The 72,089-nt window shown below is 46.1% G+C and overlaps 1 long non-coding RNA gene across 1 annotated transcript; it reads right to left on the bottom strand.

Moving 5' to 3' along the window:
- Positions 1-29,780: 29,780 nt before the first annotated feature.
- Positions 29,781-67,169, bottom strand: LOC137535705 (uncharacterized). The gene is made up of 2 exons (XR_011024456.1): positions 67,124-67,169; positions 29,781-29,927 (listed from the first exon to the last, which is right to left on the bottom strand). It is a non-coding gene; the product is annotated as an uncharacterized lncRNA (long non-coding RNA).
- Between the last annotated feature and the right edge of the window lie 4,920 nt (positions 67,170-72,089).

The raw sequence follows: 72,089 nt of genomic DNA, 5'->3' as shown, positions 1-72,089 counted from the left end.
TAAAATTGGCCACTGATGAGCACTCAATCATTCTTATCACCACACATCACGCACTGATACACTCCTTCTGGTACCGGTACCAAAACTCCAGATCTTCAGATTTTTACCATTAAACCAATTCTGAACTGAGGACAAATGGTAAAAACCCACGATGCTACCTCTTTCCGCTGCTCCCCGCCGCTCCTGTGGCCAGAATTGAGTAAGTTTTGTTTTTAGTGACCCTGGGGTCATGACGCTGCCTCTTGCCTCTCTGCTTCTCCTTGCAGAGCAGAGAGACGGGGAGAGCCACGGAGGGGTAAGATAGAGGCGGGGAGAGGCTCAGAGAGGAGGGATAAAGTCAGGGGAGAAGCACATAGAGGTAGGGAAAAGGCTCAAGGAGGAGGTGAAGGGGCATTTGCAGGCGTGCCTCTCCTGCAAGGGACACCCCTTCCCCTAGTAACCTACCGACAATTTGTTGTCTGCATTTTTGGGGGTCCACAGTGGAGGGGAGGGCGCAGAGTGGAACACAAAGAGCACAGAGGCATGTCATAAAGCAAAGAGCAAGCTTCTGTGTCCCATTTGTATAATTAAAAAAAAAATACATCAGGTACACTTTGTCTCAAGCAACCAGAAAGCACACTTATCCGCAGGCCCGGATTTACATCACAGGAGCCTACTGCACCACAAATGTGCTGGCTGGCCCAGCTGTCACTTCTCCCTTACTTCCTCTGCCCCTCATAGGTAGCTACAGGTGCCCCTTAATACTGAGTGTACCTCCGGATACCTAATACTAAGTAGCTAGAGGTACTCCCAGGTATTAGGTAGCTAGAATTACCCTCGACTGAAGGGAGATCTTGCCTGTGGAATGCTGAGATCAGAGTGAGTAAACTCTCATTTTTTTATGCTCCACTTGGGATTCTGCATGGGGAAGGAGTGGGAAAAGCACTCAGGGAGGGGAGTGAGCTGTCTTTCCATCATCAGGCGCCTGTAGGCATGAGCCTACAGTGCCTTATGGTAAATCCAGCCCTGCCTATCCGGCATCAGCCAATCCCCATCGGTGTTGATTAACAGAGACTCTACTGTATTTATAAGGCAGCAATCAGCACAATCATTACTTTAATTGTCAACTAGTGCTTCACACTTTTGAATGCAATAATATTAACATATAAAAAAAAAACAACAAACGAATGTTGACAACATTAGATCTCAGTAAATTGACTGAAACCCGGTATTGCTTGGCAAAAGTATTGTTCGTATGCTTAATTAGCTCTGTGCATTGAGCGGAATTATCTGTCAGCACAGATTTACTCTTACCACCCTCTCATTATTCTGCATCTAGTTCAGCTCCTAACGAACTAACTAACCTAACAAACATTTATATATTTTGCATAACAGTGACCGTTTGCCGCATGTGTTTGTGCTGCTCTAAAACGTAAACAAACTGTGTGAACTTCCTGTTACTTGTAAACAGTAATGATCAATTTAAAATAGGCAGACTGAGGGGCATTTGTGTTGCTAACCCTAGAGATACATTTCTGTTTTTTATCTAAATGACCATTTCTTCATCTAATGAATGTATGTGAGCAGTACAAGATTATCAGTTACTTTCACAGCAGAGTTTAACAACGCTCCACCAGGCAGAATTGCAAAAGCTTAAATAGCACATGAGCTCTATCATAAATCCATATTTTGATATATTTTTTTCCCTGCACAAAGCTCTTCATGCATTTCAGCCTCCACTTTTAAGTTTAGGATGAAACTGTCGAGCAACAAAGTTGTAAGATCATCTATGGATCGGACAAGGTGGGTTATGTTTAGTTTTGCCGTGGTTGAAGTTTGGCACACGATATTACCGATATTTAAATATGTGTAATATCTTTGTGCTCTCTTTTCCTAACACTAACCTCTCCTCTCTATGCCGAATACTAACTTCCCTTTCAATATCGAACAGCCACCTCCCTCTGCATTTCTAACACTAACCACCAACAACAATACCAGACTTTAACCTCCATCCCATGCCTAACACTATCCGCGCTCCTCACAACTAACACTGACCTCCCTCTTACGGGTTAACTCCCAACACTAACCTCTCTCTCCTTGTCTAACACTAACCTCCCTTTCTTCATACTCCAAACACTAACCTCCATCTCTGATACCTAAAACTTACCTCCATCTCTAACACTAACCTCCCTCCCACACCTAACACTAACCTTCCTCACCATGCCTAACACTAGCATCCCTCTCCCTGCTTAACTCCTAGTACTAACACTCCTCTCCTTGCCTAACACTAACCTCCCTTCATATGCCTAACATTAGCATCCCTCTCCCTGCTTAACTCCCAGTACTAACACTCCTCTCCTTGCCTAACACTAACCTCCCTTCATATGCCTAACATTAACCTCTCTATTCCTAACAGTAACCCCTCTCTCCATGCCAAAAACGAATTTCCCTCTCTGATACCTAACACTTACTTCCATGCCCATGTCTAATACTAACCTCCCTCCACACACCAAACACTGGCCTAGCAATGCCTAAATCCCAACACTAATCTCTCTCTTGATGCCTCTTGTGCCCCCTCCCCCCCCCCCACACACACACACCCCACACACACACCCCACACACACACACACATAACACTAACCTCCCTCTCCATGACAAAACCGCAACAATAACTTCCCTTTTGATGCCTCTTGTGCACTAATGGCCTGATAGTTTCATGCCAAATCATTCTATTATTAGCTGTAGAAGCTTCAGCCTGACAATCACAGCAACTGAGCACCTGGAACTAAAAATATATAAAATGACGTCTCCAACCACCCCTTTCCAAGATAGGCTCGTAATGGAGTGTGCTGTTGGGTAGGTGGGCGTTGAGGTTAGTGTCACTGCTTAGTTGCAGGGTGCTGCTCCTCTGGCTACCGTGTTCCCCAGACCACAGCTGTGCCACGCTTTGATGTTACCGCCAGCAGATTTTTACCTGTTCTCCCTTTCAGTGGTGACTGAGGTAAACCCAGTGGTCGTGAAATGGGATGTAGTCTGCTACCCACAGGAGGTGGTGGCCCTAGGAACCTATTAGGAAACCCTGGTGAAAAGCAGCTACTTAAAGAGGAACTTTAGTGAAAAGAGGGAAAAATAAATCAATACATTGCAAAGTGGGAAGTTAAAAAATAGTAGAGAGGCCAAGAAATGATTGATATTTGCCATCTAATTTGTTCATATTATTTGAGCCACAATCAGCCTGCACATAATCATATTTACTTCTGGCAGATACAGATAAACACAGGGGAAATACTTGTTGCTTGGCAGTTGGAAACCGCTGTTATTTCCCACAATGCAACAAGGTTCACAGACAGGAAACATTGTGGGAGAGATTTCACCACAATATCAGCCATACAGAGACCCCTGATGGTCTATTTGAGAAAAGGTAAATATTTCTTTTTTGGAAAGGGGGTATCTGCTAGTGATTGGGACGAAGTTCAATCTTTATCCTTGGTTACAGTTCCTCTTTAAAGGGACTCCAAGCACCTCTCATGGGCATGCCTTTAAGCCAGACGACTTTCAACAAAGTCGTGCTATGACCCCTCTGGAGGAGCCTCTTGCAATGGCCATGCGTGTCACTTCCTCTTCCTGCTTCATTCAGTGATGCACTTCTCTAACAGAGAAGACGAGGTGACAGGAAAGCTAAAACATAGCCAAGATGGCAGCCATGATTTTGAAATTGAAAGAAAACTATTTAGTGTAGAATGACGATTCAGGCATCAAATGAAAGAGGAGAGCACAAGCTACAGAAAGGTATGCATCTTTACGTACTTTGCAGTACTGGTTGGAGTTGCTTTAAAGGCATGCCCATGAGAGGTGCTTAGAGTCCCTTTAAGTACCATGTCCTGGGTAAATCTGTGCCAGCCAATAGTGACCGATCCAGCAGTACTATGAGCATAACCTAAGGACTCCAGAGTAATGACGGTAGTTACAGATGGAATATAATTAATCCAAGACTACAGGGAAATAAGGGAAATAGGAGAGACTGGCAGAGAATGAGGAGAGCTGGATTTGAAGAGAGGGAGAGAGATAGAGGGGTGGGAACTGAATATTTTTTACAGAAAAATTAAGCCTGTAGAAGGGTTTATTCATTATATTATCCAAAAAGTAATTTGGACAAAAAAAAATATCTTTGCCTGGGACTCTATTCTACATCACAAAAGTCGGAGCTGTGTATAAACACTGAGCTGTTTGGAGGTCTGAGAATAGTGTTTACCAGAGTGGATGGCAAAACCTTTACCTGTGTAATTATGGTTTAATTATGTGGAATAATACTCACTGAAGAATGTTGTTTTAATTAAGACCTTCTTCGGCCAAGAATGGCAGGGGAGTGTTGCAAAGTATAGCAAGCTTTTATCGATCTAGGGAAGCAGTTTTTAATCTTTTTTTCTTTTTTTTTTAATCCAACTTCCATGTTATCCTCCTGCTAATAGAGTTCTACAATATGTTATGAGGGGCTATTGCACATAGCAGGGCCGGATTTGTACTTTCCAGTGCCCTAGGCCCGGTGCCAGCAACTACCCCCCCCCCCCCCCCCCCACACACACACACACACACTCAAGATCATTCTGTCCAACACCCTGACTAGCGATCACTTTTTTGCAGGAGGAAATGCCTGTTTAGTGACTCGTGTATACCTATGAATGTTTTCTCTCTGAATAATGATGAATGATTGTTTTACCTGTCAGAGCAGTGAGTCCCTAATGCCTGGTACGCACCAGATAGATGGGTTGAATCGATTTTCCGATCACTTATACAAAGTCGATCAGAAAAAAGATCAGAAATCAGATTGGACCTGTCAGAGATAATCGATTTGACCGGTCTATCTCATGGAAAATTGCATGGTGTGTACCAGGCATGAAGTAGCAGAGCAGTTCTTCTCCCTCACTGCTCTTCTGTAATCACAGACCTGTTGAATTTATTTTCTGTTGTTTATTGTTCTGATTCTTTCACAGATGTTTTGTTTTGTTTATTTCTAGTATATGTTATTACTTTTGGTATAAAAAACAGAAAGTAACAATACAAAAGTGTACAACAGTACATATGCAATTATAATTATAGAGGAGTTGTCTGTCTCATACATCTGCAGTACTGCTGCCTTTAAAATGAGCCAGCAAGGGGTTACGATTTAGCTTAGAAGGGGCTGCCATAAATTTCTCTAGAGAAAAAAAACCTTATCTCTTTCTGTGTAAGATTTACAATCCAGGGGGGGGAGAGAAGGAATGGCTCAAGTCATTAACAGAGTCTGACTAGCAATACACTGTTTAGCCCAGCTTGAGTTGTAAAGTGGAAATCATAATTCTGTTAAAATGTTTACCTTACTGGATCAGAAATTGTGTCTACAACCAGAGTCACAGACTGCCCAGAAAGCACATGGTGATCCAGTTTTCTCTACACCCCTGGCACCAAACTGAAGCTTGTATGTTCAGGAGATAGCTCTGTCTCATCGCACACCAGGAAGTAAGGAAAATACATGGAGCTCTGGAATTCTGACTGTGTGTGCAGCAAAGCAGGGCGGCTTTGGAGCAGGAGAAATGATTTATTTTGACGTGCAGCCTCTTATCTCTCTCAGGTCCTGCTGCCCTTTTTTCCGTCTGGATTTTCAGTCTCCTAGGCCATGGCCTTTGTGGCCTTTCCAAAAATCCGGCCCTGCGATAGATGTAGTATAGTACCAAGTGCACGCTCGTATTCTTATCTGCACATCAAGTAAATCTGATTACACTTACACTCTACTGTAGCTCCATGGGCTACATACCTTTATGCTGAGTGTTTCTAGTGCCTTCAGCAGGGCCAGATTTCTGGTAAGGTCACAAAGGCCTTGGCCTTGGGCGGCTGCAGCCCCAGGGGGCACCGGAACATGAAATGGGGTTGCTACATATGAAAAAGAAGGCTGCAAATTGGGAACAAAACATGAAAAAGGTAAGCTGATGCTCAAGGGAGCTTTAAGGGGCTTCAGTACAGGGATGTAACACATGGAAGAGGGGGCTACAATTGGAATGGAAGGGCACTGCTCCATATGGAAGGGGAGCCCCAACATACTTGGCCTAGAGGCCGTAAAAGTATAAATCCAGCCTTGAGTGCCTGTGGATGCAAGTCCCAACCCATGTGATTTTTATGGTCACCGCATAGAAGATGGACATGCCATAAGAGCATTGCTATGGCCATGGGTACCACGGACAGGCAGGTACTAGTCAATCTTCCAGACATTGGGCTCTAATCACAATAGGTTTCCACATGCGGAAATGCAGTTGTGGTAAATTCCAGATTGAAATAAGACCATCTTGGCATTCACAAAATTTTACGCATTATTACCTACTGCATGCATAAAATTGTATGCATTATTTACCCGCATGAGTAAAAAGTGCGGTAAAAGTCAGCAAAAGTCTGTAATTTCTGCAAAAAAAAAATCCAAATTGACAAACAAAAAAGGGCCCATTTTTTCTGACTTAACTACCAATTTTTTATCACCTACTAATACTTGGTGATACATTTCACTTCCCATTGACTTAAATGTAGTCTGGAGCCTTGATTGCTGTGTTTGCTGGACTTTATAATTTTTTTTTTGACAAGTTTTTTTATGCCACTTTTTTTACGCATGGTTTCCGCGGGGTTACTACGTAATTACGTATGTTTCGCCCATTTTTTTACACATTGTTCCAGCATGCGGAAAACATGTGGAAAATTGTAGTGAATGTGGAACAAAATGCGGAAATTATCACTGGCGGTAATATAGTGGTCAAAAATCTCTTACCGCATGTGTGATTGTGAATGGAGCCAGTTGTAGTTATAGACAAGGATCAGAACTGGTGATGGATGTATCAGCGCTGGGTGGTGGCAACATCAGGAGGAATGAGAAGCTGGAGAAGTGTCAGGGCCTAAGAGAGGATCTAGAGAAGAGATGGAAGGTGAAGGCCAACGTGATTCCAGTAGTGGAAGACAAACTCCAGTCTGTGACGCCTAATCTGGAGAAATGACTCCAAGAGACTCCAGAAACGATGTCAGAAATCTATGTCCAGAAGACTGCAGTTCTGGGAACAGCTAAGACACTGCACAGAACCACAAAGATCACAAGCCTCTTATAGAGGACCTGCGCTCATGAAAAACATTGAAGGTCCTTAGGGGCATAACAGCCCCCATGGGGAAGGGGTGTGTGGTTGCTGATGAGGAAAATCCTGCAGAGTAGCAGTGGAGCAGTATACATTACCTGTAATACAGGTCCTCTTCACCTCCTATTAAGAGGGTCCTGTATCGCCGCCGGGAGCAAGTAATGTATAATGCTCTTCTGCAGCTCTACACTATGTACAGGACAGGGCCCACCTAGCTGCAGCCCCCACCCCACACTGATGGGGGTGGGGGGGGGGGGGTTGGGCATGAAGTTTTGCCCCAGAAGGCCCTACATTTTGTGAAGAAGGAGGGGAAGGTAATTTACCCCAGAACTCCCTGTGGAATTATACCAGGATTTAAAGCACACCTGAAGCGGAAAAAAACTTATGATATAACAAATTAAATGTGTAGCACGGATAACGAATAGAACATAAGTAGCAAAGAAGAGTCTGATATTTTTAGTTCTATAGCTCACTCCAACCTGAATTATCGCAAATTCTTTCTGTTTTAAGAGAGCAAACTTTTGTTTTTATAACATTGTATTACACTGTCATTTAAGCTATAACACAAAGCTGACATAATGACCCTTTGAAATTCCCTGTAGTAACTCTTCCTGTACTGGAAAACAACATGAGACTCTCTTCTTTGCTACTAATGATCTATTTTTTTTTAGCTGTACTACACATAAAAGTCATTATATCATATGTAGAAGAGCAAACTTGTGCTACATACGGGGGTGAGTATCTCCATCACTTTTATGAAAGGAAAACTTAAAAATCATTTAATCAAGTGGAAACAACATAACACACCCCGAGCAGCATGCTGTTCCAGCATTTCCCACCTAGGCATGCTGCCAATGCAGAGCTCGGAGTTTGGGGGGGGGGGGGGGGGTCCACAGATCAAACTTTGAGCTGGAATATGGAGTACTAGACAAGGAAGAGGAATGTGCTGTTTTCCGCATATAGAGGTTGATTCACTATAACCAATAGCGTGCCTTATTAGAGGTAACACGCCTTATCATAGTTAGCGTGCCTTATCAGAGTAGCATAGGGAGCGCTACGAACTTATGCCTGCTAATTGGCAATGATGAGAGCTCCGCTCATCCTGCCCTGAGCCCCTGCCTGCCCTGAGCCCCTGCGGGTCTAATCATTTTACAGGACATTATCCCCGCATTTTGATTGGCCCAATAGGCTGCCTGTCACTTGACTTGACAAGTAGCCTATTGGGCTCATCAAAGTGCAGGAATAATGTCCTTTAAAGTGATTAGACCCGCAGGGGCTCAGGGCAGGATGAGCGGAGCTCTCATCATTGCCAATTAGCAGGCAAACGTTTGGAGCGTTTACTATGCCACTCTGATAAGGTATGCCAACTTGGATAAGGCATGTTAATGCTGATAATGTGTGTTAACTCTGATAAGGCAGGCTTTGTCTTAGTGAATCAAGCCCATAGTGTTTTATGTTGAGAAAGAAGCAAATAGAAGTTATTCATACAATAAAGGGACCAGGCAGAAGAATGTACCAGAACCAAAGCTAAAATGTGGACTGGGCAGAAATGCAAAAAGTCTATGTCAGCTGTCAATTATGGAAATGTATTACAAGTGTGTGTGTTCGTGTGTGTGTGGGGGGGGGGGGGGGGGGGGGGTTAACATGTATTAATATAAGGCTTTCACATTTTTATAATCCACCACCATACTTTTTTAAACAAAGACCATTATTATTGGGGCGCTCCATCCATCTCCATCTTTTCCTCAACACTCAATATTTTTTTCTTGAAGAATGAGCCACCAGCCACAAAATGTTGGAAGTATCAACAGGATCACCTAAACTGCAGTATAATAAAGCAACCACAAGATGTCACTGTCCAAAAAATGATGTGATGATCTCTATGGTATTGTTACTTCCTGTGTTAATTCCGTGTTCCTCTGTGTTCTAAGTAAGCTGTATTACTGGATGGTGTTGTATTATCTATCGCTGCATGTTTTCTTCAGTAAAGAGCTCTAGCTTGTTATACTGGGTGCCTATCTGCATGTACCTACCACTCTGCTCCATCAGGTTATGGGCGGAGTCACCGGATGCCCAGATCCAGAGACACAATTCGCAAAAACTCTGGACAGCCCAGGTGAACAGTGAACATCCAACAGTGATCCAGTGAAGGTCAGCAAACAGCTACAGGAAACCTCTCAAAGATTCTGTGATCTACAGATAACAAAGAGCAGAAGCAGACATGGCTAGAGACTAGCAGTGACCAAGGTGAAAAACAAGAGCTACCAGTTATGGAACGTTAAAATGGAAATTAAATGCTGCTAACTAGAGATGATCTGTGGGATGTAATTATCACAGATAGACCAGATGTAACCATCACAGAAGACCTAAAAAATTGAGGAACAAAACTAAGCCAAACTAAGGAGTGCTTTATGATTGAGGATTAGATGTTTGAGCAGGATTGTCTGAGTAACTTAGCTATAGGAGGGATTGGTAGAAAGGGGCAGCATCAGACAAGAGAGGTAATATAGATAAACAGCTGAGACTGGAGAGAAGCCCATCTTTTGTATTTTGTATGTAACGTGTATGTAGCCAGTCTGTGTGAGGTTCTGATATAAAAGAAAGAAGAATTCTAAATCTACATTTAGAGCTCAGCAGCCTGCATTGCGCCTGGACAGATTGGTTTTTACTGCCTGAAACCAAAATCGTCAGGTGTTCTCAGCCAAATTCTTCAGGAGTCCTCCGCCAAACCCTCGGGTGTCCACACTCTCGGCACGTGCCTGCTGGACTCTAATTACTGCAGGAAGGCACTGTCTAAATTTAACATGCAGATAAAATTGGACTCAGTTTAAAACAAAACTTCAGACATTAAGAACAAAATTAAGAAAAAGATTTAAAAGTATCTTTAATATAAAAAAGAATATTAAAGTGAACCTCCAGACTTTAAATCTACTCCGCAGCACTGAAAAGGCTTGGTATTTCTTGAACAGGTTCACAGCATTAGAACTTTGTTTTTCATACCCAAGCCTAATTTTTTGCTGCTTAGAAGCTAAGCTCCACCCCATCAAAGAAAAATGCCCGGGCATTTTTCCCCTGATGCTGTGCAAAGCATGATGGGATTTCTGAAGTTGTTGTTCTGGTTGCTTAACTTGTGCAGTACAGCTAAGAAATACAACATTAGTAGCAAAGAAAAAAGTCTCAAATTGTTTTCCAGTACAGGAAGAGTTAAGAAACTTCAGTTCTTATCGATGCAAAAGAGCTTCTCTGAGCTATTCGAACCAACTTGGGTCGAAGACAGTCCTGTTTTCTGAAGCACTTAAACAGCCAATAAACAGTAAGAGACAGCTTAAGATAAGGTTTTCTGCAGGAAGGTTGAAAGGGTCATTAGCTTTGCTCTGTTTTATAGTTTAAAATACAGAGTGTGGTTTGTTAACTGCAAATATTACAGAATGATGCAATGTTATTAAAAAAAAGTTATCTAACTGAAAGTAAGAGACCTTTTTCTTTGCTATTAATATTCTATTCATTATCTCATAAGGATTTTTTTTTAATTCAGGTTGGCTTGAAATATAAAAACACGGTTTTATCCTGGAACAGGAGTGTTTAGTAGAGCCACAGTTGTTGTTCTTAAGATGAACCAGTTACTGTATTTTCCATTTATACAGCTATATGAAGAATGCAGTAAAAGGTCTGTATACTCAAGTCAGCTTGCTTAATGCAACTCTCATTAGTGCTTTCTTCTCAACTCCCCTCTGATGACTCATGCTGTCTAGGTGGAGAGAAGACAGCATGAGTCATCATTAAAGAGAACCCGAGGTGGGTTTGAAGAATATTATCTGCATACAGAGGCTGGATCTGCCTATACAGTCCAGCCTCTGTTGCTATCCCAAACCCCCCTAAGGTCCCCCTGCACTCTGCAATCCCTCATAAATCACAGCCACGCTGCTGACAAACAGCTTGTCAGAGCTGGCTGTGTTTATCTCTATAGTGTCAGTCTGCTGCTCTCCCCGCCTCCTGCAGAACTCCAGTCCCCGCCTGCATCCCTTCCCTCCCTGCTGATTGGAGGGAAGGGACGGGGGCAGGGACCGGAGCTATGCAGGAGGCAGGGGAGCAGCTGAGACTGACACTACAGATGTAAACACAGCCTCACAGCACAGCTGTGATTTATGAGGGATTGCAGAGTGCAGGGGGACCTTAGGGGGGTTTAGGATAGCAACAGAGGCTGGGCTGTATAGGCAGATCCAGCCTCTGTATGCAGATAACATTCTTTAAACACACCTCGGGTTCTCTTTAAGGATGGTTGAGGAGTGAATAGGTGGAAGCCAGTAGCACGTTTAATTTACTAGAAGAATAAGACATAAGAAAAGATATTGAGGATGTTCATTTAAAGAAACTTTGTGTGACTTTTTCCATTATATATAATATAATCCCTTTCATCAATATAATGTCCCTAACAGTCTACAAGCAGCAGATTTTCAATATATTTCAGCATGAATATCTGTGGGGGTCCATCTGAAAATGGCGCCTGCCAATAATGGCGCATGGTGTTGCCGCTAATCCATTTGACGCTTATCGCTATTTAACGTTAAAGCCTTATCGCTATTTAATGTTAAAGCCTTATTGTTATTTAGCGTTAACACACAGATCCCTCTCTGTACCTATCCCTAACCCTAAGACCCCCCCTGGTGGCTCCTAACCCTAACCACCCCCCTTGTGGTGCCTTACCCTAACCACCCCCCTGGTGGTGCCTAACCCTAAGCACCCCCCTGGTGGTGCCTAACCCTAAGCACCCCCCTGGTGGTGCCTAACCCTAAGCACCCCCCTGGTGGTGCCTAACCCTAAGACCTCCCTGGTGGTGCCTAACCCTAAATCTCCCCTGGCGGTGCCTAAACCTAAGCTTGAAAGTGTTACATTAAATCCATTCACTGTTTTGCAGTTAAAGAACTTCTGCACTTTGGCTTAACGTTACTGTGCACAATTACGTCTGCTGTTTGGCATATGAACGGCGCTATTGATAAATAACGTTACTGTGTGCCGTTTTTCTTCTTTTTTCCCTGTGCGCCATTATTATGCAGTACTAACGATAAATAGCGATAAGCATATCTTTTTAATGCGGCGCCATTTTTATGCATAGGCGCTGTGCGCCATTGTTCACTGATCCGATCTGTGGATCCACCTCTGCCTGCCGGGCCCCCTAAGTTTCTTCTATCTACAGTACAAAGCAAAAGTTTGGACACACATTCTCATTCAAAGCGTTTTCTTTTTTTTCATGACTATGAACATTGTAGATTCACACTGAGGGCACCCAAACTATGAATTAACACATGTGGAAGTATAGTGCATAACCAAAAAGTGTGAAACAACTGAAAATATGTCATATTCTAGGTTCTACAAAGTAGCCACCTTTTGTTTTTATAACTGCTTTGCACACTCTTGGTATTCTCTTGATGAGCTTCAAGAGGTAGTCACCTGAAATGGTTTTCACTTCACAGGTGTGCCCTGTCAGGTTTAATAAGTGGGATTTCTTGCCTTATAAATGGGGCTGGGACCATCAGTTGTGCTGTGTAGAAGTCAGGTGGATACACAGCTGATAGTCCTACTGAATAGACTGTTAGAATTTGTATTATGGCAAGAAAAAAGCAGCTAAGTAAAGAAAAACTAGTGGCCATCATTACTTTAAGAAATGAATGTCAGTCAGTCCGAAAAATTGGAAAAACTTTGACAGTGTCCCCAAGTGCAGTTTCAAAAACCTTTAAACGCTACAAAGAAACCGGCTCACATGCAGACCGCCCCAGGAAAGGAAGTCCAAGAGTCACCTCTGCTGTGGAGGATAAATTCATCCGAGTCACCAGCCTTAGAAATCGCAGTTTAACAGCAGCTCAGATTAGAGACCAGGTCAATGCCACACACAGTTCTAGCAGCCAGCAGACACATCTCTAGAACAACTGTTAAGAGGAGACTGTGTGAATCAGGCCTTCACGGTAGTATATCTGCTAGGAAACCACTGCTAAGGACAGGCAACAAGCAGAAGAGACTTGTTGGGGCTAAAGAACACAAGGGCCCATATGCAATTCATTTTTTCACCTGAGTTTTCTCCTGGGTGATATTTTTAAATTTGTCAATAAAATGCATTTTAAGCCCTCAGAAAGCAAGAACATGCTTAAAATAATTTTGATAGTACTTTTTCATTTACTTTTTGGTACTTTTTTAGTTGAAAAGTACTGGAAAGTTATTTTAACTTGGAGATAAAAAATTAGCTCCTAGGAGAAAACTCAGGAGAAAAAGTGAATTGCATATGGCCCAAGGAATGGACATTAGACCAGTGGAAATCTGTGCTTTGGTCTGATAAGTCCAAATTTGAGATTTTTAGTTCCAACCACTGTGTCTTTGTGCGACGCAGAAAAGGTGAACGGATGGTCTCTACATGCCTGGTTCCCACCATGAAGCATGGTGGACCGCAGAGTGAAGGCGAAAGGGCCAAGTGCTAAGCATCTCTGGGAACTCCTTCAGGACTGTTGGAAGACCATTTCAGGTGACTACCTCTTGAAGCTCATCAAGAGAATGCCAAGAATGTGCAAAGCAGTAATCAAAGCAAAAGGTGGCTACTTTGAAGAACCTAGAATATGACATATTTTCAGTTGTCTCACACTTTTTGGTTATGTACTATACTTCCACATGTGTTAATTCATAGTTTGGATGCCTTCAGTGTGAATCTACAATGTTCATAGTCATGAAAAGAAATAAAACTCTTTGAATGAGAAGGTGTGTCCAAACTTTTGGTCTGTACTTGTATGTGCCCTCCCCCCCCTCCAGCCAGGCCTTGCAGAGTGGATACAGCAGAGCTTACACTCTCCTATCCACTGGCAAATGTCTTTTATCCACTTCCGGGCGCTCCCCCCTTCCTCTTCTCTCATGAGGCCCCTGTGTCACTTGATAAACAATCGAGGGCAAACACTGGAGGAGGTTTTCTGGAAAGGCCACCAAGGCTCGGGCCTTGGGCGGCTGCAGCCCAATGGGGTACCTGGACATGAAATACTACATATAAAAGAGGAGGCTGAAGATGAACAACGGAAGCTGATGTCCAATGTGCATGAAAGAGAGGAGTTACAGTACAGGGATGTTACACATGGAAGAGGGGGCTGCACATGGAGTGGGAGGGGCACTACTGCATTTGGAAGTGGAGCCCCAATAAACTTGGCATAGGGGCAGAAAAAGTATAAATGTACTGTTCTCTCTCTCTCTCTCTCTCTCTCTCTCTCTCTCTCTCTCCACAAACCACACTACATGCTAAAGCTGGCCTAGCATGTACCATTATGTTCAATTCAATAGAAAAAGTAGCATGGTTAAGAATTTGTACCTTTTTTAAAAGCCAGCTTACATACCTTTGCCAGGATTTGAACCCAGGTATCAGTGTGTAGTAGGTATCTGTCTTACCCTCTAGACCACAGGTGTCGAACTCCAGGCCTGGAGGGCCAGATCCAAGCCAGTGTTTAGGATGGACTGAGAAAGAGAGCAATGTGCTCTACCTGATGGACCACACCTTACCTGATTCAGACCCATAAATTAAATTTGAGTTGTGTCAAAAATGTGTTAGGACCTTGGCCCTTGTAGGACCGGTTTGACATCCCTGCTCTAGACCACCAACCACACTACATGCTAAAGCTGGCCTAGCATGTTCCATTATGATCAATTCGGCCGGAACCACGGAATTTACAATTCCGCGGAATTCAGCGAGCATCCTTACCCAGGAGGGAAAAGACAGTGAAGCGAGCCTGGAAGTGAAGATGGAGAAGATATACACTAGGGGAGAGGTGAGTGTAAGCCTATTGCTCCCGACCTGCTGCCGATCCATCGATATCTTCCGTCCGGTGCAATCGACTGATTCCAATGATTTCAGCTGAAAATCAATTGATCATGCATCGTTTGCAGAATCTGGCAGATTCAAGCAGAGTGATCGAATCTGTCGTATATCATCGGGGAAGCATCCATAAGTGGATAGCCATCTTAAGGCCAATTTGTGGCAAACCAGCTGATTTACCACCACAATATTAGCCTCAATTCACTAAGCAGTTTAGACTAGTCTACTGATGGTTTTTAGTCTACAGATGGTTTGGTCAGTTGCAATTTTTTTAGACCTGTTTGTAGACCTGGTCTAAACCATTTGGTAATTAGGTGGGTAAAGCAGGGGAAATTATCAAAAGATGCAATTCATAAACAAGTAGCTATGACTGACATCCTTCTCCTTTGATGAGCTCTCCTCTACATACAATTAAACGCCTGCATAATTAATTCAAAAGGTTCCATCCTCACATCTAAAATATCTCACAAAATTACTTTACCGAAATCAGCTGGTCTAATCGCTGTCAGAAAAAGTGGGTGTGGTCACTCCTTATTTGCCTTTGTGAATTGTGTAAATACTGAATGTTAGACCAGGTCTAAAGACAGGTCTAAAACATTACCCCAAACCATTAGTAGACTAAAAACCATTTGTAGACTAGTCTAAACTGCTTAGTAAATTGAGGCCAATGTGGGAAGAAACCTGTGCCCGGACTAACACAGGGAAAATATACATAACTCCATGCAGATAGTGGCTGGATAGCAGGCCAGTGGCAGTGGCTGTATAGTGTAATGGTTAATGGCTCTGCCTCCAACACAGGGTTTGAATCTTCTCTGACACAGGAGACCAGGGTTTGAATCTTGGCTACTCCTGTTCAATAATATGCCAGCGCCTGTTCAGCAAAGAGTCCTTGGGCTATACTTTTGTTTTCCAAAGCATTTTAGTAAGCGTAGAGTAGTGGGGGTGCCTTGACACCCTGAAGAAAAAATTACAGGAAACCAAATAAGAGCCCAGTGGTGCAATATGTTTAAGTACAGTATTTGTAATGAAAGAGAAAATAGATGCTCTACTCACAAAGGCGGGTTTTCAGACGGGGCAACCAACCACAGGGAGCAGGTGGAGACAATGAACCCGACTCCACTCGGGGTGGTCCGGATGGACAAGGATGCGGTCGCTCTCCTAGATAAAAGTGACAGGTTTCCACTGTGGTGGGGACCACTTGTGATCTGTCTCAATCCCACCAACATGTTGTGGGATGTTAAGAAGCACAATATGGGAAAAAATGTGCCCTGGTGTATGTATAAAGCCATTTAAAAACAGAGTAAAATAGAAAAAAGTTGAGGTGGCTTACCTCAGTGATGAAAACTTTTTAAGAATTTTTATTTTGCACAAGCAACGCATTTCGTGGGTCTGAGCCTGCCTATTCTGGAAGGCTTTTTTTTTAATTGGCACTTTTATTGGCCTGAGGAAGCAGGCTCAGACCCATGAAATGCGTTGCTGTGAGAAAACGCGGAAAAGCCGCCGCGAGTACTCAAGGTAAGGCGGCTGATTCCACGTTCAACATGGCAGTTTGCGCGCATGGGCCTGCATCCACTAGCCTTACGGAGTGCGGAGAAACCGCCGCATGCCCAGTAAACAAAGCGGCGGATTCCGCGTCCGACGCGGCGATGTGCACGCATAGGCCTACATCTGTTCGCATGGCGGAACGCGGAGAAACAGCCACGTGCTTGGATAGCGGTGCGGCTGGTTCCGCGTCCTGCACAGCGGATTCATTGCAAAACAGGTCTGGTGTGGCTTTGACTGATAGTCCACACAGGTTCAGAAGGACGCGCGCGCGCGTTGAGAGGCAGAGCTTTTATGACAGCCAGAAGGGTGTCAGCTGACCAAGCCGGTCAACTGACAATTTTACCACTTCCTATTGGTTCAGCACTTAGGGGAGGCGCTGGAGAGCGCTAGGGTATATATACTAGGTGCTGGTCATTTCTCTGGTGTCTGCCGTTGCGATCACTATGTGGTAGCACTCAGACCTTTTGCTAAAATCTGTGTTGTTATATCTCTGTTATACTTTAGACTAGTTCCAGGATGTTGATGATCAAGGAACTCACACCCAAGACTAGGGAACTGTATTACCACTCTGTTATATATATATCTGACTAGTTCCAGGGTGTTGATGATCACGGAGCTCACACCTAAAGAATAGGCATTGTTATTATCTGTTATGACTTCCTGCTTTCCTGACCATTCTCTTGATCTCTGAATTGGTACTTCGCTATATCTGATACTCTGTTGCCGAACTCTGCTTGTCCTTGGATTCCGATTCTGTCTCCTGTCTTTGTACCTGATCTGTCTGTCTGTTGCCGACCTGGCCTGTCCGACCTCGAGAACTATTTCCCCTGTTGGGAGATAGTTCACAGACCTGTCAGTGACACTTCACCCCTGGTGTCACTCACACTCTGGTCCTTCCCACTCTCAGCCTGGCTCCGCCCCTTGGGGAGCCTCAGGCCACTGGAAGGAATCTGTTCTTTAGGCAGAACCTCCTACTGCCTTGCACCCTCTGTACGGGTGCTCTCCTCAAAGTATTACTGTTGCACCAAACACTCAGATATTACTCAGGTGTCCAGAGGTTAGAGATATATCTGATTATCGGTGATACTGCAGATCATCTATAATCGGGTATATATCTGTATTCTCGGTGATACTGCAGATCACCGGTAATCAGACCCTCTCTGTGTTACACCGATCGTTACAGAACGGCAGACCAAACGCAAATGGACGCTCTCACCAGCCGTCTGGGCACACTTACCACTTCGGTGGAAAACATCAACCAAGTGCTGGGTAGCCACCAGACGCTAATAAATGCCCTGTCTGGATCCGTACAAACACTTCAGATGGCTGTGGATGAGGTGCGATCCCCTCCTAGCACAGACATACGTATGCCTGTACCTGAAAAATGTTCTGGTCACAGATCTGATTTCCGAAATTTTAGGAGTAGAGTGTTATCATACTTTGAGTTGAGACCTAGATCTTCAGGAACCATGGCCCAAAGGGTCACATTTATTAAGACTTTGTTATCAGACGATTCCCAGACCTGGGCGTACAGTTTACCAGCTGGAGACTTAGCCCTGACCTCTGTAAAATAATTTTTTAAAGCCATGGAAATAATTTACAACGATCCAGACATTGCCTCGACTTCTGAGCGGAAGCTCAAGTTATTACGTCAAGGCAAGAGTCCGGTCGAGGAGTATGCTGCTGAATTCAGAAGGTGGTCAGTGTCAGCCAGGTGAGACACCTTTGCCCTGTTAGATTGTTTTTTATCAGGGTTGTCTGATGAGGTCTCTGATCTGATGTTAAGTCAGCCTGAACCTAAGACCATTGATGAGGCCATTTCATCGGCCATCAGGATCGACCGTAGGCTACGCTATCAGAGACAGACCCGGGGTAGAAGCCATGTAAGGATGGGGTCCTACGCAGCACCTCCTGTGACTCCACCTCCTCCCGTTTTACCTCCACCCGAGCCAATGCAGATTGGTCGGTCAAAATTGTCGCAAGTGGAGCGGAGACGCAGGATTTCCGAGCAGTTATGTCTTTATTGTGCAGAGGGGGGTCATAGAGTTCAGAATTGCCCTAAGAAATCGGGAAACGCTACTGCCTAGGAGTAGTTGGGGGTAATACCCTAGGCGTACAACTTTTACCCCTAGATGATAAAAGGTTGCTTCTTCCTTGTACGATTACATGGGAAGATAAATCTGAAGTCACTGAGGCCTTCGTTGATTCAGGCTCAGCGGCTAATTTTATGGATTATGAATTTGCTAAGAAATTGGGTATTCCACTCACCCCGGTGACACCACCTATCCAAGTTATGGCAGTGGATGATTCCCCCCTGCAACGTAACCGTCCTCTGTCTCAGACACCAGAGGTGAAGGTCACTATAGGGGTGCTGCATAGGGAGAAGTTGCATTTTTTTGTGTTACACATGACCACCTCCACTATCATCCTTGGCATGCCTTGGTTACACCTTCACTCCCCTCAGATCGATTGGGCCACTGGTCAGCTAACAACCTGGTCAGCCCATTGCTTTCATCATTGTTTAGTGAAGGTGACCTTGGGTCAGACTAGGATTCATGTGGAGGGAGAACCGGAACAATATTCAGAATTTTCAGATGTGTTTTGTCCCAAAGCTGCAGATAAACTACCTCCACATCGCCCTTTCGATTGCCCCATCGCCCTCCGATCTGGTTGTATGCCCCCTAGAGGTCATCTCTACAATTTGTCTGGGCCGGAAAAAGTGGCCATGCAAGAGTACATTCGTGAAAACTTAGCTAAGGGATTCATTCGCCCTTCCCGGTCGCCTGCCGGAGCAGGTTTCTTTTATGCAAAGAAAAAGGACGGAGGCCTTCGGCCATGCATTGATTACCGGGGCCTGAATAAAATCACAGTAAAAAAATCGCTATCCGTTGCCTTTGATAGACGATTTATTTACTCAGGTCACCAGTGCTAAGTTTTTCTCGAAATTGGATTTGCGGGGTGCATATAACCTGGTGCGGATCAGAGAGGGCGATGAGTGGAAGACGGCCTTTAACACACCCGATGGGCATTACGAGTATCTGGTGATGCCCTTCGGGTTGTGTAACGCTCCGGCCGTCTTTCAGGAACTCATTAATGAAGAATTCAGGGAGGTATTGGGTAAATTTGTCCTGGTATATCTAGATGATATACTAATCTTCTCAGATAACCTCTCTGAACACAGGGCTCATGTCAAATGGGTGCTGCACAAGTTAAGACAGAATATGCTTTATGCTAAATTGGAGAAATGCATTTTTGAGGTAACATCTGTCACCTTTCTGGGGTACATAATTTCCACCTCGGGCCTGTCTATGGATCCTGCCAAAGTCTCTGCTGTCCTGGAGTGGCCGCAGCCAGTGGGACTGAAATCTCTCCAGAGATTTTTGGGATTCACTAATTACTATAGAAGGTTCATAAAGGGGTACTCCACAGTCATAGCACCCCTCACCAGTCTCACAAAGAAAGGGGCAGATACAAACCACATTTCCCCCGAAGCTCTGGCTGCTTTCTCCACCTTGAAAGAATTGTTTTGCTCTGCACCCATTTTGAGACACGTTGACACCTCCTATCCCTTTATTGTAGAGGTAGACGCCTTGGAGGTCGGGGTAGGGGCTGTGCTGTCTCAGCGTTCTGGGTTGCAGGGAAGATTACACCCGTGTGCCTATTTCTCTCGTAGGTTTTCACCAGCAGAGAAAAACTACGATACAGGCAACAGGGAGCTCCTAGCCATTAAATTGGCCTTCGAGGAATGGCGTCACTGGCTAGAAGGAGCAGAACATACGATTACCGTTTACACTGATCACAAAAATTTGGAATACATTGAGGGGGCTAAGAGAATGGCGTCAATTCACCAGAGAGGATTTACTAAGAGAAAAAAGGTAGGTAGTTTATCTCATGAGGTATTTTAACACTGGAGTCAATTCACCAGTGTGAGAGGACAGAGAGATAAATGTTCGATAGCAGGGGATAATGGAGAGATATGCATGAGGAAAGTGTGAGAAAGCAGAGAGTTAGGTAATCGGTATTAATGATTTACGTGGGATACTTTTCCTCTCTGTAAGCATGAAAGTGAAGCATTGTGGGTAGGAGGCGGAGTTTTACCACTACGTGACCAGAGTATTACCGTCTTTTACTGCCGGATCATATCATAAATCATATCACGAGTGAGTCTGAACTTCTTCACCACCTCTGTCTCAGTAAAATTATCAAGAACTGTTCTCTCACGAAAAATACAAGGGGTGATTAAACAGACCCTCCTCCTGCGCCTTCGTCTCCTCATAATAGAAGCAAGCTCTAAGGCCTAGTGCACACCAGAGCTGTTCGGCTGCGTTTTGCGATCCGCTTGCGGCTGCGGATACGCTTGGGTAATGTATTTCAATGGGCTGGTGCACACCAGAGCAGAAACGCATACTCCCGGGCTGCTGCAGATTTTGGATTGCGGAGGCGTTTCTGCCTCAATGTTAAGTATAGGAAAAAACGCAAACCGCTCTGAAAAACGGCACTTCAGAGCCGTTTGCCAGGCGGTTTTTGTTACAGTAGCTGTTCAGTAACAGCTTTACTGTAACAATACATGAAATCTACTACACCAAAAACGCTTCACAAAACCGCAAAATGCTAGCTGAAACGCTACAGAAAAATAAGAAAAAGCGTTTCAAAATCTGCTAGCATTTTGCGGATCTGCTAGCGGTTTTTGGTGTGCACCAGGCCTAACAGAGTAAGCTCAAAAGGCTCCATCTTCCACAGCAGCAGCTGCTGTGTGAAAACCACGATATCTCCAGGTTCATTCAGGGGATAAAGAGATGAAAAAATAACGAATGGCCACAGCCCCTTTCTTCCCTGGTGAATTGTGATTTGGAGAAAAACTAACTACTATCACTATCACAAAAACTGCTGCGCTTCCCCCTGGTGGAATTTTTCATACCGCCAAGGGGGTTAATATCCCCAGACAGTCGGAGGGGTGCTGACCTCTGTGGTATTTCCAGCCATAGCATTACAGACATCCACACAGATTCAGCAAAGGAAGCACATATACTTTATAACATACTTCTGCAAAAATTGAAATTTTCCTTCCAATAGCTGCCATGCCTCCATCCTCTGGGAATTTCTTCTAGTTAAACCGCCGCTATATTTCCTCCTATATTTGTGGGATTTTTCTTTCCCCGCTCAGCCCATTCATCACTCCTCTAAGGTTCTTATAAAACACAATGTGAAATGGCGACTATATGGATTGTCAAGTCACAGATTATAGCTCATTTTTACTCTCTGGCCCTCTGATGGGATGTTATTTGGTACGTGGGCCGCTTGCAGAATTCGGAGGGCTGTTCCATGCCTCTTCGCTGTGGCAGAAGAGAGATTTCTGCACTGTATTTGCAGAGATGCAGCTGAAATGAATATGATTATGGATGTAATTGGGCGGCTTAATGAAGTGTGGGCGTCTGTAGCAGCTGCTGCTTGCTGGGTGGATCTGCGAGAGCAGAAAGATTTATATGAAGAGCAGCAGGAAAAAAACAAACAAGGTTATTAACAAAACAGACTTTCTTTCACTTGTTTCTGTCTTGCATTCTGTATAGTTTGCACATGTGGAGGTTGGACTTGCAGATTACTTCTGTTTTAAAGAAGAACTGTAACCCAGGATTGAACATCATCCAAATCAGTAGCCGATGCCCCTTTTCTAACAAGAAATATTCACTTGTTCTCGAATAGATCATCAGGGGGCTCTGTATGGCTGATATTATGGTGAAACCCCTCCCACAGTGTGATGTCAGGACCTAGGTTTTGACAGTTTCCTGTCTGTGTATCTTGTTGCATTGTGGGAAATAACAGCTGTTTCCAACTGCCAAGCAACCAGTATCACCCTCTGTGTATATGTGTATCTATAAAAAACAACAACCTTTTAGCCTATCGCACTGTTAGTGGGTGTGATTATAAATAATGGTAGTTGTTGCTGTCTAGTTTTTTTCCAGTCTGCCAGTAGTAAAGATGATGGCATGCAGGCTGATTAAACAATATGGATTAAACAATATGAACAAATTAAATGTGAATATCAATTATTTCTTGATCTCGCTTCTATTTTTTAACTTCTCACTTTGCAGTGTATTGATTTATTTTTTGCACTTTTCGCTAAAGTTCGTCTTTAATCCTGGCCTGAAATACATTCTCAGTGGGGGTGGGGTTTTCTTCTCTCTTTTAGGCCTTCTAATAGTATAGTGGCAGAGAAGAGCCCATGTTGAGGAGGGCCCTTCCATAGACTCATAAATTAAAGGGTGGAACACATGGGGGGTATAAGTCCAAGGGAGGGGGATAGAGCTACAAAGATGGCAGGTAGGGTATGGTAAATAGATGGGTCTTTAAGGCCTGTTTGAATGAGTTGAAGGTGGGGGTAAGCCTGATGGAGAGGGAGTTCAACAGAGTAGGGGCTGCTCTAGAAAAGTCCTGGAACCTTGAGGCAGGTTTCACACTGCCCACCTGCTGATCGCACTGCAATGCCAAAAAAAGCCTATGCAGATTACTGCAGCAGTGCCCGGGAATATCCAAGCAGGAAGTGAGACTCTCTAGCCCTCGCTTCCTGTGGCTGACGTTAAAATTGTGCAGAAGTGTATTGTCAAAGAACGCTTATGCACATGCACGATGTGAATACATGCAGTGATCAGTTTAAAATATGTGCAGTGCCGTATACTTACATATACTTACATGACTAACATGACTTCCGCACTATAGCGCCAAAGTTGTCTGTGTGGCAAATATGTTGCTTCTACCGCATCGCATGGCACAGGTATGAAATGCCCCACAGACATAGATCGGTGTAGCATTACCCTGCAGTAAAAACAGGGTAGCGTAATGTCCCCGTGTGAAAGGGGCCTGAGGGTGTGCAAGTGATGCGAAAGGTGGACATCTACAGAGGAGCAGAGAGAGCGAGTTGGGGAGTATCTCTGGATGGATTTGTATGCCAAGCAGAAGGGGCGTAACAATAGGGGCTGCAGCCCCTGTACTAGCGGGGGCATGGGGCCACTCTGGGGCCCGCCCAGGGCCGTTTTGGGGGGAAGGAGGGGATGCAGTGCATGAGGGGGGAGCAATGCAAACACACAGCTCCCCCGTCAGCTCTTCCTCCTCTACTCTGCCGATGGGCAGCAGCAGTGGGCATAGAAAAGGGAACGCAGACACTTCCTACCGGAGGTTCTGCTTCTATCAGTGCCTGACACTACTTCCGGTTTATCAGCAGAGCAGTTCAAATCCCAGAGAAAGGTAAATGTGAGAGATACCTGAGCCTTTTTGTCTCCCTACCCCAGTCTAGTGAACAGAAAGATCATACCCTACATGAATTAGTTTTGTGGGCCCCAGTAAGTAATTGATAGTTTACATGGAAATAATGTTGCTTCTCATAATAAGTTTGTAAAGGATACACAAATTATTACCAGACCACATACATCTTACTGGTCCAAACTCACTGAACCCATATAACAAACCCTTCCAATAACGGTTTTGAGAGGTGTGTATCCACTTTATAAACATTATACTGTTTATGTACAGCCTGGGCCTTTACAGGTTAGAATATTGTCCTGGAAATTCCATCACATTCGACACAGCATAGCCCGTGTAGGTGTTGAAATTACCATCCATCTCTTTCTCAACAGAACTAGCAGTTGGCTATAAGAATTCCTTAAAGTACAGCATTATAAGACTAGCACTGAGGTGCCCCCTCCTACAGATGTCACCCCAGGCAGCTGCCCTTGTAGCTATGCCTAAAAAACAGCCCTGCTCGGAATCAGGCCAGTGAACTGCAACTCCCGTTGATTTGATTGGTTCGTTCCAGGCTATTTACAGTTTACATTAAATCTGCATGCAAGACAAAATTATTAGCATATCATTGAGCATCTGTATTTGTTACATGACAGGGCTTATTAAATGTTTAAAGGACCCCCTATAGCAGCGCTGGGCAAGCGGCGGCCCGCAGGCCACATCCGGCCCACGCGTGCTGCTTCTCCGACCCGCCAGCAGACAGCCGGATTCACTTCCTTCCCCCCTCCATCCCTGCAAAGTTGCGAGCAAGTACCGGGGGATTTTAAATCTCACCTCGCTCACGGATGTCCCGCATCACGTCTCCGTGGCAAATTGACATTACATGACATGACGTCAGGATGCGCCAGCACATTACACGCTGGCAGCCAGAGTGTAATACGCCGGCACATACTGACGTCATGTCATGTTGCCATGGAGATGCCACGTGGGACATTGGTGAGCAAGGTAAGTTTCAAATCCCCCGGTGCTTGCTCGCAACTTTGCAGGGATGGAGGGGGGTTGGAAATTAAGTGATGCTGCCCACAATCCGCACAATGCGGCCAGGGCCGTGTAAAGTTTGCCCAGGCCTGCCTCGGTGTTGCTCCACATGCCCTATAGTTTTCACAGTTTTTTAGATCCCATTATTTAGCTGCAAGTCTTTGAGGCCCCATTCACACTAGAGCGTTTTGCCGATGATTTGGGCAAAACGCTGAAGCGCTAGCGCTTTTTAAAGCGCTAGTGCAATAATAATCTATGGGCCCGTTCTCACTTGGGTGAGATGAACACAAATCGCCCCAAAAAAATGTGTATCCTGCACCATTTTCAGGCGATTAAGCGCTAATCGAGAACACGGAAAAGCGCCCCAAGTGTGATGGCGATTTTTTGGCTATAATCACGAAAAACCGCCAGAGCAAAACCCTAGCAAAAGCGCTAGCGTTTTGCGTTTGGTAAGTGTGAATGGGGCCTTAGAGCTTGAAGCACAAAATCTCGGTAATGCTGTCGTGCACAGACCACACACGGCAATATTACCGTTACTTCTAGCAGCAAGTTACGTTATTAGTGCATCCCGCAGTACTCAAATAGCGCACACGTTGGTACGGTTTAACCATCATTTCTAACGATGACACTCCTTTGTAATGCATGTTACCATTGCAACAGTCACCGCGGGTCGCGCTAATAGCGTAACTAGCGGTACTATCAGTTGGAAGTCAGGGTAATATGTGCGCTGTCTGTGCACGACAGTATTACTGAGATTTTGTGCATCAGGTCCCTAGGGGGCAGGAGTCTCTCCATGGGTGTAGCGTGAATAGGCCGGGCCGCCCATCAAGGTTTGGCAGGCAACCCCCCACCTGCTGCCCCTCAAATCCCCCCCATGTGTACAGCTCCCAAACTCTCCCCCCCCCCCCCCCCAGATCTCGCAGCGCTTCCTACTTTATCTCATCTCTGCGGCAGCACAGGTCCTCTTCACTCCTCTGTGCACCTGCCTTGCAGCCTATCACCTTGCGGCTCCCAACATATGACAGGCATGGGTGTCCGCAGAAAAATTTCGGGAGGTGGGGGCAAAAAAAGGGCATGGCCAGGGACTAGGGTGTGGGTGTGGTCATGGGTGGAGCTAAATTTACTTGAACTTAGCAATAGTGGGACATTAGACTAGGACTATGGTAAGAATTAGACTGCGAGCGCCTCCGACACAGATTCTCCCCAGCTTAGGAAGTGACAGGAGCCCCCCAGTGTATGTAGTGACAGGTTCCCCTCTCACCTTAGTGACAGCAGCAGCCAGAGCCCAGAGTCAGAATCAGCCGGCGATCAGTGAGCCAGTGAGAGCAGGCGCACGGTACTCCGTGAACACCACGCTGCATATGCGGAAGTGATGTCCCCATATCAGTGTGGTGTCCACAATGTCCTAGTGCCCGCACCCACTGGTCGCCGGCTGCTCGGAGGTCTGACGCTGGGCTGGCTGCTGTCACTAGGCAGCAAGGGGGGTGGTCAGGCTCCCCAATGTGCCCTAAATACGGACGCCTATGGTGACAGGCGTCAGGAGGAGTCGCAAGGTGATAGGCTGCACACCAGCAGGGGTGTAACTACAAATCACAGGGTCCCCCAGCAAAACTTTGATGTTCAGTGTTCACACCTCTTCCCTTGCCTACCCCTTGGTGACCCTCACAGCCTGGGGACCCATCTAACAAGGGTCATACAACAAATGTGGCCCACATGATCTTCACACCCATAAGTGTAGCCACAAAAACACCTGATCTGAAGGATGGACCCCTTTGTCAGAGGGAGTGGAGTTGTAGTTGGAGCCCCCTTACAGCTCTGTACCCCCCTGCATCTCTCTATATATGCACCTATGAAATATACAAAAAAATAATCATAATTCTCGTTGTAAAATCATACTTTGTTTTTCATTCCCCCGATGTCTTTGCAGTGCCAATCAGCTCATTAGCAGGCAAATTCCTTGATAAGCCCTCTGGCCAGACACATATATCCACACCGGCTATCATTAAAATTTTGAGGAGCTGTCACAAAATTATAAGAAGTTTCTCTGCCAAATTAGAGAGCCCAGAACTTTACTCCTGGCACAGCGTTCCTGGAAGAGAGGAATGTGAAGGCAAAGCAAGATAACGTCTGTACTCGGCCGCGGCAGAGGATTACATTTTGAGTGTACATGAACTCAGAGAATTACATTTTTGAACACAGTGAAAAAAAAATTAAAAAAACACTGTGAGGACTTGTTCACACTAAGGGCGTTTTTGCCCTTTTTCAAGCGCAGGCGATTTTCAAGATCGCCCTAAAAACGCTTGTGCAATGACTCCCTATGAGGGAGCTCACAGCTGAGCGGTTTGTTTGCGATCCGCTCAGCAAAGCGGTACCTGTACCATTTTGGGGGCAATTTTGCCGCAATGGAAAGAAGAGGAAAAACGCAAACGCTCACAAAATCGCTTTGTGCAGCGATTGCTTTCACGTTTTCAAGAATAAATACATTGTATTTATTATTTTCCGGGTCAAAGAGTTCACTTCCTGACTTGCGCCAGGAAGTGAATTACAAAACCGCTTAGGAAAAGCGCTTTTACCAGAAAGGCAGCGCGCATTCGAGTGCCGGGAGGGGGGGTGCACAAAAACGCAAAACGCACAAAAACGCAAAATGCTTGCGTTTGCTTTTTTATTTTAGATGTGATTGAAGCCTGATACTGGAACTGGACTAAGACTGGTCTGATGTCATTTGAATGCATATTTACACCTCACTGAAGCTAACTGATATCATTGCTGGCTGCAGGACAAATGATCAGTTAAGGGGCCCATACACTGGTTGATTTCAGCCATTGATCGATTGATTCTATAGGATCAATCGATTAGAAATCGATTCTTTAAAATCTATCGATTGATTGATTTGTGGCCGATTTCGATGGATTTCAATGGATTTGATCTATCTGACAGGGTGGAAGATCTAGGTTGATCTGCTGCTGGTAGCAGATCCATGGCCCATAGAGTTGCATTGGATCTAACTGTCCAATGATGCATTTAGATAGATTAAAGGTGGCCATACACTCGTTAGATTAGCAGCAGATAGATCATCAGATAGATTTCTGATCTATCTGATGTGTTTAGGAACATTTTTTACTAGTAGGAATTGATTTCCAATAGATTTCAGTATGAACTCTATTGTAAATCGATCTGATGGCATTTATTTGCCATCAGATTTCCATTAGGGCCAATGCAAAATGATAAGCAATCTCAACAGATCAACCTAGATTTTTCAGCATGTCAGATCGATTGAAATCAATCGAAATCGATCGAAATTGGCCGCAAATCGATCGATTGGTCAATTGGTCTACGATCGATCGATTTCAATCGATCGGCCGTTAATCGGCCCAGTTAATTTTATGCTATGTTTAATGCTTTAGACCACAGACTAATTTTGAGTGTAGATGAGAAAAAGGAGACCGAGAGCCCAATATAGTGTAGTATGTTGTATAAATAGAGAAATTTGTAAAAAGTAAGTATTATACTTACAAACCTGGGTTGCTCTAAGGCAACCACTGTATCAGCAGGTGGGGAGATTAGGCCTGACCCCACTCAGGACTAAGATGTCGCTCTCTGTAGAAAGAAGAAAGGAGGGTATATCACCCTTCCACCAAGGGTGGACAACTTGATATGCAAGGATACAGAGGCGCCAGTAGGATAAAACAAGATAAAAGGTTTAAAACGGTCCCGGTGGCGGTGGTGGACCGTCCACATACAAACAGACCAAAAAAGCTGTTGATTGTAGAGAAAAATAATTTATTCACATACTCCTATAAAAAAGTGCAACGCGTTTCACGGGCAAACATCCCGCTTCATCAGGCAATGAATAAACGGAGTATCTCACAGCTCTGTGTCTAATGATAGCTTGGCACCTCTGTTTTTTTGAGTGTAATTCCACTTTAAAAAAAAAAATGACATAGCATATCAGTGCTACCTGCTGGGTAAATCGCGGTCAGAAACTTTTAAATACTGCCCCGCACGCTGACAGTGCAGCACCAGTGTACCATCAAATTGTGCTGCTCTGCTGCCCTATGCCAGCCAAAGGGTCAGCGAGGGGAGAGACCATGGCCCCTCCCATCCAGGCTGTACTCAGGAAGTGATGTGGCCACGCCCACTCTGCAGTTCCTGCGGCCACTCGTGTCCCATGTCGGGCATTTTGTATTCAGTCAGCTGCCGTAAAGTGCTAGAATAGAATAAGGTGAAGAGAGGAGAGAAAACCAGCAGGTTGCAGATGAGAGGCCAGCATTTTTTTCTAGGTGGGCACTGTGTGGGAAGTTTATATAAATTTGGGGGCCATTTTCTTGTTGGGGGAAATGCTGAATGCAAGTTTGCAAATGGGGTGGTGGGGGGAGATTTTGGGGAAAAGATTGTGTTGGTAGATCTCTTTCAGGGGCTCTTTGCATAGGTTCTGGGGCTGCATTTGGTCTGCCAAGTGCCAATTCGGGGGCGTCAAGTTTGCCTCAGGCAGCAAAAAATCCAGAGCCGTCCCTGATCTCTTCAACTTTAAGATTTTCAAAGTAGCTTGCGAGCTGAAAAAGTCTGGGCACCCATGCTATAGAGCACCAGGGATCTCAGACAGGAAGTCCCCTGCCCCCATCGGCAGTGAGGAGAGCCCTCGCTGTATTACCAATTCCTACACAGAAGTGGAAATCTTCATTAAAAATAAACCACATCTAAATATTACATGAGGAATGGCGATAAAAAATGCTCACTCCGATTTTACGATAATTAGATAACACATATTTATCTTTATCTGTGAGCTGTTTAATCATTTAACACCTCTGATTTCACCACCACCATCTCGCTCCGTTCGCCTTCCCACCGAATCCTCTGCTCTTAATTCCATTAATTATGCTTCCGCTTCTAATCCTCTCCCCCAGATTCATCATTTTTCAATAAATATTAATTTTCCTTAAATGCCCAATCTCATTATGGAGTGAGCCATCGCGGATCATTAAGGGATAGCAAACAGTCAACAAGAGTGGAGGAATTTTTTTTTTAATTAACATAAAACGCAGGTCAGTTTAGTTCTCTTCCATCGGCGCTCTAATCATCTGGAACTGGAACCCGCTGCAGACTCCTGGAAGTCAGAGGGCTGATTTAATAATCATGAACCCATTTTTTCTTTCCTAAATAGAGGAGGTATTTAATTTGCTGAACTTAATTAAAATGCTAAAATTAAAATAATACATCATGAGTGACTCCTGCTTGACTCGCATGTTATTTTCACTTGGTAACATCTTTGTCTTTTTTTAATTAGGTAAAAGGTAAATATAATATAGGAAAAGGACAAATTTAGCTCTAAGACATTTAATTACCACCAATTAATAAAAAAAAAGTATTGTAATTAAATTAAATTCCATCCTACGCTGTGAAGTGCTGTCAACAATGTTCTTTAATTTGACACCCCCGCCTGTTGCTACATAGATGCCAATCTTAAGTTATATCCATATTTCGTTAAGGAAGAACTTTAACCAAAGATTTAACTTAAATCCAATTCTGTATGGCTGATATTGTGGTGAAACCCAGAGGCGTAACTAGAAATCACAGGGGCCCCACTCACCTCGGGCTCTCCTCCTCCAGCATTAATAGGTAGCAGCAGCGGCGGACAGGAACACAGACATACCTCCATGTATCCCACTGCGGAGGTCCAATTTCTAAGTGCCTCACGCTACTTCCTGATAAACAGGATGTAGCATCAGACACTTAGAGAGCGTAACCTCCAGCATGTGGAACGCATGGAGGTATGTGTTCCTGCCCACTGCTGCTACCAATGATTCATGCTGGAGGATTCATGCGCTGAGGGGAGAGCCTGAGGTGAGGGAGGAAGTGTCCCCCCTCCCCGCCGATGTAGGTGGCCATGCTCCCCCCTCATGCTGCGACCCCTCCTGCCCCCCAAAATAGACCTGGGCGGGCCCCAGAGGGGCCCCAGGCCCCCCGAGCGTGTAGGGGCTGCAGCCCCTATTTTTATGCCACTGGTGAAACCCATCCCACAATGTGATGTCATGGCCATGGCCCTACAGTTTGCTGTCAGTGAACCTCTGCATTGTGGGAAATAACAGCTTTTTCCAACTGCCAGTGCCAAGCAAGCAGTATCTCCCTATGTGCATAGAACTCTCAGAACTGAACATTCCTGTGATGAAACGCGGAAAAGCCGCTGTCTCTCAAGGCGAGGCGGCTGTTTCCGCGTCCAGCATTGCGTCACAACGCGGAAAAAACGCCGCATGCCGCTTAGGCAGAGCGGCGGAATCCGCATTGGAGGCGGCTCCCGCACTCAGTTCACTGGATACATTGCAAGACAGTACTGGTGTGGCTGGGACTGATAGTCCACCAAGATTCAGACTTACACGCGCGCGAGCACAGAGGCAGAGTTTAAATAGCAGTTAGAAGGGTGTCGGCTGACCAGCTGGGTCAGCTGACAAATTCCACTGCTCTCATTGGACCAGCAATTAGGGAGGTCCTGGAAAGGTCCTAGAGTATATATACTGCTGGTTGTTCACTAGCTCCTTGTCTGGCGTGCGATCACATATGTGGGAGCACCCAGATCTGTAGTCAGATCCGTTAGTGTGCCGGGACCAGCTGGAGCTGTAATCCTACACTAAGATAGATTCTGTTGATAGCTAAAGTACTAGTTTGATTGTGATTATCTGTTATGACTTCCTGCCTGCCTTGACTATCCTCCTGAACTCTGATCTTGTACCTCGATATTTCTGATACTCTGTTGCCGAACCCCGGCTCGTTCCTTGACTCTGCTTCTGCCTCCTGATTTTGTACCCCGATATTTCTGATACCCCGTTGCTGAACCCTGCCTGTACTTTGACTCTGCCTTTGCCTCCTGATCCTGTACTTTATCTGTCCGTGTGTGTACGACCTGGCTTGTCCGACCTCGAGAACCGACCTTACCGTTAGAGGCGGTTCCTCGCTCTGTTAGCGATCCTTCCTCCTGAGGGTCACTTTCAGATATACCTTCCTACTGTCAGTCTGACTCCTCCCGTCTTGGAGAGCTCAGGTCTGCGGAAGGAATCTGTGCAGTACTCCTTGCTGCATTGAGGCCTTGTCCTCTAAGTGTTACAGTTACACCAAACACTACACTCTACTCAGGTGAACAGAGGTTAGTTTGTATATCGGATTATCGGTGAGACTGCAGATCATTTATAATCTGGTATATATCTATTTCCGGTGATACTGCAGATCACCGGTAATCAGATACTCTCTGCGCCCACCGATCGTTACAGAACGCCAGACCAAATACAAAATGGACGCAAACACTGATTGTCTGGGTGTACTTGCCACTTCGGTGGACAACATCAATCAAGTACTGGGCACCCACATGACTCTTATTGATGCCCTATCAGGGTCTGTACAAATCCTCCAGACATCAGTGGATCATGTGCGATCCTCTCCTAGCTCTGACATACGTATGCCTGTACCTGAAAGCTTTTCCGGCCACAGATCTGACTTCCGGAATTTTAGGAGTAGGGTGTTGTCCTATTTTGAGTTGAGACCCCAATCTTCGGGTACTGAGACCCAGAGGGTCACGTTTATAAAGACTTTGTTGTCCGGCGACTCCCAGTCTTGGGCATATAGCCTGCCCGCCGGAGACAAAGCTCTTACCTCTGTAGAGGAATTCTTTAACGCTATGGCAGTAATTTACGACGATTCGGACCTTGCTTCGACTTCTGAGCGGAAGCTCAAGCTTTTGCGTCAAGGCGAAGGTCCGGTCGAAGATTACGCGGCCGAGTTTAGGAGGTGGTCAGTTACGGCCAGGTGGGACACTTATGCCCTATTAGATCGTTTCTTGTCAGGGCTGTCCGATGAGGTCTCTGATTTGATGTTAAGCCAGCCCGAGCCTAGAACAGTCGATGAGGCCATCTCAGCGGCCATCCGAATCGACCGCAGGCTGCGCTACCAAAAACAGACCAGGGGTAGTTCCCGTGTCAGAGGGGTATCTTACACTACGGTCCCAGTGACTCCACCTCCTACTATTGCACCTTCTCCCGTCTTGCCTCCATCCGAGCCAATACAGATTGCTCGGTCAAAATTGACCCAGGTAGAGCGAAGACGGAGAATGACCGAACAGCTGTGTCTGTACTGTGCTGAAGGGGGGCATATGGTACAAAACTGCCCTAACAAGCCGGGAAGATGCTACCGTTTAGGAGTGGTAGGGGGTAGCACCCTAGGTGCCCGGCTCATACCCTTAAACGAAAAACGTTTGCTCCTTCCCTGTATGATTACATGGGGGGACAAATCTGAAGCCACAGAAGCCTTTGTTGATTCAGGCTCCGCGGCTAACTTTATGAGTTCAGAGTTTGCAGAAAAGTTGGGCATTCCGCTCACCTCAGTAAAACCACCTATCCAGGTTACTGCTGTGGACGACTCCCCGCTGCAAAGGGACCGTCCGCTGTCTCAGACACCAGAGGTGGAAGTCACTATTGGGGTTCTGCATAATGAAAGTCTAAGTTTCTTTGTATTACACATGACCACCTCCACAATTGTTTTAGGAATGCCCTGGCTGCAACTCCATTCGCCACAGATTAATTGGGCTACAGGACAATTAACTAGTTGGTCAGACTTCTGTTCCCAACAGTGTCTAGGGAAGGTGACTTTAGGTCAGACCAAGTTGCATGTGGAGGGGGTTCCCGAGCAATACTCCGAGTTATCGGATGTATTCTGTCCCAAAGCTGCTGACAAGTTACCTCCTCATCGCCCTTTCGATTGCCCCATCGATCTCCGTGTCGGTTGTATGCCCCCTAGGGGTCACTTGTATAATTTGTCTGGACCAGAGAAAATAGCGATGCAGGAGTACATTCGTGACAATTTAGCCAAAGGGTTCATTCGCCCCTCCCGGTCGCCTGCAGGGGCCGGTTTCTTTTTTGTTAAGAAAAAAGACGGAGGGCTGCGACCATGCATCGACTACCGTGGCCTGAATAAAATCACGGTGAAGAATCGTTATCCGTTACCATTGATAGACGATTTATTTACGCAAGTCACGAACGCTAAGATCTTTTCAAAATTAGATCTGAGGGGTGCATACAACCTGGTCCGCATTAGAAAGGGTGATGAATGGAAGACGGCCTTCAACACTCCCGACGGGCATTACGAGTACTTAGTGATGCCCTTCGGGTTGTGCAATGCGCCAGCCGTTTTTCAAGAATTAATCAACGAGGTATTCAGGGAGGTGTTGGGTAGATTTGTACTAGTATACCTTGACGATATACTAATCTATTCCAACAACCTCCCCGAGCACAGGGTCCACGTTAAATTTGTGTTGGACAAATTGAGGCAAAATATGCTGTATGCCAAGGTGGAGAAATGTATTTTCGAGGTGACCACTGTCACATTTTTAGGGTATGTGATCTCCACCTCAGGCCTGTCAATGGATCCTGCCAAGGTCACAGCTGTCCTGGAATGGCCACAGCCAGTGGGGTTGAAGCCCCTGCAAAGATTTTTAGGTTTTGCGAATTACTATAGGAGGTTCATAAAGGGATACTCCACGATAATTGCCCCTCTTACCAGTCTCACAAAAAAGGGGGCAGATACCAACCACTGGTCTCCTGAGGCTGTGGCAGCTTTTTCTCACTTGAAAAAATTGTTTTGCTCTGCACCCATATTGAGACACGTAGACACCTCTTACCCATTCATTGTGGAGGTTGATGCCTCAGAAGTTGGAGTAGGGGCTGTGCTGTCTCAACGCTCTGGGCTGCAGGGGAGGTTGCACCCGTGTGCCTATTTCTCTTGGAGGTTTTCACCGGCAGAGAAAAACTACGACATAGGCAACCGGGAACTTCTGGCCATTAAATTGGCATTTGAAGAATGGCGCCACTGGTTAGAAGGGGCAGAACACACGATCACGGTGTATACTGATCACAAGAATCTGGAGTACATCGAGGGGGCTAAGAGACTAAGTCCCCAACAGGCCCGTTGGTCGTTATTTTTTACGAGGTTCAGATTTATTATCACATACACTCCAGGCAGCAAAAACATCAAGGCAGATGCCCTGTCCAGATGTTTCGAATTAGAGACAGCACAGCCCCCCGCTCCTGAGTCCATCATCCCGCAGAGGCTGGTGTTAGCAGCCACAGAGACCTGGGAGGATTGGACAAAGGTTTTGGGTCCCTTTCAGCAGGATGTCCCTGAGGGGAAACCGGAGGGGGTCTTGTTTATCCCACTGTTTTTTCGTCTACAGGTCTTACAAATGTTTCACGCCCATAAGAGTGCTGGTCACCCTGGTGCTGCCAGAACGCAGGATCTGATTGCCAGGTGTGCTTGGTGGCCTTCTATGGCAACAGACTGCAAGGAATATGTCAGGGAATGTGCGGTATGTGCCAAAAGTAAACCCTCCCGGCAGGCACCTGTCGGTACCTTACAGCCTTTGCCCGCCCCGAGTGAACCATGGACCCACTTGTCCATGGATTTTGTGGGTGAGCTCCCCAGGTCTGAAGGCATGTCGGTCATTTGGGTGGTAGTCGACCGCTTCAGCAAAATGGCCCATTTCGTGCCTTTGAAAGGACTCCCCTCGGCCCAAGAATTGGCTGACCTATTCATCGTCCACATTTTCCGGCTGCACGGCATTCCGGAGAACATTGTGTCCGATCGGGGAGTCCAATTTATCTCTAAATTCTGGAGGGCATTCTGACACCAAATGGGCATGAAGCTGTCTTTCTCGTCAGGCTACCACCCACAGACGAATGGGCAGACTGAACGAATTAATCAGTCTTTAGAACAGTTTTTAAGATGTTACGTTGCGGAGGCACAGAATGACTGGGTGAAGTTTCTGGCTTTTGCAGAATTTGCGCAGAATAATTTAAAGAGTTCTTCTTCTGGTTTTTCCCCGTTCCAGATTGTGACTAGTGTTGGGCGAACATCTAGATGTTCGGGTTCGGGCCGAACAGGCCGAACATGGCCGCGATGTTCGGGTGTTCGACCCGAACTCCGAACATAATGGAAGTCAATGGGGACCCGAACTTTTGTGGTTTGTAAAGCCTCCTTACATGCTACATACCCCAAATTTACAGGGTATGTGCACCTTGGGAGTGGGTACAAGAGGAAAAAAAATTTAGCAAAAAGAGCTTATAGTTTTTGAGAAAATCGATTTTAAAGTTTCAAAGGGAAAACTGTCTTTTAAATGCGGGAAATGTCTGTTTTCTTTGCACAGGTAACATGCTTTTTGTCGGCATGCAGTCATAAATGTAATACATATAAGAGGTTCCAGGAAAAGGGACCGGTAATGCTAACCCAGCAGCAGCACACGTGATGGAACAGGAGGAGGGTGGCGCAGGAGGAGAAGGCCACGCTTTGTGAGACACAACAACCCAGGCCTTGCATGAGGACAAAAAGCGTGCGGATAGCATGCTTTGTACCGCCATGTAGTCATAAATGTAATAAAGATAAGAGGTTCCATAAACAGGGACCGGCAACGGTAACCCAGCAGCAGCAGCAGCAGCAGCAGCAGCAGCACACGTGATGGAACAGGAGGAGGCGCAGGAGGAGAAGGCCACGCTTTGTGAGACACAACAACCCAGGCCTTGCATGAGGACAAAAAGCGTGCGGATAGCATGCTTTGTACCGCCATGTAGTCATAAATGTAATAAAGATAAGAGGTTCCATAAACAGGGACCGGCAACGGTAACCCAGCAGCAGCAGCAGCAGCAGCACACGTGATGGAACAGGAGGAGGCGCAGGAGGAGAAGGCCACGCTTTGTGAGACACAACAACCCAGGCCTTGCATGAGGACAAAAAGCGTGCGGATATAGCAGCAATGCTTTTTGCCGCCATGCAGTCATAAATGTAATACAGATGAGAGGTTCAATAAACAGGGACCGGAAACGCTAAACCATCCCAGATGTTCATCGGTCATGTTACTTGGTTGGGGTCCAGGAGTGTTGCGTAGTCGTTTCCAATCCAGGATTGATTCATTTTAATTTGAGTCAGACGGTCTGCATTTTCTGTGGAGAGGCGGATACGCCGATCTGTGATGATGCCTCCGGCAGCACTGAAACAGCGTTCCGACATAACGCTGGCTGCCGGGCAAGCCAGCACCTCTATTGCGTACATTGCCAGTTCGTGCCAGGTGTCTAGCTTCATGCCCGGTTTCAGGTCCAGCGGTGCCAGCCACAAATCCGTCTGTTCCTTTATTCCCCTCCAAATTTCCTCCCCTGTGTGCTGCTTATCCCCAAGGCAGATCAGCTTCAGCAACGCTTGCTGACGCATGCCAACAGCTGTGCTGCACTGCTTCCACGATCCTACTGCTGCTGGTGCTGGGTTAGCATTTCCGGATGAGGTACAGCTTTGAGATGCGTTGGAGGAGAAGGAGTCAGAGAGGTAGGTGCTGCTGTTGTTATCCAGCTGTTTGCGGCGTGGGCAACACCCGCGCCGTAGCAGGTGAGGAATCGCTGCCAGGCTCCACAAGGTTCACCCAGTGCGCGGTAAGGGAGATGTATCGACCCTGGCCGAACGCACTCGTCCAGGTGTCAGTGGTGAGGTGAACCTTGCAGGCAACGGCATTCTTCAAGCTTCGGGTTATTTAGCTGACCACGTGCTCATGCAACTCAGGCACTGCAGAGCGCGCAAAGTGGTAGCGGCTGGGAACCACGTAACGTGGGATGGCCACTGACATCATGCCCTTGAAGCTGTTTGTCTCCACCACTCGATATGGCAGCATTTCGCAGGCCAGAAGCTTGGCTATGCTGGCTGGCTGTTACTGCCACGGCCCGGGGGTCATTTGCTGGCAATTTCCTCTTGTGCTCAAACATCTCAGAGACAGACAACTCAACCGTAGCGCTGCACACCGAAGGGCTGTTGGTTGTTGTGTTTGATGAACACTGGGAGACCTCAAGAGCACTAGTCCGGAAAGTGACAGTGTCAGCATCGTCTGATGTTTGTGAATGTTGTGAACCACGCAATGGCTGGGCTACTGCTGCTGCTGAGGCGGGTCTGGTGGTGAGTCTGGTGAACCCAAGGGAGGCAGTGTTGCTGGTGGTACCCTGTCCTGCCGCGTTTGCCCACAGAGTGGGATGTTTGGATAGAATGTGGCGGCTCATGCTGGTGGTGGAGAGGTTGTTAATACTTTTCCCCCTGCTCAGGCGGGTCTTGCACACCTTGCAAATCGCCATGGTAACATCCTCAGTGCAGTCTTCAAAGAAAGCCCAGACTTTAACTGGCTGAGGACTCGGACCTCGTGCGTGATGTGCTGGTGCTGCTTAACCCACTGCTGGACGCTTGAGAGGTCATCCAAGTAATTATCTGGTCCTGTTCTTTTGGATCTGTGAGGGTTGTTGTCCTGGACAACATGGGCAGTATTGAGTTTTCTTGGGTGCTCCCCTGTGGCCTGTACGTGAACCGTCAGGGGAAACACCTCTTCCCTTGCCCCTCCCTCTTTCACCGGATTTCTTCCTCATTTCACTTATCCTTAAAGTACACGCTGACTGGCAGCAGTACAGTGGCAGTACAGAAATGCTATACAGTGGTGGGTGAGCGGTGTACCACTATTGTCAGCAGTGACACAGAGCACAATGCTATACAGTGGCGGGTGAGCGGTGTACTACTGTTCCCAGCAGACACAGAGTGGAAGTAAACACAATGCTATATAGTGTGGCTGAGCCGTGTACACAGAGTGGCATTAAACACAATGCTATATAGTCTGCTATATAGTCACCCCGAACAGGGTGATGTTCTGCAGAACCCAAACAGTGGCAAACACTGTTCGCCCAACACTACTGGGAGGGAACGCAGATTTTAGTACCTAAACACACGATACAACATGTTTTCCGGGGTCGGACTCTGAGGCACATACAGATGGTCCCGATCATCATCCTCATCATACAACTCTTCTCCTGAGTCTGACCCACCCACCACCTCTGCCACCCCAACATCCCCAGACACAGACCCCTCATCGTCCTCAACATTAACTTGGGATGCTGGCCTGAGCCAGACCTCCTCCTCCACATCAGGCCCCATCATCTCCTCAATGGCAGCCCTCATTAATCGCTCTGGCGACGGACTGATGGACACAACGTTCTCCTCCGGGGAGGGCTGCTGCTGACCACTGGCTGCTGGGGTGGATGTTATAGCTTGCGTGGGGCGTTGGCTGTTGCTGTTGTTGGGAGTGCTGCTCACAGCGGAGGTCTCTGGGGAACTCATGTTGAGCTCATATAGTGGTTGACGGTGAGTGGAGTATTACTGATCCCAGCAATATACACACTGACTGGCAGAGTACGCAATGCTATATAGTGTGGCTGAGCGGTGTACACAGAGTGGCAGTAAACACAATGCTATATAGTCTGGCTGAGCGAGCGGTGTACTACTGTTCCCAGCAGAATCAGAGTGGCAGTAAACAATGGTATATAGTCTGGCTGAGCGGTGTACACAGAGTGTCAGTAAACAATGGTATATAGTCTGGCTGAGCGAGCGGTGTACTACTGTTCCCAGCAGAATCAGAGTGGCAGTAAACAATGGTATATAGTCTGGCTGAGCGAGCGGTGTACTACTGTTCCCAGCAGAATCAGAGTGGCAGTAAACAATGGTATATAGTCTGGCTGAGCGGTGTACACAGAGTGTCAGTAAACAATGGTATATAGTCTGGCTGAGCGAGCGGTGTACTACTGTTCCCAGCAGAATCAGAGTGGCAGTAAACAATGGTATATAGTCTGGCTGAGCGGTGTACACAGAGTGTCAGTAAACAATGGTATATAGTCTGGCTGAGCGGTGTACACACAATGCTATATAGTCTGCTATATAGTGTCAGTAAACAATGGTATATAGTCTGGCTGAGCGAGCGGTGTACTACTGTTCCCAGCAGAATCAGAGTGGCAGTAAACAATGGTATATAGTCTGGCTGAGCGGTGTACACAGAGTTTCAGTAAACAATGGTATATAGTCTGGCTGAGCGGTGTACACAGAGTGTCAGTAAACAATGGTATATAGTCTGGCTGAGCGGTGTACACAGAGTGGCAGTAAACACAATGCTATATAGTCTGGCTGAGCGAGCGGTGTACTACTGTTCCCAGCAGAATCAGAGTGGCAGTAAACAATGGTATATAGTCTGGCTGAGCGGTGTACACAGAGTGTCAGTAAACAATGGTATATAGTCTGGCTGAGCGGTGTACACAGAGTGTCAGTAAACAATGGTATATAGTCTGGCTGAGCGGTGTACACAGAGTGGCAGTAAACACAATGCTATATACTCTGGCTGAGCGAGCGGTGTACTACTGTTCCCAGCAGACACAGAACAGTAAACAGAATGCTATATAGTGTGGCTGAGCGAGCGGTGTACCACTATTCCCAGCAGACACAGAACAGTAAACAGAATGCTATATAGTGTGGCTGAGCGAGCGGTGTACCACTATTCCCAGCAGACACAGAACAGTAAACAGAATGCTATATAGTGTGGCTGAGCGAGCGGTGTACCACTATTCCAAACAGACACAGAACAGTGAACAGAATGCTATATAGTGTGGCTGAGCGAGCGGTGTACCACTATTCCCAGCAGACACAGAGTGGCAGTAAACAGAATGCTATATAGTGTGGCTGAGCGAGGTACACAGAGTGGCAGTAAACAGAATGCTATATAGTGTGGCTGAGCAAGCGGTGTACTACTATTCCCAGCAGACACAGAGTGGCAGTAAACAGAATGCTATATAGTGTGGCTGAGCGAGGTACACAGAGTGGCAGTAAACAGAATGCTATATAGTGTGGCTGAGCAAGCGGTGTACTACTGTTCCCAGCAGTGACACAATGACAGGGGGGACCCTGGCTAGCGTGGCTGGAGCGCGAACTACCCTGCCTGCCTACCCAAAGCTAAACCCACAGACAAATGGCGGAGATATGACGTGGTTCGGGTATTTATTTACCCGAACCACGTGACCGTTCGGCCAATCAGAGCGCGTTCGGGTCCGAACCACGTGACCCGTTCGGCCAATCACAGCGCTAGCCGAACGTTCGGGGAACGTTCGGTCATGCGCTCTTAGTTCGGCCATGTGGCCGAACGGTTTGGCCGAGCACCGTCAGGTGTTCGGCCGAACTCGAACATCACCCGAACAGGGTGATGTTCTGCAGAACCCGAACAGTGGCGAACACTGTTCGCCCAACACTAATTGTGACAGGGAGGTCGCCCAAGTTCTCCCCTTTGCCAGTTGCCTCTTCTCCATTCCCAGCGCTGGAGGATTGGCAGAGGTCACTCAGGGACAATTGGGGAATTGTTAGAGATAATTTGCAGAAAGCGTTCCAAAGTCAAAAGGGTCAAGCGGACAAGAGACGTTCCATGGAATGGAAGTTTCAGCCAGGGGATTTAGTCTGGGTGTCCACACGTCACTTGACCCTGAAGCAGCCTTCTGCCAAACTAGGCCCCAGGTTTGTGGGTCCGTTTTCTGTGACCAAAAAGATCAACAACGTCACTTATACCGTTGATCTCCCCGCCAGCATGCGTGGGGTGAGATCATTTCACGTATCCCTGCTCAAACCAGCAGTCCATGTGGGCCCTACTCCTCCTCCTCCTGTCCTGGTGGATAGTCATCCTGAGTTCGAAGTAGAGAAAATTTTGGACTCTCGCATTGTCCAGAACTCGGTACAGTATCTGGTACACTGGAAGGGATATGGCATTGAGGAGAGACAGTGGGTACCGGGGACTCGCATGCATGCGGATGAGTTGAGGAAAGAGTTTCATGCCTTACACCCCGAGAAGCCTGGTAGGAGTTGTCCGGAGTCCACTCCTCGGGGGGGGGGGGGGTACTGTGATGAAACGCGGAAAAGCCGCTGTCTCTCAAGGCGAGGCGGCTGTTTCCGCGTCCAGCATTGCGTCACAACGCGGAAAAAACGCCGCATGCCGCTTAGGCAGAGCGGCGGAATCCGCATTGGAGGCGGCTCCCGCACTCAGTTCACTGGATACATTGCAAGACAGTACTGGTGTGGCTGGGACTGATAGTCCACCAAAATTCAGACTTACACGCGCGCGAGCACAGAGGCAGAGTTTAAATAGCAGTTAGAAGGGTGTCGGCTGACCAGCTGGGTCAGCTGACAAATTCCACTGCTCTCATTGGACCAGCAATTAGGGAGGTCCTGGAAAGGTCCTAGAGTATATATACTGCTGGTTGTTCACTAGCTCCTTGTCTGGCGTGCGATCACATATGTGGGAGCACCCAGATCCGTAGTCAGATCCGTTAGTGTGCCGGGACCAGCTGGAGCTGTAATCCTACACTAAGATAGATTCTGTTGATAGCTAAAGTACTAGTTTGATTGTGATTATCTGTTATGACTTCCTGCCTGCCTTGACTATCCTCCTGAACTCTGATCTTGTACCTCGATATTTCTGATACTCTGTTGCCGAACCCCGGCTCGTTCCTTGACTCTGCTTCTGCCTCCTGATTTTGTACCCCGATATTTCTGATACCCCGTTGCTGAACCCTGCCTGTACTTTGACTCTGCCTTTGCCTCCTGATCCTGTACTTTATCTGTCCGTGTGTGTACGACCTGGCTTGTCCGACCTCGAGAACCGACCTTACCGTTAGAGGCGGTTCCTCGCTCTGTTAGCGATCCTTCCTCCTGAGGGTCACTTTCAGATATACCTTCCTACTGTCAGTCTGACTCCTCCCGTCTTGGAGAGCTCAGGTCTGCGGAAGGAATCTGTGCAGTACTCCTTGCTGCATTGAGGCCTTGTCCTCTAAGTGTTACAGTTACACCAAACACTACACTCTACTCAGGTGAACAGAGGTTAGTTTGTATATCGGATTATCGGTGAGACTGCAGATCACTTATAATCTGGTATATATCTGTATTTCCGGTGATGCTGCAGATCACCGGTAATCAGATACTCTCTGCGCCCACCGATCGTTACAATTCCGTACAGATCACTCGACAGAACTAAATATGTCACCACCTGTGATAAATATCACAATGTAATTCAGGGAGAGAAAAGATTTTACAATGCACAAACACTGACTAAATAATCTTTAAATGAATATAGTAAACAATTAGCAATTTTATCTATTATGTTGTTTTCACTACAGTTGTCCTTTAACCATACCTGAGACGAACCTCGGGTACAAAAATAAATACTTACCTAAGAAGAGGGAAACCTCTGGATCCTCTGGACGCTTTCCCCGACGTCCTAGTGCAGACTCCCAAAAGATTACCGATAAGCAGGGGCGTTGTTAGCCCCAAAGATCAGTGGCACGTGCCCCTGATCTATTCTGAGGTGCCCGGGATGTCCCCCGGGCAGAGTCAGCTGTGGTGCCTCAATGGCGGGCAGGCTGAGAGCTGTGATGCATCATCAGGGGTATGCTGTGTGCTATGGTGCTTCTATTTGGACATACTGGGTGCTGTGGTGCCATGCTGGGCACTGTGATGCCTTTATGGGGACATGCAGGGAGCTGTGGTTCTTCTATGGAGCAATGCTGGGAGTTGTAATGGAGTTGTGCTAGGAGTTGAGGACCGTGGGGGCATGGAAGGGGGTCCACTAGAAGGTTAGGGTATGCTATGGGGGAACTTTCGGATAACGTTGTGGCAAGCCAGCCTGCCCAGGGCCAGCAGAAAGCCAGACTAGCCAACACAGAAGCCAGTTAACTCTGCCTAGTTATGTTTAAATGACACTGTCTAGTGCTGTTAAGTTCAGTAAATGTGGCTCCACCCATGCTCACACCCACATTCTGGTGCATGGCCACACTCATTTTCCAGCTGGAGTGCCCAAAAGTGCCCCTGATTTCTGAGGATCCTAGCAACGCCCCTGCCGACAAGGGCTTGGTTGGTAGTAACACTGCTGTGCTCCCCTTTAGGCACGAGCACGGTCAGACTGTGCCTGTACCAATATGGTCGTGCCTGCGCATTAACCTCCCTGGCGGTTTGTTAAAATCCGCCAGGGGGCAGCAAATACCTTTTTTTTTCATTTTTTTTTTTTTTTTCCATGTAGCGAGACAATGGGCTCGATTCACAAAGCGGTGCAAAGTGTTAGCACCATGGTGAAAAGGCCCTTATCACGCCTAAAGTCACTTTAGGCATGATAAGAAGAAACTCGCGCGAAGTTGCCGCGCGTACGCGCGTACGCGCGTAAGTGCGCGCGCAACACCCGACGCTTCGCGCGAAGCTCCCATTAAGCCCTATGGGACTTTGCGCGCGCTCTTACGCGCGTACGCGCGAACGCGCTTACGCGCGGTAACTTCGCGCGAAGAGCAGGAAAAATCGGTGATAACTCAGTGGTGAAAAGGTCATCACGCCTAAAGTCTTTTAGGCGTGATAACTGGGTTATCACCGCTTTGTGAATCGAGGCCAATGTCTCGCTACATGATAGCCGCTGCTGAGCGGCATCCCCCCAGCCCCTCCGATCGCCGCCGGCGAACGGAGATCAAGAGATCCCGTTCAAAGAACGGGATCTCTTGGAGGGCTTCCCCCGTCGCCATGGCGGCGGGGCGGGATGACGTCACCGATGTCATCGACGTCGTGACGTCAAAGGGGAATCCGATCCACCCCACGGCGCTGCCTGGCACTGATTGGCCAGGCAGCGCACGGGGTCTGGGGGGGGGGGCGGCTGCAGCGACGGGTATAGCGGCGGATCGGCGGGCAGCGGCGGCGATCGGAGGTTACACGCAGCTAGCAAAGTGCTAGCTGCGTGTAACAAAAAAAAATTATGCAAATCGGCCCAGCGGGGCCTGAGCGGTGCCTCCCGGCGGCATAGCCCGAGCTCAGCTCGGGCTTACCGCCAGGGAGGTTAAGCCGGAATCCCTTGCATGAGTGGCTTAGTGCTACTGGGAAGCTGCGGCCATAAGAGGAGCTTAGCCGGGCAGCGGCAGAGGACAGCATGGACAGCCTCTGGAGGATCTAGAGCAGGCATGGGCAAACTCGGCACTCCAGCTGTTAAGGAACTACAAGTCCCACAATGCATTGCATGAGTCTGACAGCCACAGTCATGACGCATAAAGGCAAATGCATTGTGGGACTTGTAGTTCCGTAACAGCTGGAGGGCCAAGTTTGCCCAGGCCTGATCTAGAGGCTTCTCTCTCCTTATAAGTGATGAGCATGTATTTCTCATTATCCTAATCTTGCATTGTAATTTGCAATCTTGATGTGAAATCGTACTTTGTAATATCGGGAAAAATTGTAATTAATTTAGTTTGTAAATGTAATCAGGAAATGTAATTTTACATAATTCTCACATAATTTCAACTCAGAAAAATGACAATTTAAAAACATTTTTACTTTGCCTATTCAAAATTAATTTTCTTAAAAATTACAGGGTCTTTTTTAAAAAAAATGTCATTGCTACCAGTATTCACCTTAACATACTCTAGCGGTTAAAAGCTTTGCTATTATCTGATAGAGTAATCACAACATTATGCAACATTTCAAACAATTACACAAAACTACGAATGGATTACCCCAAATCCATTGAATCTCCAAATCATAATTACGCATAGCCATTAGTGATGGGCGAACATCCAGATGTTCGGGTTCGGCCGAACATGCCCCCGATATTCGGCATGTTCGGGCTGAGCCCAACCCGAACATGGCCCTTTGGGGCCCCTATAGGGTCCCAGCATAAAGGGAGAACATGCCCCGAGCGCGCGGGGGGGGGGGGTCGGAAATGCCCCCCACCCCTCCCCGCTAAGCTCTCCCTTCTGCTGGACCCTATAAAATTAAATCTAAGTCCCCCGAAGGTACCTTGCAGGCTGGCAGGAGGAGGGCAGGAAGCGGGCAGCCGGAGAGCATAGGCGCTAGTACCATCTGATACTTCCGCCCTCTCTCTGACGCACTTCCTGTTTACATTTGTAAGTCACGTCCAGAGAGAGCAGAAGTACCGCGATGACGCGTACAAGGGTACGCGTCATCTACATGATGACACGTACCCTCGTATGCGTCATCGCGGTACTCCTGCTGTCTCTTGACGCGACTTACAAAAGTAAACAGGAAGTGCATCAGAGAGAGGGCGGAAGTATCAGATGGTACTAGCGCCTATGCTCTCCGGCTGCCCGCTTCCTGCCCGCCTCCTGCCAGCCTGCAAGGTACCTTCGGGGGACTTAGATTTAATTTTATAGGGTCCAGCAGAAGGGAGAGCTTAGCGGGGAGGGGTGGGGGGCATTTCCGACCCCCCCCCCCCCCCGCGCTTTGGGCATGCTCTCCCTTTATGCTGGGACCCTATAGGGGGCTATGTTCGGCCGGACACGGCTGTGTTCGGCCGAACAAAGAAGGCCTGTTTGGGTTCGGACAGCGTGGCCGAGCACCACCCCGAACACCATGAGGTGTTCGGGGGGGTGCCGAACCGAACCCGAACAGGCCAAAATCCGGGCGAACCCGAACAGTGGCGAACACTGTTCGCCCATCACTAATAGCCATAATTGCAAAAAATGATGCAACATTTTGCATAATTGTAATTTGCAGATTATGATCATCACTTCTCCTTAGGTAAGTAGTTTGATGCCTTGGGTTCCTTTTAACAATATCACATTTATTTTCATTTTAGGCTACTTTCCCACCAAGACAATGCGTTTTAGGGGACGTTATGGTCGCATAACGTGCCCCTAACGCAACGCGTGGGGGTGTTGAAGTTGGACGTCAAATTGAGCTGCGTTATGCAGCGCTCAAAGCAGCCGCTCTAGGTTAGTGATAGGAAGTCCGGATCTTTTTAAGGATTCGGATCATTTGAATTGGATCATTTGAATCATTTTACTAGGGAAGCAGACTGGGTGAAATGACTAGCAGGACAGGACTTTCCCTGCACTGTACATTCTGTATGTTCCTGTTTCTTCCAGACAGACATCCACTCTGTGAACCGAATCTTTCATTGTGATGATCCGGATGATTCGACTCACAATAAAGAGCCGGATCAAATGAACGATTCGTTCATGATCCAGACAACACTACAGTCCCACCAGGAGTCCCCACAGTGCAGTGAATATTAATTAGCCATGTGGCTGGCCCCGGAGGAGGAGGGGAGACCTCCTCCTCCAACATTACTGAGCATGTGCAAACAGTCTAACGTGGCTTAGCCCAGTATAACGTACAGCATGATGCAGCACTTTGTTTAAACGTGCTGCGTTACTATGTAACGCAACGTGTGCACTGTGAACAGCACATTGATTTTACAGTGCTGTGAGTTAAGGCTGCGTTACTGGCTGCTGTAACGTGGGACTTTAACGTCCCACTGTGAAACCAGCCTTAAAGATCTATTCCACCTTTACATGGATTTACATTTCAAGGAATTTAGCAAACATGATTACATTTCTCATTTTTTATTGCAGAGGCAGCTGCAGCCTGTCCATGAGATTAGTGACATCACAAGGCCTGCCTGGTGTGTCAGTTTGCTAATTACGTCACGTCAGTACCAGGGATGGTCAGTGAGATGCAAATGATTTCAATATATATTTATATTTCATGTAAATAATATGCAGCTGGAAACTGGGCCGGTAAAATAACTCACTGTCAGTTTTGATTAGTCCGTCAATAAAAACTCTCCCTCCACCAGTCCACTGTTTGCTTAACGCATCCAACAACCCCTAAAACGTGAATTGTCGCACCCTGAATAGACACTGTAGACACTGAATTGTCTGGACCATCCATATTACCCCAAAACACTATATTACGTCAGGCTCATCTGTAAGTAATCACAAGTGTTATTTGATCTCTCCGCTGTGTCAGCACAGAAATTTGGCAGTCCTTAGCAGACACAGATAATATGTAAACACATGGGGCCTGATTCACAAAGCGGTGATAACTCAGTTATCACGCCTAAAAGACTTTAGGCATGATAACCTTTGCACCCCTGAGTTAGCACCGATTTGTGCTGATTATCGCGCGCAAAGTCCCATAGGGCCTAATGGGCACTGCGTGATTGCACGTGGAAAATTCGCGCGAGTTTCTTCTTATCATGCCTAAACTGAGTTTAGGCGTGATAAAGGGCTTTTCACTGGCGTGCAAACACTTTGCAATGCTTTGTGAATCAGGCCCATGATGTTAACCCTTTGTCTGCTTCCATGAAAGCAGGAAGTAGACACACTGCAGATTTATTGCAGAAGTTCTGTAAGTTGTAACAAAGAAATGTTTTCCTATAAAGTTCATTATTCCAAAAACATACAGATAAGTTAATTGGCTCCCTCTAAAAAAAAAAAAAAATTGGCCCTAGACTACAGTACTTACACTTCATAATATAGACATATGGCAATGGTAGGGATTAGATTGTGAGCTCCTTTGAGGGACAGTTACTGACAAGATATATATATACACTGTACAGCGCTGCGTAATATGTCGGCGCTATATAAATACTAAATAATAATAATAATAATAATAATATACTGTTGCTTAAATTTTAGAGCAGAGAGTAAGTTCTGAGTTCAGGTCCGCTTTGAGGGCAAGGTAGTATAGAGTGAATTGGAGGGTTATCAGGGCCGTAGCAATAGGGGGTGCAGAGTAGAGATGAGCGTAATGGCGTAATTACGATTTCAGGAAATTTCGCGTAATTAGTGTAATTACGTTTATGGCCGTAAGTACATAATCGTAATGAATAAGGATTTCGCGAAATTTCGCGTAAGCGTAATTTTCGCGTAATTTTCGCATTGCAATGGGTATTACAAAATTAATGCGTATGGCCATGCTCCCGAAGCGGAAAAGTTGACGCATGGATCAATGTTAGGTAGCCGCCGACTTTAAGGGTTAATAGCAAAGCCCCCTTAAATGCTAAGAGCCTCAAATTTGGAGAATAGATTAAGGAGATCAGAAAGAATAAGAGGAAAACATTTTTTTTTCAAAAAGACCTTATAGTTTTTGAGAAAATCGATGTTAAAGTTTCAAAGGAAAAATGTAAACATTTAAAAACCCGCCGACTTTAACGGTTAATAGCAAAGCCTGCTTAAAGTTTAGGAACACCAAATTCCCAGGGTATATTAAGGGGATCAGTGGGAATAAGAGGAAAACATTTTTTTCAAAAAGACCTTATCGTTTTTGAGAAAATCGATTTTTAAGTTTCAAGGGCGAAAATGTCTTTTAAATGCAGAAAATGTCAGGTTTTTTTGCACAGGTAACAATAGTGTATTATTTTCATAGATTCCCCCAAGTGGGAAGAGTTTTACTTACTTCGTTCTGAGTGTGGGAAATATAAAAAAAAACGATGTGGGGTCCCCCCTCCCAGACCTCTTTAACCCCTTGTCCCCCATGCAGGCTGAGATAGCCAGAATGCGGAGCACCGGCCGCATGGGGCTCCGCACCCTGACTATACCAGCCCGCATGGTCCATGGATTGGGGGGTCTCGGAAGGGGAGGGGCAGCCAAGCTTTCCCCTCCCCCTCCGAACCCTTGTCCAATCCAAGGACAAGGGGCTCTTCTCCACCTCCGATGGGCGATGGAGGTGGAGACCGCGATTTCCTGGGGGGGGGGGGGGTTCATGGTGGAATCTGGGAGTCCCCTTTAAAAAGGGGTCCCCCAGATGCCCACCCCCCCTCCCAGGAGAAATGAGTATAGAGGTACTTGTACCCCTTACCCATTTCCTTTAAGAGTTAAAAGTAAATAAACACACAAACACTTAGAAAAAGTATTTTAATTGAACAAAAAACATAACCACGAAAAAAGTCCTTTAATATTCTTCATTAACCAATAATACTTACCTGTCCCTTTAAATAAATGATCCCACGCAATATCCTCGGAAATGTTCTATCAGTTACAATGTAACAAAGTTATTACAATGTAACAACTTTTTACATTGTAACTACGCCGCACCCGACGTCACTCGCCGCTCAGCCGCCGCAGCATACACTTACGCGTCCGTGCAGGACGCTAAGTCCCCGCAGCTCCTGCTGTCCACCCCGCCCACATCTGTCACCCACATGTGGGTGACATGTGGGTGACATGTGGGAGAGGCGGGGAGGGCAGCGGGAGCTGCGGGGACTTAGCGTCCTGCACGGACCCGACAGAGCTCTGAGCTATATAGCTCAGAGCTCTCTAAAGCATCTTTGTATTTGGGCTCCAAGGAGCCCCATTGGTCCTTAGCAGACCAATGGGGTTCCTTCTGATTTGAAGGAACCCCATTGGTCTGCTAAGGACCAATGGGGCTCCTTGGAGCCCAAATACAAAGATGCTTTAGAGAGCTCTGAGCTATATAGCTCAGAGCTCTGTCGGGTCCGTGCAGCGCAGACGCGTATGCGGCGGCGGCGAGTGACGTCGGTTGCGGCGTAGTTACAATGTAACAAAGTTGTTACATTGTAATAACTTTGTTACATTGTAACTGATAGAACATTTCCGAGGCTATTTTGAGGGATCATTTATTTAAAGGGACAGGTAAGTATTAATGGTTAATTAAGAATATTAAAGGACTTTTTTCGTGGTTATGTTTTTTGTTCAATTAAAATACTTTTTCTAAGTGTTTGTGTGTTTATTTACTTTTAACTCTTAAAGGAAATGGGTAAGGGGTACAAGTACCTCTATACTCATTTCTCCTGGGAGGGGGGGTGGGCATCTGGGGGACCCCTTTTTAAAGGGGACTCCCAGATTCCACCATGAACCCCCCCCCCCAGGAAATCGCGGCCTCCACCTCCACCGCCCATCGGAGGTGGAGAAGAGTCCCTTGTCCTTGGATTGGACAAGGGCTCGGAGGGGGAGGGGAAAGCTTGGCTGCCCCTCCCCTTCCGAGACCCCCTAATCCATGGACCATGCGGGCTGGTATAGTAAGGGTGCGGAGCCCCACGCGGCCGGTGCTCCGCATTCTGGCTATCCCAGCCTGCATGGGGGACAAGGGGTTAAAGAGGTCTGGGAGGGGGGACCCCACGTCGTTTTTTTTTTTATATTTCCCACACTCAGAACGAAGTAAGTAAAACTCTTCCCACTTGGGGGAATCTATGAAAATAATACACTATTGTTACCTGTGCAAAAAAACCTGACATTTTCTGCATTTAAAAGACATTTTCGCCCTTGAAACTTAAAAATCGATTTTCTCAAAAACTATAAGGTCTTTTTGAAAAAAAAAATTTTCCTCTTATTCCCACTGATCCCCTTAATATACCCTGGGAATTTGGTGTTCCTAAACTTTAAGCAGGCTTTGCTATTAACCGTTAAAGTCGGCGGGTTTTTAAATGTTTACATTTTTCCTTTGAAACTTTAACATCGATTTTCTCAAAAACTATAAGGTCTTTTTGAAAAAAAAATGTTTCCTCTTATTCCTCCTGATCTCCTTAATATATTCTCCAAATTTGAGGCTCTTAGCATTTAAGGGGGCTTTGCTATTAACCCTTAAAGTCGGCGGCTTTTTTATATTATACGGAGCGTTACGGTTTAATGCGAAATTACGGCATGAACGAAACGCGAAATTACGCTTTGAAAATTACGCTTACCGTATTTTCAATTACGATTTTATTGGCAATTACGCTACCGTAATTTTGCATCGTAATCGCAAATTTCGCATGCGTAATTTTAGTAATGCGAAATTACGAAAATTTCAGCTCAACTTTAGTGCAGAGGACGACCGCATTGGAGCGCTTGGGCTAGAGGGACCCCAAGGGGCCCACCCTCAACCACAGTATTAGCTCTTTATTGGTCCTATGCTCATAATATTCACTTCTATAGATGCTTAGAATAGCACTGTTCCCCATCCCCTTCTTGCACCTCTGACACTGTGGCTGCCATGGGCAGGTATTGGTGTGGCCTATCAATTGTTATGCATAGAGTGCTTGGGGAGCCCCAATGCAAATTTGCACTGGGGCCCACAGCCTTTTAGCTACGCTACTGAGGGTTATCTCTCTCCTTCACAGGCTATCATTTGGAGAGGTTAAGTACTGGTAGAGACTGGTCATTATCCCTGGTGCATTGTCTACTGGTTATTATCTCCTGCTGAGTAGAATTAAGGTGGCCATACACTGGTCGATTTGCCATCAGATTCGACCAACAGACAGATCCCTATCTGATCGAATCTGATCAGAGAGGGATCGTATGGCTACCTTTACTGCAAACAGATTGTGAACCGATTTCAGCCTGAAACCGATCACAATCTGTTGTGGTGGTGCTTCCGCCGCTCCCCCCTCCCCCTCCCGAATACATTACCTGCTCCGCCGGCGCGACTCCCGGGTCTCTCTCCGCTCTTCTTCTCCGCTCTGGTCTCCGGCTCCAGCATGCTTCACTTCTTCCTGCCTGGCAGGAAGTTTAAACAGTAGAGCGCCCTCTACTGTTTAAACTTCCTGCCGGGCAGGAATAAGTGAAGGCATGCCGGAGACCAGAGCGGAGAAGAGCGGAGACGAGCGGGGGCAGTCGCGCCGGTGGAGCAGGTAATGTATGCGGGCTCTATTGCGTCGGTCGTCGGGCACTCGAACGCCGCTAGCGATGCGCTCTTTACCCGCGGGCGATCGACGGTAATTTTCCGCACGGCACGATCGACGGGATCGGACGAAATGAATCGAAATTCGGCGTGTAGCGCGAACGATTGGCAGCAGATTCGATCCCAGTGATCGAATCTGCTGTCGAAACGGCGGAAAATCGGGCCAGTGTATGGCCAGCTTTATGCTTCATTGCTAGGCAGATAGATGGGTAGATAGATAATTTCCAACATGTTGGAAATTATCTATCTGGCAGGTAAATATAACAGAAAATCTTACAGAAAATTGTATGGTGTGTACTAGGCATTATACTCAAAGGAAAATGCACATTCAAATCGCAAATGCAAAAAAAAAAAACATGATGTTACTAAAGAGGATGATATTATTCAATGAGTTCTCCTTGCAAGTGTTTCCCCACTGAATCGCAAATGTAATTCCAGTTAAATTTGTTTGCAATCGAGCCATGTGTTTATACTGCTACCTGTGAAAGTTGTCAATAAGTGATTTACTCAAAAAAACAACACATATATAAGTAGATAAATACTTGCTCTACTTATATAACATATGTATTGCACTGTCCACGTTTTGATTTCAGTGACTTTTATATAGTAAATAAAGAGAATTCTGTTTCACGCATTTGCCATCTTAATGCCCTCTGACTGAAGCCAATACTGATGTCATTTCCTCCCTTACTCCGGGAGGAGGGCAGCCAGCCGGCCAATGCAAACACAGACAGTCTTCAGACACTCCCACCCCACTCTACAATAGAAAGTGCATTGTCATTGTGTGACTGTAGCTTGAGAGCATCCATCTGAAAATGGCGCCTGTGAATAATAGCGCACAGTGTTGCCGCTAATCCGTTTGCCGCTTATCGCTATTTAACGTTAAAGCCTTGTTGTTATTTAGCGTTAAAGCCTTATCGTTATTTAGCGTTAACACACAGAACTCTAAGACCCCCTGTTGGTGCCTAACCCTAAGACCCCCCCCCTGGTGGTGCCTAACACTAAGACTCCCCCTGGTGGTTCCTAACCCTAAGACCTCCCTGGTGGTGCCTAACCCTAACCTTGACAGTGTTACATTAAATCCATTCACCGTTTTGCAGTTAAATAACGTCTGCAGTTTGGCTTATGTAGGGCGCTATTGATAAATAACGTTAGTGTGTGCCACTATTGATAAATAACGTTAGTGTGTGCCACTATTGATAAATAACGTTAGTGTGTGCCGTTTTTCTTCTTTTTTCCCTGTGCGCCATTATTATGCAGTACTAACGATAAATAGCGATAAGCGTATCTTTTTAATGCGGCGCCATTTTTATGCATAGGCGCTGTGCGCCATTATTCACTGATCCCAGCTTGAGAAGCATGAGAAATATTTGCCGATCAAAGAGGAACAGAGGTGTGGGAGGGGAAAACAGGAGGGAAAGAGGTGTCAGCCAATCAGGCTGCATTAGTTAAAGCGGATCCGAGATGAAAAACTAACTATAACAAGTCACTTGTCTATATTTCTTATCTAAAGTTTAGATCGTTTACACAGCAAATTTGGCTCCATACAGCTTCAACAGTTTATGATGATTTATTCCTGCGATACAATGAGGGCAGCCATGTTCTGTTTGTCATCATTACACAGGTAATCTGCAACTGCATCTCCACCCCTCAGCCTATGAAAAATTCACTCCCCCCTCCCCTCTGCCTCTGAAGTCTCTGGCTAGTAACCTCCTCCTGCTCCTGCCCAGACTGAGCTCCCATAAGCCCTTGCTACATGGGTCTGAGTGTCTTGGCGTTTTGGAGAAGCTGTGGGCGAGGCTTGTTAAGTTTATAGGCAATTTGAGTATTAAAACAAAACAAAAAAGTATTTGGCTTAAGGAATGCCCTATTACCTATATGTAAGGTACACAATTATGCATGTATAAAAGTTCATCTCGGATCCACTTTAAGTCTGAGGAGATCATAAGGAAGCAAAAAAAAGACAACCCAGCATGCACTGGAACTTCCTTTGTGCGGCAGATGTACCAAATAAGAGCCATGGAAACTGGGGCAAGATGTGTGAAGATGACACAGCTGTGTAGCTGATGAAGCCCTGTGTTGCTATGCGAGGTGGCTGAGGGACGAAGGAACAGCGTGTGACATTACAAGGCATGCGAGGGAACCACGCGAATAATGAATTTGGCTGTCTCTGGAGATGAGTTGATCCGCTGGGCAGATCACTTGCGCATCATCAGTGGGGGATTAGGCACCTCTGTACACACATCTGATTATCGTGTGTAGCATGTGTACCAGTGACATAACTAAAACTCATGGGGGCCCCCAGCGAAACTTTGGAGGGGACCCCAATGTTCACATCCCCCTCCCCTTGATGCTTTTTACAACCTGGCTCATAGAAACAAGTGTGGCCATCAGGACCTCACACCCATAACAAGTGTAGCCACAAAACACCTGATCTGAAGTGTAGTCCCTTGTATCGGAGGAAGGGAAGGTTGGTTAGCTGCTGCCCTCTAGTTACACCCTGATGTGGATTCTGGATTTGAACATAAAGTATTAACAAATGTTTTTTTAGTTATTTTCAGCTTCATACAATATTTTATACAATGCTGTAACAAAAGTGCAGTTATTTTTTATACATGGCGGCAACTTTGTTTCCCTGGTGTCTTCATGGCGGAATACTAACAAGCAAAGCTCCTCCCCCTCTTTTCCTCAGTGAGGCCTCGTTCACATGTAAAATCGTAATCACAAACGCAAGCGTTTTGCAATTTTGTGCGGAATTTTTTCCCCCTTCCCGGCGCGCCACTGCGCGCTGCGTTTTTGTTAAAAGCACTTTTCTAAGCACTTTTCCAGAGCGGTTTTGTCATCGCATCACTCTTTGACCCACAAAAAAATAAATACAATGTATTTATAAAAAAAAAAAAACGCAATCGCCGCATAAAGCGGTTTTGTGGATGTCTAGCGCTCTTCCTATACCTTCCATTTTAGCAAAAATGCCCCAAACATGGTACAGCCACCGCTTTGCGGAGCGTAAAGAGGCCGAAATGCGCTGATATGAACCTTCTCATAGAGATTCAGCGCACAAGCGTTTTGTGGGCGATTTAGAAAATCGCCTGCGCTAGGAAAAAGGGCAAAAACACTCTTAGTGTGAACGAGCCCTAAGACCTCCCTGAATTAATAAAAGATCTAGTTCTATAGCACCCTGACATTTTTTCCTGTACTCATGTCCAGGAGGACTCCTTAGTAGGGATGGGACAGCAAACTGGGCTGCTTTCACTTACCAAACTTATTTGCAGAATTGCTGCAAATTTTGCTTTAAAATGTGCCTTTTGCATTTTTTCATGAATTTGTCGGCAGATTTTGTGAGCAGTTAATAGCAACCCCCCCCATACATGATGCTATAATCATCAGTTTTGCCGAGTGTCATAAGTTGTGCCTTTGAGTTCTTCCTGCTGGCAGCATTTGCGGACTTTGCATGGACTTACATTGTCCACCAGCAAATGGATCTTCTCTTACTTGGAACTGTGCAGTTCTTTGGCTCGCCTGCAGGTGGAACAGGAACTCTGTAAACATTCTGAATGGTCACATGACCAACTTACAGCACATTTAAAGGACAACTGAGCGGATGCTGGATGCTGACATATTTAATTCCTTTTTTACACATTGCAGTTGCCTGGTTATCCTGCTGATCTATTTGGCTGCAGTAGTGTCTGAACAACACCAAAAACAAGCATGCAGCTAATCATGTCAGACCTGACAACAGTGGCGTAGCAATTTGTGGTGCCGAGGTCTCAACTGCACCGGGGGTCCCTGGACCAGAGGGGCCCAAGAGGAGCCCTCCTTCACCCATCTTATTAGCTTTTCATTGGTGCTATGCTGGTAATGAACACCTTTATATGTGCATTGCATTGTGATAATCCTTGACTAAGTGTTTCCTCTAAATACGCCTCTCTGACGCTGCAGCTGTCCTTGGTAGATTTTGAGCCTCTATATTAACCATTGATTGTCATGTCCAGGCGGCAGCTGGCATCAGGACATAGCTAGATCATTGTGCTAGTAGCCTTGTGATTCTGGTCATTGGCTCTTGTCCCCTGTGCCTTAATCCCTGCTCTTGATTATGTCATTCTCTGGTATCCACCCCCTGCCTGTCTGACTACTCTCTTGCTTTTCGTCTGTATTATCTGATGTTCTGGCTTTGACTCTTGTGGAATATATATATATATATATTATATATATATATATATATATAAATATACATACATATACACACAGTGGGTTGCAAAAGTATTCGGCCCCCTTGAAGTTTTCCACATTTTGTCACATTACTGCCACAAACATGAATCAATATTATTGGAATTCCATGTGAAAGACCAATACAAAGTGGTGTACATGTGAGAAGTGGATCGAAAATCATACATCATTCCAAACATTTTTTACAAATAAATAACTGCAAAGTGGAGTGTGCGTAATTATTCGGCCCCCTGAGTCAATACTTTGTAGAACGACCTTTTGCTGCAATTACAGCTGCCAGTCTTTTAGGGTATGTCTCTACCAGCTTTGCACATCTAGAGACTGAGATCCTTGCCCATTCTTCTTTGCAAAACAGCTCCAGCTCAGTCAGATTAGATGGACAGCGTTTGTGAACAGCAGTTTTCAGATCTTGCCACAGATTCTCAATTGGATTTAGATCTGGACTTTGACTGGGCCATTCTAACACATAGATATGTTTTGTTTTAAACTATTCCATTGTTGCCCTAGCTTTATGTTTAGGGTCATTGTCCTGCTGGAAGGTGAACATCCGCCCCAGTCTCAAGTCTTTTGCAGTCTCCAAGAGGTTTTCTTCCAAGATTGCCCTGTATTTGGCTCCATCCATCTTCCCATCAACTCTGACCAGCTTCCCTGTCCCTGCTGAAGAGAAGCACCCCCAGAGCATGATGCTACCATCACCATATTTGACAGTGGGGATGGTGTGTTCAGAGTGATGTGCAGTGTTAGTTTTCCGCCACACATAGCGTTTTGCATTTTGGCCAAAAAGTTCCATTTGGTCTCATCTGACCAGAGCACCTTCTTCCACATGGTTGCTGTGTCCCCCACATGGCTTGTGGCAAACTGCAAACGGGACTTCTTATGCTTTCTGGTAACAATGCCTTTCTTCTTGCCAGTTGCCACTCTACCATAAAGGCCAATTTTGTGCAGTGCATGGCTAATAGTTGTCCTATGGACAGAGTCTCCCACCTTAGCTGTAGATCTCTGCAGCTCGTCCAGAGTCACCATGGGCCTCTTGACTGCATTTCTGATCAGCGCTCTCCTTGTTCGGCCTGTGAGTTTAGGTGGATGGCCTTGTCTTGGTAGGTTTACAGTTGTGCCATACTCCTTCCATTTCTGAATGATCGCTTGAACAGTGCTCCGTGGGATGTTCAAGGCTTTGGAAATCTTTTTGTAGCCTAAGCCTGCTTTAAATTTCATAATAACTTGATCCCTGACCTATCTTGTGTGTTCTTTGGACTTCACGGTGTTGTTGCTCCCAATATTCTCTTAGTATTCTCTTAGACAACCTCTGAGGCCCTCACAGAGCAGCTGTGTTTGTACTGACATTAGATTACACACAGGTGCACTCTATTTAGTCATTAGCACTCATCAGGCAATGTCTATAGGCAACTGACTGCACTCAGATCAAAGGGGGCCAAAAAATTATGCACACACCACTTTGCAGTTATTTATTTGTAAAAAATATTTGGAATCCTGTATGATTTTCGTTCTACTTCTCATGTGTACACCACTTTGTGTTGGTCTTTCATGTGGAATTCCAATAAAATTGATGCATGTTTGTGGCAGTAATGTGACAAAATGTGGAAAACTTCAAGGGGGCTGAATACCTTTGCAACCCACTGTGTGTGTGTGTGTGTGTGTGTGTGTGTGTGTGTGTGTGTGTGTGTGTGTGTGTGTGTGTGTGTGTGTGTGTGTGTGTGTGTGTGTGTGTGTGTATATGCAAAACTTCATGAGCATGCATGCGAAAATTCATTTTCTCCAACTGCATTGAAGTCAATGGGCATGTCACATAGATGACTATCTTGTGTGAGTCAATGCAAAATGTTGCATTCAGTTAAAATTATTTACAATATTATCTGTCCAATATGTATGAAATTTCGCATTGTGATTTTGTATTATGATTGTAAATCGCAAATTTCATTTCAAAATTACTACTATCCTTAAATTATATTCCCCTCACTGCTGCTCAATAGTGTAATTTCTGTTTTATTGACTTTGTCGTAATAAATGTATTTGTCTTTGTGTTTGCTACATACCCCTTTTGTGTAAGTCTAGTTATTGCCCATTACCAGTAGTATGCTGCCATGGAAACACCAGGGAAACAGGAAAATTGTGATACTGGCTAATTTTCCTTTCCTAGTCTATGTTCATGGCAGCATACAGGCACACCCTTTCTTTTTTTCCCCTTTTTTTTTTTTTTTTTTTTTTTAGCTTAGTAAGCTTCTGACACAATTTAGAAGGTTAGGGTGCTTAAAGAGGAGCTGTCAGCCAAACTATCTCAGAAAAAAACACACACGTATAAGTAGATAAATACTTGCTCTACTTACATAACATATGTATTGCACTGTTCACGTTTTGATTTTAGTGATTTCTCTACAATAAAAAAAGAGAAAATCCTTCTTAGCATTTCCCATATTAACTGTGTCTATTTTGAAGCCAATTCTGATGTAATTTCCTCCCTCACTCTCCTCTGCCTGATTTGCCCGCTCTTCACCATAGAAAGTGCATTGTCTTAGCCGATCAAAGAGGAACAGGGGTGTGGGAGGGGAAAACAGGAGGGAAAGAGGCTTCAGCCAATCAGGCTGCATTAGTTAGGTCGGAGGGGAAGTATAGAAGAAAAAAAGGACAACCCAGCATGCCCTGCAACTTCCTTTTTGTGTACCAAATTTTGTGTGTACAAAATAAGAGTCAGGTAAACTGGGGAATGATCATTTATCAACAAGAAAAGTAATAGAGATTTTAACTTTTGGATTGCCTGGTTAGCATCCTTATTACTTGTTTACCAGATAAAAATGAAGAATTTATTTTTTATTTTATGCCCGACAGTTACACTTTACCACAGTTAGTTTTATTATTATTATTATTATAATTATTATTCATTTAGGGATGTTCTACTGAGTTAAACAGGGGGCAGAACTTTGTTCATTAGCATGCTGCCATGGAGTTACAATGAGGGCACCTGGTTTGTTTGGACTTTGCTACTGAACTGAACTGAACTGAAACCAAGAACTTTATGAGTTTTCCCAGAAGGACATATTCCCACGAACTCTAAGTATCTTCTCCCTTTTATTTTCATACTGGCTATTAATGTTTCCATAATTGTTGATTTTAATGATTTTCTGTATATATTAATTATGTATATTGCGATTTAATAAACGGCGCTAACGTCATTTGTTCAGCTACCCTGCTATTGAGCCGCACAAACTGAACCCTGACTTCTGAAGAGTTGCTACTATTGTTGCTAGCTAGACAGAATAGAGTGTGTTTAACCGTTTTATTTGTAGGTCTAGAATCAGCCAGTCAGTGGGCTCCTCTGTCCCATGGTAACAGAGGTGGTGGCAGTTATACCCTGAAATAGTGTGTAGTTTGTAATTACCGTAACTCACAGGCTCCCTTCTAGTCGGTCTGCGGCCAAATTCCCAGCGGTTTCTGCGCACTGATTGCGACCACACCTTGCATGGTCTGTGTGCTGAAACCGATTGGAAGGCATTTTGTGGTCTGGCCACTAGGGGTCTTGTGACTACTGCATAGTGTTGGGCGAACACCTGGATGTTCGGGTTCGGGAACGTTCGCCGAACATGGCCGCGATGTTCGGCATGTTCGGGCCGAACCATGAACTCCCCGAACATCACGCTTTTGGGGGCCCTATGGGGTCGCAGGCATAAGGGGGGAGCATGCCCGATCGCGGGGGGGGGGGGGTCGGAAATTCCCCCCACCCCCTCCACTAGCGCTCCCCCCTCTGCCCGCTTCCCCATACAAAAGTTTGACGAAAGTAAAATAGTACCGGTGGTGGTGGCTGGCTGCTGCAGTGGCTGGCTGGCACTATGACTGAGGAGGAGGAGTCAGAGTAGGACGCGTGGAGGGAGGCCGGGCAGCGGGCGGTTCAGCGGTAGTACCCTTGTGGTACTTCCGCCCTTTCTCTGACCTCACGTCGTCTGCATACGAGGGTACGCGTCACGCGTACCCTCGTATGCGTCATCATGCAGAGGACGTGAGGTCAGAGAAAGGGCGGAAGTACCACAAGGGTACTACCGCTGAACCGCCCGCTGCCCGGCCTCCCTCAACGCGTCCTACTACTCCTCCTCCTCCTCAGTCACTTCATAGTGCCAGCCAGCCACTGCAGCAGCCAGCCACCACCACCGGTACTATTTTACTTTCGTCAAACTTTTGTATGGGGAAGCGGGCAGAGGGGGGAGCGCTAGCGGAGGGGGTGGGGGGAATTTCCGACACCCCCCCCCCCCCCGCGATCAGGGCATGCTCCCCCCTTATGCCTGCGACCCCATAGGGGGGCCGTATTCGGCCGAACAGGTCCCTGTTCGGCCGGGCATTCAGCAGTTCGGGCGAACCCGAACAGTTTGGCCGAACACCACCAGGTGTTCGGCCGAACTCGAACATCACCCGAACAGGGTGATGTTCTGCAGAACCCAAACAGTGGCGAACACTGTTCGCCCAACACTACTACTGCATTCTTTTGCAACTTGTATCATTGTTAATTGTATGTGTTGCGCATCTGTCCTCTGTCCTCTTATACTATGTCTATGCCCAGGGGCGTCTGTGTCATTAGGCAACTATAGATTTTTGCCTATGGCGCTGTTGGTGGTAGTGGGCGCTCTCTCGCCGCTCTGTGCGTGTTTTTTTTCTTTCTCTTTCAGCCAGGTCGGCGCCGGCTGTGACAGGCAGCTCAGCCTGTGCCCGGCGCCGCCTACTGGTCCGCCCCCTTCCTCTCCTCCTCAGAGCGAGCAGCACGCACGTTAGGTATTATGTGCGATGCCGCTGCCTACTGGTCCGCCCCCTCTACCCGCCCCCTCTCTGTACAGAGCGTGCGATCGTCGCACGCTAGTTTGACACGTCGGCGCTGCCCCTACCTCCGCGCCCCGCCTGTCACACGTATTCGCCGCCGCTGCAGATAGATCGTCGGTCGGGGAGAGGAGTCTTCTGCAGGTGAGTAAATACTTTTCTTTTTACAGGTTTAGTGAAACACTGCCCGCATTAGGATAATTTTCTGGGGAACGCTGGCCACATTACGATTATTTCCTGGGGAACGCTGGCCACATACGATTATTTCCTGGGGAACGCTGGCCACATGACGATTATTTCCTGGGGAACGCTGGCCACATTACCATTATTTCCTGGGGAACGCTGGCCACATTACGATTATTTCCTGGGGAACGCTGGCCACATTACGATTATTTCCTGGGGAACGCTGGCCACATACGATTATTTCCTGGCCTGGGGAACGCTGGCCACATTACGATTATTTCCTGGGGAACGCTGGCCACATTACGATTATTTCCTGGGGAATGCTGCCGCATTACGATTATTTCTTGGGGAACGCTGGCAACATTACGATTATTTCCTGGGGAACGCTGGCAACATTACGATTATTTCCTGGGGAACGCTGGCCACATACGATTATTTCCTGGGGAACGCTGGCCACATGACGATTATTTCCTGGGGAACGCTGGCCACATACGATTATTTTCTGGGGAACGCTGCCACATTAAGATTATTTCCTGGGGAACGCTGGCAACATTACGATTATTTCCTGGGGAACGCTGGCCACATTACGATTATTTCGTGGGGAACACTGGCAACATTACGATTATTTCCTGGGGAACGCTGGCCACATACGATTATTTTCTGGGGAACGCTACCACATTAAGATTATTTCCTGGGGAACGCTGGCAACATTACGATTATTTCGTGGGGAACGTTGGCAACATTACGATTATTTCCTGGGGAACGCTGGCCACATACGATTATTTTCTGGGGAACGCTGGCCACATTAAGATTATTTCCTGGGGAACGCTGGCAACATTACGATTATTTCCTGGGGAACGCTGGCCACATACGATTATTTCCTGGAGAACGCTGGCCACATTACGATTATTTCCTGGGGAACGCTGGCCACATTACGATTATTTCCTGGGGAACGCTGCCGCATTACGATTATTTCCTGGGGAACGCTGGCAACATTACGATTATTTCCTGGGGAACGCTGGCCACATACGATTATTTCCTGGGGAATGCTGGCCACATTACGATTATTTCCTGGGGAACGCTGGCCACATTACGATTATTTCCTGGGGAACGCTGGCCACATTACGATTATTTCCTGGGGAACGCTGCCGCATTACGATTATTTCCTGGGGAACGATGGCCACTTTATGATTTATTATCTGGTGAACGCTGGCCACATTACGATTATTTTCTGGTGAACGCTGGCCACATTACGATTATTTCCTGGTGAACGCTGGCCACATTACGATAATTTTCTGGAAACGCTGCCGCATTACGATTATTTTATGGTGAATGCTGGCCACATTACGATTATTTTATGGCGAATCATTGCTGCGTTATGATTATTTTCTGGTGAAAGATTGCCGCATTACTTTTATCTCATGAAGAAACATTGCTGCATTACGATTCTTTTCATCAGGGGGGCAACCCAGGGGGGGGGGGGGGCGCCACAGGTTTTCTCGCCTGGAGTGACAAAATGGCTAGAGACGCCCCTGTCTATGCCATACTATGTCTATGTCAATTCCGAGTATAGCTCTGCTGTACTTGGCGAAATAAAGTGATTCTGAGGGAGTAAGATTACAGACAGGTGAGTAAAGATTACAGACAGGTGAGTATCACTAATATTAACCCGCTATTACATACGCTTAACACTAACCTCTCCACTACGTACATCTAACACCAAGCCCCGACTTACACCTAACACTAACTAGTAACCACCACCTCTCCCAGCTCTTACATACCACTGTAATGTAAGGCTCGGCACCCGCTGTAGCCGAACACTGACAACAAACGAACCCCCTGGTGCTTGCTTGGAACCTACAGACTATCGCTGGAGCCGAATGGCACTCAGCTATACTATAGCTGAGCATCCTTTAGGGAAACAGCACCTCTAGCCAGAGATCCCACCCCACACCGCCACTAGCCTATAGCAGTGTTTCTCAACATTTTATTGTTATGTACCCCTTTTAAAACCCTGTACACACCAACTACCCCCTAGCATAGTAAACATTATCACAAGTACTCCTTGACAAATATATATTTAATCATAGTACATGATAATTAGTTCTAAACAATTTCCAAGCATTTACTATTGCTTTTAATTAGCTTAAATACTTATTTGGTGTTGTTTAAATAAGATTTATCATTTTCTAAAACTCTAAATTTGTTCTTGGTTAAAGGTGAACTGTGGCAAAAATTGTAAAACACATACAAATAAGAAGTGAATTTCTTCCAGAGTAAAATGAGCTATAACTGACTTTTCTCCTATGTTGCTGTCACTTACAGTAAGCATTAGAGATCTGACATTACCAACAGATTTTGGGCTAGTCCATCTCTCCATAGGGGACTCTCAGCATGGCCTTTATTCTTTATAAAGACATTCCCTGAAAAAGATTTATACAATGATGCTGGACAGCCTCCCTGCTCCCTGCACACTTTTTTTGCCAAAACCTGTCGGTAATGTCAGATTTCTACTACTTACTGTAAGTGACAGCAACATAGGAGAAAAGTAATTTATGGCTCATGTTACTCTGGAAGAAACGTACTTCTTATTTTTATATGTTTACATGTATTTAAAATGATAAGATTTTCGTGAAATAAGTCCTTTAGGTATATCGAGCCCGAGAACCCACTGGAACCATCAGAAGCACCCCCTGAAGTACCCGTACTACATGTTGAGAACCTACATAGCCGCTAATTACAGTATCCCCTATAATGGCACCCAAATCCCCAGGTGCACCTCGTGCCCATTTTGATTGTTCTGTTATTATTAGTTAATGTTTTCTGCACAGGGTATTCACCAATGATACGATAGACATCCCTGTATTCATGTGCTGTCTTATTGGAAAAGTTTTATACTAGAGAAAGGTGCACTTTAAGCCTGAAACAGATAAACTTGTAAGAAGTCGTATAACACAATTCCATCCCCGCTCCACGCTCGGCGTTCAGCGCCTCGCAGACACATAAATCCCTTCCACTCGGCTGCCATGAACCAGCTTCTGTTTAGCCAATTAATTCTTTTCCTGCTTCTTCTTGTTTAATCTGCTCAACTCCAGCGCAGCAACGCATTAATAACAGGGGAACCAGATGAAGAGTTACGGGCAGGGAAACATATTAGAGAGAAAAAAAAGTAATATTAATCAACACATTGGCAACCTGCAGCAGCGAGGAAGGGGCCAGTGCAGCGCATTCCAAAGAGAGACAGGCCTGTGAGGAAAGAGGAACTACAGAGAAAGTCTGACAAAGTCATCATGCTGTTCAGGCTGCCGGGAGAGGAGGCAGGTGGTGTTAGAACCAGTGATGTAACTGCAAAAAATGCCCCCCTCTTCTCCACAGCACCTCCATCCCCATGTTCTTCCTCATTTAAAGAGGAACTTTATTCCAATCAGTAGTTGATACCCCTTTCCCATGAGAAACCTCTATCTTTTCTCTAATAGATCAATGGGAAGGGGGGTCTGTTTGGCTGTAATTGTATTGAGACCCCTCCCACAGAGTGACATCTTGACCATGGTCCTGACAGTTTGCTGCCTGTGACCCTTGTTGCATTGTGGGAAATAACTTATTTATCCAACTGCCAAGCAAGCAGCATCTCCCTCTGTGCATAGAACACTCAGTAACAAACATTCCGTAAAGATAACCGGGCAGAACTAACCATCACCACCAGTGATACATTTCAGAATGTAAATCAGGGAGAGGAAAGATTTTACAATGGGCAAACACTGACTAAGTAATCTATACATAAATAAAAAATAAATACAAAATCTAAAACATAGTCTAAATTGCTGGCCAAAAAAGTAGTCTTAATCATGTGAGGCGCAAACAGAATATGGTTGGGCCCCGCACGGTGGGCAACATAGGACAGGTAATGTATAAATGCGCACATGGGGGCACATTTATATACTGGAGGGCAGCTGGGAGGCGGATTCAGCCAACTCCCTAGAGATTTCATGCTAAAATTGATCAACAGTGCTGGGTTTTGTTGCTCATCCCGACATCGCTCGCCAATCAACCACAATGGCCTGAATTCTTGCAGCATGTCTGATCAATACATGCAATCAATTTTGGCCAGAAATTGGTCATATTATCAATCGTCCATGCTCTTGGCAGCACCGATTTTCATCAGATTCAATTCATATCCAGTAGGTCGATCGCGACTGACTGCTGGTTAAATTGTGGCCACACGACCGTGTCCCATCAAATTCTGCTGCCAGCGCTGCTTGCGGCCAATCAGGAAAGGGATGGGGAGGGGAGAGGCGTGGCTGAAGAGGAGAGGCAGGTCTGCCATAATGCGGCACAACACTTCTGCCCACATACATGCACGCTTGCTGCACGCCAGAATGAACGCCTGCTCGAGCGCTCCCTCAGCTGTCGGCTCGCTCAATTGCCCTCCAGCCAGCCGCGGCTGAAAGAGGGGAGACTGGAACGAGCCGTAGACAACGCCGCTGGAGGGAGGTAAGTAATAACTGTATTGATGGCACCTATACTTAATCCCAATCTACACGATACGATTCTTTGTGCAAAACAATGGCAAATCGAATTGAATCAAATCAAATCCCAATCGGACATGTCGGATTTAATCGGATCATAAATAGGATCATAATCGAATCACACAAAGAATCGTATTGTGTAGATGGGGCTTTAGATATCTATACTAGAGGTACCTATACTTAGCTACCTATACTGGAAGCACCTATACTTTGCTACCTACACTGGAGGCATCTATACTTAGCTACCTATATTGGAGGCACCTATAGTTACCTACCTATACTTGAGGCATCTATAGTTACCTACCTATACTGGAGGCACCTATACTTAGCTACCTATACTGGAGGCACCTATACTTAGCTACCTATACTGGAGGCACCTATACTTAGCTACCTATACTGGAGGCACCTATATTAGCTACCTATACTGGAGCAGACCGGTTGACCGGACCGGATCGGATCCAGACCGTTTGCATCAGGTATGAATACGGCTGCGATCCGGATCCGTTTGGTAAAAGAGATAACAAACTATAAAATATTGTTGGGGTCTGGGAGGTCAGCAGAAGGTGCACCTGTAGAATCAGGTCCTCCGCTGTGTAGGGCCTCACCTCCACGTCCGACATACTGCCAAACAGCTCCAGCACAAAGTCACTGCTGCTCCACTCCATAAATGCTGGGCCCATGTGTCCCCATCCAAAATGGCCGCTAGAAAACGGATAGGAAGTGGGGTAGAACGTCAGGTTTTTATAGCCAGTGTGTTCTGTGCTTTCCGTTTCCCATTGGTTTCTATGCACGGATGGTGCAGTCAGGCTCCGGTCCGGGTGCGTCAGCCGGATGATCCGGACCCAAAAAATAGCGTATGTTGGAAAAGTGTCCGGAGTCCGGTTCCGATCTGGCTCCGGTCAGTACGGAACGGACGCGTGTGAACGGACGCATAGACTTTGCATTGCTATGCGGAACGTCCGTTCCGTTTGTACAGTATACGGTCCGGATACGAACAGGCGAATCCGGACAGCGAACGCTAATGTGAACCGGGCCTGAGACAAAAGAAACGTGTTTGCTTCTAGGCAGGAAGGTTAATCATCATAAAACATTCTTTTCCTGTGTCTGTTTATTTCCCGTTGTCTGACCTCTGCAAATAGACCCAATTCTTGTGATTGTAAAGAAGCCTAAGGACCCTTCTAACCTGAAAACAATTGCGTTTCTAGCTGTGTGAGTTAAAAAAAATAATTACAGATCAAACACAGGTAAAATGCAGCATGCAGCGCAAACATTGCATAGTGGATAAGGGCACCGTGATTACCTACCATGTTTCTTGCAGTGCCACTGGAATCAGCAATTTATGTGCGATCTAAAAACGCAATCAAACATGGTCATGTTCCTATGTACAGTATGTGTTCACAAATAAACGGTGTACATTGCCAGTCTAGACAGTCAGATAAAATATAGATAGAAACTGATTCAAAACTTACAAGACAAGACAGGACAGGACTGGATCAGAAATCTACAGATTTATGTGTGAACCAGGTTTTACACTACCGATTCCAATACGATTCCAATTTTTGATGCAATCAGAAAAAGTTGTGATTTGCAGTAAGGCTAGGTTCACAGTAGAACATTTCAGCGCTGCATTATAAAGTCTTATAACGCAGCTTACCGCAATGCAATTTAAACTCTATGCGACGTTCACAGTGCGACGTTAGCAACGTGTAGTCTTATGATACTTTTTTGTTGAGTTGTGTTGTAATGTTGCGTGTCATCTTTACAACGCAATGTCCCAATGTGAAACTGGCCTAGAAGAGCAATTTACAGTGCAAAAGATGCCTGAGGCTTTTTTTTACACTGCAAATCGCAATTCCAATTTCTGATTTGTGATATTCACTGCATGCTAGCAACACAAAAAAAACACAAAAAAAACACAGCATGTGGGACTTTTTTGAATCGCGGCAAAAATTGGAATCATTTGTAAAATCGCAAAATCAGAATCTTGTGTAGTGTAAAAGAGCCCTGATGATGATAACAATATCTGTGTGGTTACACTAACAGCATGCAGTCAGAGTAGGAGGAGAAGTGAGAGGAGAGCGAGGTGAAGAGGTCATCCCTGGGGAAAAGCAGCTTGTTGTGCGGTGTGAGGAGTCTGAAAGTGGGTGAGGAGGGAGGAGGCAGGAGAGCAGCAGTGTTTCATTAGACTTGCACAACAGAAGGGAGGGTGGGGCACTGCTATCGCGTGCATGAAAAGAGGGCACCGTGAAAAAAGGGCCCGACTGGATAAAGAAATGGCGCGGGTGAATAACGAAATCTGATAACGATAAACATTGTTGTCAAAGTTGGTTAATGATAAATACCATTGTAAAAACACAGGAAGTAATAACGAAAAGATATTAACGTAAAAAAAATTGTTACGTAATTCAACAATACAGCTTAACCCAACCCTACTCTCACACAAAAGCCTCCCCTGGTGGTGCCTAAACCTAACCACTCTTTTGGTGGCACCTAACCCTAACCCCCCCACCCCACCCCCACCCCCCATGGTACTTAACCCTAACCCCCCCGGTGGTGCCTAACCCTAACCCCCCTGTGGTGCCTAACCTGAACCACCCCCCTGGTGTTACCTAAAACTAACCGTTGACCAGGTGGTGCCTAACCCTAACCACTCCCCCTGGTGGTGCCTAACCCTATCCACTCCCTCTGCAGAAACACCTTTTTACACATAGAAACGATACTATCTTTGATAATGTAAAATCTGTACATACAAACAAAATAATATGATAAAAACTATAACGTTGCAAGCTTCTAAAACGGCAACAAACGGCAAAAACTTTATGTTCTAATGTTGTTAGCGATATTTACCGCGGCGCCCCTTTTTTCTGCTTTTTTCGCCGTATTAACGATAATTGCATTAGGGTCTATAGCGGCACCCTTTTCATCCATCCTTAGCCAGCGCCCTTTTTTCCTGCCACCCTGCTGTCCTGACTGAGAAGGAATGGAGTGGCTGAGGGTGAGCAGTTTGTTTGTCACAGACTCACAGCCAACCATTGTGCTATCGTGTTGAGCTGCAGCATGTCATGTGAGAACATTCAATGAAGCAGAGTAAATTGTCGGGTGCTGAGCGATCATTCCAAATCGGGAGGGGGGAGCATCCTCACAAGTCTGCCTCGGGCAGCAAAAAGTCTAGAACCTGCCGTGAATATCAGCGCTGTCTTTTTAAATCCTTGGAAGCCCGGCGCAGCCTCCCTCTCCCCGCGCTTCCCCCGTGCAGCGGTGACAGCAGCCGCCAGAGCCAGGATGGATCGGCGTAGCAACTTTGGGAGTTGGAGGGGTGATTAATGGCCGGGCCATTTGGGCTCCTTCTGGTGCCAAATCATTTTTTATTAAACTGATCTTCTCCCTGGCAGCCGGATCAATAGTTTATTTAAAAACTAAAACATTGGCTCTGGTTGAATACTTTGTAAACAGCGGCGGTGACAGAGGAGGAAGCAAAGTCCCAGGGTGACAGTGGAAGATGTGAGATGAGAATAGGATACCCCCTGAAGGTCACGCTGATGGTGATGTATCGGCAGCTCCCCCTCCTGCACATTAGCGCTGGGTAAAGGCACTAAATTAAACCGGGGAGGTATTAGGATATATTTAGATTTATTCTGATAGGGGAAAGCTTTTAGGAGAAACCACAGGAGGAACAAGGTTTAATGGCAGCCAAAAATAGAGGATAATAAATGTCATTTCAGAGTCGGAGGGGAAAGGGACAAAAAATAAAGTTATTAGGTAAAAATGACTTGTAGGAGTTTTCAGCTGTATTAAATAACTTCGCTGATCCTCCTGGCAGACTTACCTCTGTGACCCCAATCATTCTGGGCATGCCCAGTAGCAACAAACAAACATCCCAGAGAGCTTTCAGCATCGATTTAGAATTGCCAACGATTGCCGGCGATTTAAAAAATCACTATGGCAATAAAAGGGGGTGGAGGTAAGGCCACTTGAGCAATTGTGATTTGGCCAAATTGCAGTCGTTTTTCCTGGAGCATTTCGCTAGCATTCGCGAATGGAGTAAGACCACTGGAGCGACTTTTAGCAACAATTTAGCAATTTGCAGTTGATCTATCTGCAGCATTTTGCTAGGAATCGTGATTTAACATTAAAGGACCACTGTCGCGAAAATCTTAACATTTAAAATATACTCACATATAAGCCTAATTTTTCAGCACAAACAATGTGCTGAAAAGTTACCCCCTTGGCTTATATGCGAGTCAGTGAAGTAGAGCAGATGGTAAAGCAGGTTTTTTTATTGGCAGGTTTTGTTACTGGCTCCCTGCTGTGTCCATGCCTCCTATCCCCTGTAACATGGTGTGTAGAGTGCGCTGCTCAGGACTACCTGTGCCCCCTGGCTTGTGGTGCAGAGCTTGCAAGCAATGTGTCAGCAGTGCAATGTTAGGGGATTCTTCTTGTGTGGCAATCGCTGTGTCTTATATATATGACGCAATCTAGTGGGGCCTTGAGACACAGCTGTATCATCCTTGGGGTACATCTGGCTATGGGGATGGAGGGTGACTTGTACTGGGGGCACATCTGGATATTGTGGAGGGGGCTTATATGCGAGGCAATCACTTTTTCCTGGTTTCTGAGGGTAAAGTGGGTACCTTGGTTTATAAACAGGTCAGCTTATATGTGAGTATATACGGTATATATAAACACATACAAATAACAAGTACAGTTCTTCCAGCGTAAACTGAGCCATAAATTACTTTTCCTCTATGTGTCTGGCACTTACAGTAAGTAGTAGAAATCTGACATTGCCAACAGGTTTTGGACTAGTCCATCTCTAAATGGAGGATTCTCAGCATTATTCTTTATAAAGCCACTCCCTGAAAAAGATTTATATAAAGATGTAGGCCAGCCTCCCTGCTCACTGTACACTTTTTTGGCAGTTGAGTGGAGCAACTGCTGTTCACTAAGAGGTTTTGAAAATAAAGAAATCCCTGAGTTTCCCCCATGTGGAGATGGGCTAGTCCAAAAGCTGTTGATTCTGTTGGATTTCTACTACTTACTGTAAGTGACCCACTAATTCAATTCAATTCACTTTATTGCAGCGGCGGCTCCAGCTTCAGATTTTTGGGGGGGCTCAGAAGGGGCACAGTGGCTGGCAGGTGGGGCTCATGGCAGAAAGTAGCGGCACGCGAAGCGGCGAAAAATGGGCATGGTCATGATGTCATGTGGGCGGGCTAACTGTAATGTAGTTACATAAAAAATATGAAGTAAATGCACATAATGACAGACAGCGTTTCCCCAGTAAATACACATAATGAGAGACCGCGTTTCACCAGTAAATGCATGTAATGAGAGTCAGCGTTTCACCAGTAAATGCACATAAGAGAGTGTTCCACCAGTAAATGCAAGTAATGACAGACAGCCTTTCACCAGTAAATGCATGTAATGAGAGACAGTGTTTCCCCAGTAAATGCACATAAGAGACAGCTTTTCACCAGTAAATGCACATAAGAGACAGCTTTTCACCAGTAAATGAACGTAATGACAGACAGCCTTTCACCAGTAAATGCATGTAATGAGAGACAACGTTTCCCCAGTAAATGCACTGAATGAGAGACAGCCTTTCACCAGTAAATGCACATAAGAGACAGCTTTTCACCAGTAAATGAACGTAATGACAGACAGCCTTTCACCAGTAAATGCATGTAATGAGAGACAGCCTTTCACCAGTAAATGCATGTAATGAGAGACAGTGGTGTAAGTGGGCCTGCTGGGGAAGTTTGAGCACCACCGTAGTTTCCCCCCAAAACACACGTAATCTGGCAGCACTTCAAAGGTAGCCATACATCAGGCGATGATGGGCAGATTCAATCAAGAGACAAATCTCTCTCTAATTGAATCTAATTAGAAAGAGATCAGTTGGTTGCCCATGCACTGCAGGCCAAATCCCAATCGATTTTATGCTGATATCGATTGGGAATCAACCTTGTGACACCGCAACCACCGCTTTGACGCTGCCCCTCCTTCCTGTTGCACTATACTTTACCTGTCCGTGTCCGCTGCGGGCTTCGGCCGAAATCTGCATACACGTGCCCTAGGTGGTTGCCGCAGTAACATAGGCAAATGTATGCAGATTGTGGATGGAGCCAGCTGCGGACACATTAATAATAGTACACATTTGACTTTAGAGGTGACAGTGCTGGGGGTTTCGTCGCTCGTCCTGATATTGCTCGCGGTTACAGCTGTGCACCTGATCAACCACGACGGTCCGACATCTTTCATCATGTCCGA

The sequence above is a fragment of the Hyperolius riggenbachi genome, chromosome 10 (genome assembly GCF_040937935.1).
Source record: "Hyperolius riggenbachi isolate aHypRig1 chromosome 10, aHypRig1.pri, whole genome shotgun sequence".
In the NCBI taxonomy this organism is placed as follows: domain Eukaryota; kingdom Metazoa; phylum Chordata; class Amphibia; order Anura; family Hyperoliidae; genus Hyperolius; species Hyperolius riggenbachi.
Note: the sequence above shows the minus strand (reverse complement) of the source record. Positions and strands in the feature narration are given on the sequence as shown.